General features: G+C 42.7%; 2 protein-coding genes across 6 annotated transcripts; one reads left to right on the forward strand and one right to left on the reverse strand.

Annotated features, from left to right (window-relative positions):
• Positions 1–11,153: 11,153 nt before the first annotated feature.
• ANPEP (alanyl aminopeptidase, membrane) lies at positions 11,154–45,598 on the forward strand. 5 transcript variants are annotated; one of them, XM_078151129.1, is made up of 22 exons: positions 11,154–11,326; positions 19,970–20,017; positions 22,807–23,695; positions 26,258–26,400; positions 27,115–27,242; positions 28,045–28,171; positions 28,286–28,440; positions 28,815–28,928; positions 30,339–30,482; positions 31,066–31,131; positions 31,544–31,609; positions 33,817–33,992; positions 34,557–34,636; positions 35,373–35,509; positions 35,741–35,796; positions 36,549–36,696; positions 38,410–38,501; positions 39,682–39,792; positions 40,471–40,638; positions 42,807–42,947; positions 43,435–43,516; positions 44,972–45,598. In XM_078151129.1, the coding sequence occupies exons 3-22, from the start codon at positions 23,079–23,081 to the stop codon at positions 45,122–45,124; spliced, it is 2,904 nt and encodes a 967-aa protein (XP_078007255.1). In that variant the 5' UTR covers positions 11,154–11,326; positions 19,970–20,017; positions 22,807–23,078; the 3' UTR covers positions 45,125–45,598. The 5 variants fall into 5 exon arrangements, with proteins under 5 accessions (XP_078007255.1, XP_020820833.1, XP_020820843.1 ...); XM_020965174.2 differs by lacking the exon at positions 19,970–20,017 and adding an exon at positions 21,329–21,425 and having other exon boundaries at positions 22,804–23,695; XM_020965184.2 differs by lacking the exon at positions 19,970–20,017 and adding an exon at positions 21,329–21,425.
• A 14,696-nt stretch (positions 45,599–60,294) lies between these two features.
• On the reverse strand, positions 60,295–61,197 carry MESP2 (mesoderm posterior bHLH transcription factor 2). Its single transcript, XM_020963191.2, has one exon. It carries the CDS (start codon positions 61,195–61,197, stop codon positions 60,295–60,297), a length of 903 nt encoding a protein of 300 aa, XP_020818850.2.
• Between the last annotated feature and the right edge of the window lie 10,205 nt (positions 61,198–71,402).

The raw sequence follows: 71,402 nt of genomic DNA on the forward strand, positions 1-71,402 counted from the left end.
TGCTTTTAGGCAATTGGGGTTAAGTGACTTGCCCAGGGTCACACAGCTAGTGTTAAGTGTTTGGTCTGAGGCCAGATTTGAACTCAGGTCCCCGGGACTTCAGGGCTGGTGCTCTATCCGCTGCTCCACCTAGCTGCCCCTCAGATTGATATCTTTTGATGGTAAATTGAGCCATCTTTTGGATCAATTCTTATCTACCCCTTAGTCATTGAATGGGCATGGCCTCAGACCAACTGAGACCTGGAAAAGGCCTTAATTTATATACATATATTTTTTAGGCAATTGGGGTTAAGTGACTTGTCCAAGGTCACACAGCTAGCAAGTGTCAAGTGTTTGGTCTGAGGCCGAATTTGAACTCAGGTCCTCCTGACTCCAGGGCCAGTGCTCTATCCACTGCACCTTCTAGCTGCCCCAAAAGGCCTTAATTTAGAAAGGCCAAGGTCACGCACTACATGCTGGGCATCTCCAGTCATTTTCACCTTTGTCTTGCCAGTGGACTCCAATGACTGGAGGAGAGAACGAGGCTGATGACTTTGAGCAGCTCTGCCTCACTCACCCAACTCTCCAGCCAGTTGAGATATCGTGCTCACTCCCTCTTGATGTTGAACAACAACAACTTCTCTGCACCTTAGCGTGACTCCTGGAAGCTGGCTCCTCGCCCTCTTCCATGTGGGAAATTCGTGTCCACTGACATGATGTCACACTCTGCTCATGTACCGGTCTTGTGTTACAATATCATAGGATCATAGATTTAGATCTGTAAGGGATCTTGGAGGTTCTCTAGTTCACCCATCTTGTTTTACATATAAGTAAAGTGAGGCCCTGAGAAGCTAAGTGATCTATTCAAAGTCACAACTATTAAGTGGCAGAGCCAGGATTCAAACACAGGTCCTCAGTCTCCACACCCAGATCTCTTTCCATTGTGTCATATTTCTGTACCGTGTCAAGGCACCTAGGACAGGACCTTGAATGTAATAAGCAGTTAAATGGAAAAGGTTGAATTTTCCTGTAGACATATTGGTTTAGTGGTGGTTGTGATACTGTTAGCTAAGCAGTATGCTCGGGTATATTATGAGTTAATCAGGTTTCGGTTACAGGCCTGGAAAGCCAACTACCATCTTCAATTTTGCTTTTATGAGGAAATACATTCCAAGTTTGAAACAACTTACTTACAATAAAGCTTTGTACAAGCACATGTATCCAGCTGAGGAACTGCCTGAATGTTACAGATTGGAAATTTGGAGTCACAGAAGCAGTTTAGAGGCTGCTGTTCGATAGGTTCTATATTTTTTTTTCCCGTAAGGTTAATTCCTAATTTAATGATATCAAATATCACTATCAAGAGTGGACAGGACAGTTTTGTTCTCTCCCTGGTTTTAGTGAAAAGACTTCTGATTTTTCTGTATCATATATAATGTCAATTCTTGATTTCAAGTAAATGTTGTGTATAATGTTAAAGGAAAAAAATCCTTCTATTCCTATTCTTTCTAACATCTTTAAAGTTACTAAAGATAGTACATTTTGTCAAAAGGCTTTCCTGTGAATGTTGAAATGACCATATGATTGTTGTTTGCCTTCATTAATGTGATGCTTTTTCTAATATGAATCCATCTTTGCGTAAATCTTACTTGGCCAAGATAGATTATTTTTTTTTAATATAGAAATGAATGAATGAAAGAACATTTAAGCTTTTTCTATGTACCAGTCACTATGCTTAGTTCTGGGGAGGCAAATATAAACAATAATACTGTCCCTGGCCGCAAGGAGCTTATACTCTAATAAGGGCAGAGGACACAAATAATAGAGGGGTGGCCAAGTGTAGGTGTTATGATCAGGGATGGTACAGTTATAGTGCCTAGAGTTATAGAGTGATGGATTGACATGTGCTTTCCAGGCCTATGGTCCTATGGATCTGATGACTTTTTCCAGGCCTAGATGTGGAAGGAGAGGAAGGGATGCACCTGTGGGCAGCATGACATGAGTTTGGGCAGAGAGTAGCAACAGAGTGGTGGTCTGAACTGGGCTAGTTACCCAGTCAGGTGAAAACTCACCAAGAGGAAGGAGGAGGGCCAGGGCCAGATTGCCAGACTGGAGAGTAGGAAGGTGACATGAAGATGGTCAGACAGCTTCAGGGGTCATTTCGTCCAAATTCCTCATTTGACAGATGAGGAAAATAAGTCCAGGAGAAGCTAAACAACTTGCCTGAGCTTGTGAAAAATGATTTTTCTTAGTAATCATTATCTTGGAAATTCAGAGCTTCCCCATCTCCCTTTCTTTCAAAGTTCAGTCCTTCTTCGGAAGGATCTTAAGATGTAATCTAAATGGGTATATTTTTTTCTCATTATGTTGCCTAGACAGGTCTGGGAGAATGTTGATTCTTCCCTGTTGTCAAGACAAGTGATATGGAAATTGGTGTCTCTTTGACCAGGATTGAGTGACCTAATATAGCCTACCTACCAAAGTTGATTGGCATCCCTTGGGAACACCTACTCTTTGAAGGGCATGTAAGGCTGTACCCCCAAGCCCCAAACTGAGCCAGCTCTGAACTGGCCCCCTAAGACTTAACTCCCATGCAATGCATGTCAAACCAGTTTGAGAGAAATTAAATCATGGACACATGCACCCTGATTTTGTTTGTCTCTTTCTTAGAACTGATTCTGTTTCAAAATTGAGGTTGGGGTTCATGGATTTTTTGGGGGGGTCACAAGCTCATGGCAAAATTGGTTTTTGAACTCATGTCCTTTGACAACCAGTCCAATGCTTTTCCTCCTGTACTCCTTCCTCTCATTTTTGTTGAGAGCTTCTTTCTATTTCTTTCCTCACTCTCTTGACCTTTTGTCACTGTTCCACATCAGCTACACACCAACCCAGCCATATCCTGGACCTCCTATGACCAGATCCTTCTTTCTTAGTTCACCTCTCCCAACTTTGACCATGAATTCCTCACCAGTCACCATTCTTATTTTCTACCTTCACTGTGGCCTACAAGTACTTGTCCTCTTTCACTTTATCCAGACCCTTAGCCCTTTTTTTTCCTGGTCTCACTAGACACTTTCCCTTGTTCTTATTCACCTGGGTCAGCTATGGCAATGGGACATTCTTCCTCACTTAGGCTCTCTCATCCCTAGACCTTCAGTGAGTCCGTGTACACACTCCAACCCTGGGTCTTATCAGATTTGCTTTTTCCAGTCTTGTTCCCAGGTTGTCAAGCACTGCCAGACGCAGAACTGGATAGAATCAGGCAATTCCAGATTCACACTGTCAAACCTTAACTAGTATCTCACTGTTGCTATATTAATTTCTCTGGCAATACTAAAGTCAAACTCCACCCTGCCCCCCCAGCAACTATCTGAGACTTTGTCCTCTCTTTTCAAGTCTCCAATTCTACTTCACTCTCCAGCTTTTACACTCATTGTGAGGGTTGATTTCCTGATTTTACTCTCACCTTTATCTATCTATCTACCTACCTATCTGTCTATTTTGAGGTCATACATGAACTCAGGACCCTGACTCCAGGACTGGTGCTCTATCCACTGCCCCTCACCTTAATCTGTATTGATTAAGCAGCAATCCCTGAAGATTCCTATCTTTTGGCCAGCCTGGTATGGATGGCTCAGTCTCCTGATGGTAGTCATATTCTCTCCCAAGAATGGATTCTAATCCTTCCACTTTACAAATGAGGAAACTGAGGCAGAAAGCAGTTAATTGATTTATCCAAGGTCTAGTAAATGGCAAAACTGAGATTTGAACTCACCTTCTATGACTCCAAGTTCAGTATATTTTTTCATCGTACCCTACTGTCCAAGGCATTTCTGAGAAAAAGGACTAGGGACTTCTCTACTTGCCTCTGCTCCTTCCCCTAACTTCATATCTCTCAATCCCTAGGGGAAAAAAAAGGCACTGAATTGACTGCTCTTTCTCCAGGAATCCCCTGAAATGGGAACCTCTACCACCTCCTTGAGGAAGTGTTTCCTAAGCCTGCCCAAGCCACCCTACCCCCAGGAGCCTTTAGGGCAGGTCTAGATATATTCCAAACCACTCCAGAGTTTAAAGGGTTGCCAGAACTTTGAAGTGACTTTGGGCAATAAGATTCTATTGATTAGCAGGCTTGTGCTTCCCAAAGGATAGGACGAGGAATTTCAACTTTTCATCTCAAATTTTTGCTTAGTTACTTTACACCAGACAAATTCTGGAGTAGGGTGAAAGGAATTTTATCTCATTCTCCCCCTTCTTCTCCACCTCCATCTGTCCCCACTTTAACAATGAAATATCAGCGAGAGGTGTGGAAAGTATCACATGTAGGCCTTTTCCACGGACTAAATCCTCCTATGATAGGAACTGAGATATGAACTCCCCTTACTGAGTTTACTGAAAGTCAATCAAGGACTCAACACTGTTCCCACTGTCGTGGATGTTGAGTCAGATAAGATGAACTCTATGCTGAGGGAGGGTAAAGATGAACTAGATGGTATCTGGGAGACTGGGGTTTGAACTGGTTATAGGGCAAGGATGCAGATAGGGCTACTATTTCACTTAACCAAAGGTCATGACACACCTGTTCCAGAGCACAGATAAGAACTAGGAAGTAAGCTAAAAGCTAATGTACTTTATTCATGGGAGTCCTGGCCCTCCTTCAGGGTCCATTTACTCAGTCTAGATATGGCAGGCAAGGTTGGTTTTCTGGCTTCACAGCTCAGAGCATCTTAGAATCAAGGAATAGCCAAAAAAAACGAGAGAAGAGATGGAAAGACTACAAAAACAGACACAATCAGACCTCCATGTATATTCTGATACCACTTCTAGCATACCTGCTTAGGGTAACAATCCATGTTTACAATTAAAAATAAACGAACCTGGAGAAACTATGCTATATTGGTTAGCAAGCTGGCCTCAGAGCTGGGAAGGCTAAAGTTTAAGTCTGCCTCTATAATATTAGCTGTGTGACTCTGGGCTAGTCCCTAAACCTCTCAGGGCTCCAGGAATCTTTCTATATAAGTTGCAGAGAAGGTGCTGACCTACATTGCTAGTTTCCTCAACGAGGAGTTTCTAATACCAGTGAAATCACAGATACTATGCTAAATTATTCCTTCCTTCATTCAATAAATATTTATTGAGCATCACGGGTGATACAAATGAGGTGTGGTCCCTACCTTCTTGAAACTTGGGCTCTGATAAGGGCAATAAGACATATAAATAATCATAATAGGATATATAAGAGATAACAGTCATGAGACAGTTACAAAGTGCTTAGCTGAGGGAGAGATTACTTCATTTTCTGGATTGGTTCCAGATTGGTGAATGCCTGATGTGATCTTTGGATAAAGGATGTGCTATTGTGCCTGCCCCCTCCTCACTCCTCATCCTAATTCCCCACTTAGTTCTCTACCTCGATAACCAGTGTTCCTGTATCCCTTGGTTATCATCAAATTCTTTTCTTCAATACAGCATATCTGTGTTGTCTGGAAAGCCTTTAATGAAGGAGATGTCATTTGAATGAACCTTGAACCATGGGTAGGAATTGGACAGGCGGACCTGAGGTCAAGGATGAAGGAAGGCAGCAACTGGCTTTCCAGCCAGAGGAGTTGTGCCATTGGTTGAGCCAAAGACAAGAAGGTGGGAAAGTGCGGGAACAATTTGAATAGGGTCCAAGTAATCTACCTTGGCTAGAGCCTAGAATGGTTAAAGGGAAAGGATTGAAAGATAAGTCTGGAGATGTAGACTGGAGTTAAGTTCAATGTGAGAGTCAAGAAGGTGAACTCTATTCTGTAGGCTATGTGGCTTATGAGCAGCCGGGGAGACAAGAGCAGACCCGTGCTTGAGGAAGATTCCTTAGGCATCAGTGTGTAGGATGAATTAGAAAGAGTTGAGATTAGAGGTTTTTGTTGTTGTTCAGTCCTTTCATTCATGTCTGACCCTTCATGACCCCTTTTTTGGGATCTTCTTGGCAAAGATATTGGAGTAGTTTGCCATTTCCTTTAGGAAACCATTTAGAAGCCTGGGGTAATATTCCAGGCCAAAACTAAGAACTGAGGTGTGGAAGGGGATTCTATAGTTCTGAGCCAGAATGAAACTATTAACATAAATATGAAAATTAGGAGGTGAAGCAGGTTTGGGGTGAAGGAGGTGATAAGTTCAGTCTTTGATATATTAACTTTGATTTTCCAGTAGGAAATGCAAGTGGAGATATCCAAGAGGCACTTGGAGCTGCCAGAGCTATAAATTCGGAAGCTGTTTGGTTAGAGTTGATAGTTGTAGCCCAGGGAGCAAACAAGATGGAAGGAGAAAAAAATACAGAGCAAGAAGAGAAGGAGGTTGCAAACCGAACTCTGGAAGATACCAATATTTAGTAGCAGATTGGGGGAGAATGATGAGAAAGAGACAGAGGAGTGGTCAGATGGATAGGAGGAGAACTGGGATGAAGCCCAGAGAGGAACATTTTCTAAGAAGGAAAGGAGAGTTTGCAGAATCAAATGCTACAAAAAAGGGTCAAAGAATGAAGACAGAGAAAAACTCATGGAATTATCATTTAGGACAGCAGTTGGAATGCTCTTCTCTCTCATCAATAACCACTGGATTTTTTTTTAAAGTCCCAACTAAAATCCCACCTCCTACAGGAAGCCTTTCTCAGCCCATGTTAATCTCAATGCCTTACCTCTCTCTTCATTGTTTCCTATTTATTGTGTTTGTAACTTGTTTGCCTATATTTGTTTGTCTTGTCTAGACTATTAGATTGTGAGCTCCCTGAGTGCAGGGATGGTCTTTTGCCTCTTTTTGTATCTGTAGCCACTTAGTACAGTGCCTAGTAGTAGTAGGCACTTAATAAATATTTATTGACTGACTGAGTTCTGGTTTAGCAGAAAAAGCACTGGATTATTCCTTGTGTGACCTAGGATAAATCAGCTAAATTTTTTGGGCCTTAGCTGTAAAAATGAAGAGTTAGACTAGATAATTCCCAAGGATCTTTTCAGTTCCAAATAAATAAACCTTTCATTGTCAAGAGAGTAGTGGATGCAGAAACCAATTTTTAAGAAGTTGATTGGGTGGTAAGTAAGGAAATTGAAGCAGCAAGTGTAGACTACTTTTTCAGGAAGTATGGGAGCGAGAGAAAGGAAGGGAATGCTGGATAAGAGTATATGGAAGTTTTTTTTCTTTCAAAAAAAGTTGTTTTTTCAGTTAATAAAAATCTACTTTCTTTCCCTCCTCCTCCTCCTCCTCCTCCTCCTCCTCACTCCCCTATGAGGAGGATGGAGTCAGGAAGAGCAGCTCTCCTGACTGGTGACTGATTCTTTTGGGCCACTATTTCAGAAAAAAACCCAGGACGTGCTTCCTTTCATTCCATTTGGCTATCTGGTGACCACCTCCTCTATGTCCTTACCAGACTGCCTCTCCAACCTCCCCCCTCCCCTCCCCTCATTCCCCATTCTCTAAATTTATTTTAGACCAAAATGCCCAGGCTCCCACTTCCTTTGTGTTTAGTCTTTCCTATTACAATGTAAGGAGTAGGTGAAGCAGTGGATAGAGCACCAGGAATGGAGTCAGGAAGACTCTTCTTGAGTTCAAATCTGGCCTCAGACACTTGCTAGCTGTGTGACCCTGGGCAAGTCACTTAACCCTGTTTGTCTTAGTTTCCTCATCTTTAAAGTGAGGTGGAGAAGGAAATGGCAAACCACTCCAGCATCTTTGCCAAGAAAACCCCAAATGGGGTCATATCGAGTCAGATATGACTGAAAAACAAATGAACAATATTTGAATTTTTTTGAATGTTTAGGGATGGTTTTTGTTTTTTTATTTATGTCTTTAGCTTAACACAGACCTTGACCTCTAGCAAACAGTTAAGGTTCATTAAAAAAAGAAAAAAACCCACTCTTTTAACAAATATTCCTCATTGACTATATCCAGAAAATTTGTCTCATTTTACACTCTAAGTCTAAATTGTATTTTATTTTATTTAGGATGGAAGACATCTGGTAGAACAATAGAGCCTGTTTCAAAGTCAGGAAGGCCTGAAGTCAATCAAGGTCAGCCTCTCCATTAATAAACATTTATTAATCTTCTACTATGTGCTAGGCACTGCACACTGGGGATATAAAAAGAGATAAAAGACAATTGCTGCCCTCCAGTAGCTCTCGATATATACGGAGCAAGCTATAGACAAGAAAAATGAGAAGTACTAGATTTAAGAGGGATTGAAAAAGACTTTCAATAAAAGAAAGGATTTTAGATGGGATTTACCTAGTGGATGTGAGACTTTGGGCAAATTACAATTGTAGATCTATTTTGGTCAAGGGACTTTCCTGTACTGATAAAATCATAAGTCTGGACAGAAAGAAAAGGTGACTTTTGAAGGAGCTTCTTCTGGGTGGCCTCTATTGACCTCTACATTTTTCCATAAAGAATTAAAGTTTTATCTACAGGTGGAGGAGGCAGGGCTACAATCGGGAATTTGAAAAGAATAGAAGAGATTCCTATCAGCCCTTAAGATAAAGAGTCCCGAGCTTTGTGGGCCCAGCTGAGGTCAGACAGCGTGAATCTCTAGTGGACCCAGTCTGGCCACAAGTTTCCTAGCATTCCTGGTCAATGCTTAGATGCCTACCAGCAGGAACAGAGAAGGTAAATACTGAGTTTTACAAGGGAATTTGGGCATTAATGAAGTGGGTGAGGTAGAGGGCAAGAGGCTAAGTCATTTTAGGATCTTAGCAAAAACAGGGGAAATTGGCTGAGGAATCCGTCTAGGTTGCCTCGGGGGGCAAATGAAGAAGGTTTGAGAAAGGAGTAAGAGCGACCACAATGAGGGCAAAAATCTGATGGGGGGTGGGAGAGGTAGGACAGGGAGAGAGCAAGCAAAAGGTGGGATTTTGTAAGTAGTAAGTGTAGTGAGTAAGAAGTAGAAGTGAAATAATTCTAAATGACGAAAAAGTTCAAGGAGTGTTCAGGAATACTTATGGGTGGCTTCTGCAGAGCACTGAATTATGTTTATTACATTCTGTTTAAGGAAGGCATTAAAAGATAATCTTTCAAAGTTTATTGTTGTACCAACACTTTTTAAATATACGTTGAAGACTGTTTACATTAGGAAGTAATTTTGACAGATTAGTAACTATAGCTGCTTATTGTAGATAAAGAGCTGGACTGTGGTTCCTGACTTGAAATCAGGAAAATCTTGAGTTCAAATCCTGCCTCAGACACGTACTGACCCTGGATTATAAACTTTCAGCCTCAGTTTCCTAATCTGTAAAATAGGGATAATAATTGCACCTTCCTCAAAGGGTTGTTGTAAGCCTCTAGTGAGATAATGTATACAGTGCCTATTAGATAGGGAAGGAGAGCAAACATTTAAACAATTCCTACTACATGCCAGGCATTGTACTAAGCTCCTTGCAGATATCTTATCTGAGATACCTGTGAGGTAGGTGCTGTTATTATCTCCATTTTACAGTTGAGGCAAGGTAGGCAGACAGGTTAAGGGACTTGCCCAGCATCACAAAGGAATAAATGTTTCTGAGGCTGGATTTGAACTCAGGTCTTCTGACTTTAGGCAGTGCTATATCCACTTTGACCCAACTAGCTGCCTAGATGGGAGATGGGGGGCTGGACCTATAATTTCATTGGTAGAGGGAACTTCGAGGTGAGGAAACACCCTCTACCAAAGCCAGGCAGCACCCTCTCTGCAATTTATAATCTTAAGAGAACTGTGTAGGGGCTGTGACTTGCCCATGGTCACACAGTCAGTACTTGAACCCAGGTCTTCTTAGTGCATAGGCTAGCCCTTTTCCCACTATCCAACACTGCCTTTCATAATACTATAAGTCAATAATTATTGTTATTATCACTCCTGTCTTTTTTCTTTTCTTTTTTTTTTTAAATATGGGAGGCTTTCAGGGTTAAGTGAATTGCCCAGGTTACACAGCTAGTAAGTGTCTGAGGCTACATTTGAACTCAGGTCCTCCTGACTTCAGGGCTGGTGCTCTTATCTATTGCACCCCCTAGCTGCCCTCCTGTGTCTTTCCAAATTATCTCTGTCCATTCCTGTGTTCACGTGTAAGTTTTTTCCCTCCTTTTTTGTAAAGGTTTCATATATACTCATAGAATGTTAAAGCTGGAAAGAACCTTGGAGATTATCTAGTGAAACCCTCTCATTTTACCAATGAAGAAACTAAGTCTCAGATTTACTCAAAATGATTTGTTCGTGTTGACAGTTTGTAAGCAGAAGAGCCAAGATTCAAATCTAAGCTCTCTGACTCCAATTCTAGTGCTTCTGCCCAGGGACATTTTCATCAGAAATGGCAAAAAAAAAAAAAGTCTTCTGCCTAGAGGGAGAAACTTTAGCTATCTAGAAAACTCTTTAAGTGTAAAAGGTAAAAAAAAAATAAAAATAAAAAAAATAAAAGAGGAAGGTTCAGAGATCAGGCATGGTATCCAGGGCAGAGTTTGGTCCTGATAATTCTGGCAAGTTTAGCTCTGGGTTCATGTGATGAAGAAATTTTACAAGCTGGAAAGGAAGCCTCTCTGCCAGTCACGGGTTGAGCTGGGGGGTTGATTGCACCCCCACAGCTAAGCCCAACCCTACTCCTTAGGAGTCAAGCAACTCCAGTCCCAGGCTTTTCTGCTTATTCCTGGCATCTGAAGGACAGGACAAGAATCTGCCTCCCTTACCCAAAAACAAATGCTTTCCAGATGTGTAAGCAGCTGTTGCTGGGGAGCAGAGAGGAACATGGTCCTAAGCCAGGTCCCTGGGACCTAGGGGTTGTGGAACTACAGCCAGATGGTGGGTTTTGCAGAATAGCATACATAGCCAGGAATGAAGGAACCCAACGAACAAAGAACTCTGCATGTTTCCACTGAGGGTCCTGCTAATTCCCCTGTTTCTCCACTACTCTGCACTCTAGGCCTGCTGGTAGCTGGGCTGGGCAGGAATGCCTTTCTCTGGTGGGTCACCTAGTGCCACCCAGGATCCCTACTGCTGCTGGCAGGGACATGAATTTCTTCTCTGCACCATCAGATTATAGGTATATTTTCTTGTGGTTGCTTTTCTGGTTTTGCCCTGGTAGGCATGGAAAGGGTTAACTCAGAGGACCTTCGTAAGGTCAGGTTACTTCCCCTTAAAAATATGGAGAAGTTTCCTATTGAGATGGGCTGGGGGATAGGAGGAGTCTAGTGAGTGTGGGTGTCAGCTGCTCCTTTGCAGGGGAGAGCTGGGTCTTGGCCTGGCTCAGAAGACCTAAGAGTGAGTTCAGGGGGGAGGACAAGGTGCTGGGACCACAGCAGCAACAACAGCTGGAAGAGAGAAGGAACATGGATGTGGACAACCACAGCTGGAGACGAGAAGGTGAGCAGGAGCCTTTGGTTTGGGATTGCTTTATTTGGACATGTTCCCAAGGAATGCCCCCCCTCTTTGGGGTCCTGGCTCCTCCTCCCTCTGCCTGGTGCCCTGGCCCCTTTAGAAAAAGCCTCCTGGTGTCTGGGGGTGCTGGCAAGCAGGCTGGAGCAAGAAATCACTGTAGACTGACTCTAGGATGGTTGAGTAGGAGCATTTTGCAAGAGTTGAGCAAGGAAAAAGAGAATCAGAGATGCCATTTGCCAGAGGAGGAAACTAAGTCCCTGAAAGGCTAAATTACTTGCCTGAAATCTATCTAGTCAATTAGAAACAGAGCCAGGACTAGCACTCAGGGTATAATGGCCAGAGCCCTGGATTTGGAGTTGGCGAACTTGGATTCAGATCTGTATCACTGGCTGAGCCTTAACCTCTCTGTATCTCAGTTTTCTCACCTGTAAAATGAAGAGGCTGGAAAAGATGACCTTAAGAGTTTTTTCCAGCTCTAAGTTTATTTACACTGTACACCGCACCTCTTTCCTAGGGATAAAATGGAAGTATATGTGTGTGCGTGTGCGTGTGTGTGTGTGTGTGTGTGTGTGTGTGTGTGTGTGTGTGTGCGTGTGTGTAATATGGGACTGGGACTACAATGGGGTTTCTGTAAGTTTATAGGGACAGGGAAGGACTTGAGGAATGAGGGCTGGTATAGGGTAGAGGATAAAGCTTAATTTAGGTGGGAGCTGGAGATTAGGACATATAAATGTCAGTAGCAAAAACAGGAGTAGGGTCAGCCTAAGAGTGTGATTTGAGGAGTAGTATAAAGGGAAGGTGGAAAGAAGGAAGGCCTCAAAGACAGTCTTGGAAACTTGGACTCCGGCCAGTCCCAGTTGGAAACTGACCCCATTGCAAGTAGTTGTCATTACATTTACCCAGAGGTTTCTGTTCTGGGTGGTATCTCTCTCTACTGTAGTTAGATTCAATTCAGCTTCCATTTAAGTGTTTGCCATATACAGGGAGCCGGATTATTCTATCCCCACAGAACTATAAAGACCTGACCAAGGATATTAACCAGCTGCTAGTGTTTCCTCCAGCCTCTTGCTGCACCCCTTTAATAAACTAGTCCATTGCTGTAGTTACCTTATCAGAAGCACCAAGGTCCTTGCCTTTCCCCCCCAATCTACCCCTGAAGTTCAGCTGCACGAATCTTCTTTATCGTTCTAATGCTCATTGCAGATCGAGAGATGAAAAAAAAAATCTTTGGCTCAGGGAAGCTGGGTTGTAGGTCCCTGGCAACATAAGGGGTTAAGGCCGACCAGGACATAATAAAAATAATAACTATAGCATTTACATAGTGCCTATGTGCTAGGTGTTTTACAAATGTTATCCATGGATCCTCACAATATCCCTGGGAGGTGGGTGCTAGTATGATCCCCATTTTACAGTTGAGGAAACCGAGGGAAAAAGAGGTTAAGTGATTTGCCCAAGGACACACAGCCAATAAATGTCAGGCCACACTTGAATTCAGGTCTTCCTCAATCCAGGCCCAGTGTTCCATCCTCTGCCCCACAGATCTACTCTTAGCATGGGAGTTGCAACGAGGACCACTTTTTAGTGAGAACTGCTCATTTATTAAGCACTGTCCTAGGTGCTGAGGATACAAAAACAAAACAGCCCCTTTCCTCCAGAAGTTTGCATTTCAATGAGTGGCAACAGGTGCCTAGATACACAAATCCGTAAAAAAGGCACTTGGGAGGCACAGATTCTAATTCCCTAGAGAATTAGGAAAAGCCGCCCTTGTAGGAAGTGCCATGTTCAAGGGGGGCTTCCGATTGAAAAAAGGGTTCTAAGAGGCACAGATAAGGAAGAATGTTCCTGGCATAGGCGATTTATTTTTTATACCAAGAAGTTCTGTCCTATGTGGTACATAGATGTTGATGAATTAAGTCGATTCTTGGTCCAGACTTGGAATCTATATCAGTGGAAAGGAATCTTTACTTTAGGAGTTCACTATGCAGTTGAAATAATAAGTTCAGGCCTTAATTTAAAAAAAAAAGTCAATATTTTAGTGAAGGCTCAGAGAATTGGTAGGTATGGTGGGATGCAGGGAACAATTTTCATTTAAATATTTTATTTTTTTCTTAATTACATGTAAATAAGTTTTTATGGTTTTTTTTAAAATTTTGAGTTCCAAATTCTCTCCCTCCTTCCCTTCCTCCCTCCCCTTCCCCTTCCTTGAGAAGGCAAGCAATTTGATATAGATTATACGCATGCAATCATGCAAAACATTTCCACAAGAACAATTTTCAAACCTTGTCTGGGGCACCTGGTCACTGCCTAGCTCTTTTCTGTCTACTGAGGGGAGGACCTTTTGACAGTTCCTGGGAGTTCTTGGGATCAGCAATAGAACTGGGTCCATAAAACCTTCCTCCTCCCTAGCTCCACCCCACCCCCACCCCCAATCATCTGACCTTCATCCTATTCAATTGTGGTGGAGCGGGCTGGATGCTGGCTCTCTGATGAGGGACACTCGGTTCTCACAGTATAAACATGTTTTTCTGAAGCTCCCATAGGAAGTGCCCTGCTGGGCTGGCCCAGGGCCTCATCCTGACTCAGACTTTGGAGCAGAATGTAGAGAAACCATAACTGAGCTGCTTCCCATTCCCAGGTCAGCTGTCTCTCTACCCCTCAGGTAGCCACACCCATCTGCAAGAACTTGAGGTCTGATGGTAAATCTGGTGCTCCATACCTGGGTTTATCAAACTCTGCCCTCATCAACTTCTACCTAATCAGCATCACTTCTGCTGGCCAGGCCTCTAGAAGACATATGCCCAGAGCCCAAAAGATAGTCCATTTAGACCTGATTCTTGGGGGAAAGACTAGAGCCATTTGAAGGCAGAGTAATGGGTAGAGTAGGGGATTTGGAGCCTGAAAGATCTGAGTTTTAAGTCTTGCTTTAGGCACTTAGTAACTGTGTGACCCTGGGCAAGTCAGTAATTCTTCCTCAGCCTCTGTTTCCTCATCTGTAAAATGAAAGAGTTGGGCTTGATAGAACCCAAAGTCTCTTGCAGCTCTAATTCTCCGAGCTTATGACTCATATTTGGGTTTTATAGACATCAGGCACCCTAGGAATCTAAGGACATGAGTAGGAAGCTTTGCTGAGTCACATTAATGGATGTATGACGGTGTACAGAGCACCGACTGAGCTTGGGTTGGGGGTCTAGATACTAGAACCGTAGGCTGAGCTCTAACATTTCTTGCCTATGTGACCTACGTGACCTTGTCCAATTCTAAGGCCAATGTGTTAGTTTAGGGGTATAGCAGAAAGAGTACTGGGCTTCAAGTCAGAAGGGGTTTGAATTCTTTCCCTGACATTTAGTAGTTGTATGACCTTGGGCAAGTCATTTGCCCAGGCTCTTTAAGCCTCTTTGTTCACCTACAGAAGAGAAACTAATAATACCTGTAGCATCCACCTCACAGGGTCGTTTTGAGGGCCAAATGAGATGATGTGTTTCAAGCATCTTATCAATGTGAGTTGTTATTATTTCCGTGTTTTATTACCGACCTCTTTACTCTACCTACTGGTATTTTGGTGGCAAAAGGAGATCTGATCAGCAACAACTTGGAAACCTTTGGAGAGTAAAGATTGCCGTGGTTGGATGGCTAGAGTACACTGCTGAAAATAATGTTACTGGTAGTTATGGACGTCATCCTGCTTTACGCATCAGCCCACCTTTGGATGTTTCTTGCCTTTTTTTTCCCCCCTCAAATTTGACAGTTCTGTGGACGGTAACCTGTCCTCTGTTCTCTGTCCTGTTGACACTGCATCTTCCTGGATCTTCCTCCAGCATGGCAGCTTAGACAGCTATGCTGGTGTCAGGGTCACATTAGGGCCCAAACTTTGGTTCTCTGGTTGCACTGATGCAGAGATTCCCCTGGGAAGTAAAAGTTCCTAGCTTCCATAGGCAATGAGTCATTCCCCTCCTCCTTGACCTTGGACAAGACATTGGCCACTGCCCCCAAGAAGCAGAAGGAAAACCCTGTGCAGAGGCAAAAGAGCAAAAGGACTCAGACCCACGGCTAGGAGAGCCCAACTCCATGGAATTCCATTGGGAGGTTTTTGTTAAACTGCAGAGGTGAGGGCATTCAGGTTACCCCACTGGAGGGCAGAGTCTGAGGCATGCTATTTCCACCCCAAATCATGGAAGAACTCCCCTCCGTCATCTCCCAACCCTTTGAGGCAACCTTTTTGCCACTGGCAAGTGACCTTCTCTACCAGATCACTGAGATCTTACTTTTTCCTGGCTTTTCTGCTGTTCAGACGACAATGAGGATGTCCTGAGAAGTCCTACTCCTAGACTTCAGCCACTGAGTTTCAGAGAGTACCCCAGTCAGCATGGCTTTGGGACGTGGGTGGAACTGAATTCAGAAGCAAAACCCTAGACAAAAGTCCTGAGATTATTTAGAGTTACCAGGGGCAGTGCTGACTGGCAGCTCAAATGCCACCCAAAGGTGTGTAGGTCTGACAGCTAAAATTCTTCCCCCCCCCCCAACTCAACTCCTGGAAGTCTGTGTGAGGGCAAGTGCAGACAAATCCTAATGTCAAATGAGGAAACTGGCCCTGTCTCTCCTGTTTATTTTCCTTACTGACTTTTGCACATGTCTGATTGGCTCCTAATTTGAGGAAGGCTATATGCTCTTCAAGATGGAGGGCTCATTGACATATTCTTGTTCAAACACCTTATTTTTACAAGTGAGGGCCAAAGAGTTCTTGTAACTCAGCGAGTTAGAGGAGGAACTGGGTCTTCCAAATCCTACTGTGTGGGATGCCACTCAAATTAAAAAACACACAGAGGTATCCAAGGAGAAACAGAAAGTTAATTTATTATTATTATATCAAACCTCGAGATTTGGGTGTCCCTCCACCAGAATACTCTGATGAAAGGAGACACAGACAGAAGCAAAGGACCTGATTATATACCCTAGTGGGCAAATTCCCCCCCTCCCACCAACTGGCCAATATTTGGCTCACATTCTCAAAGTCCATAGAAACTGAAGACAAAACAATGAACACAATATACATATCTATATTTCTTAGTTTGCTGAAGTAATACCAAAGAAGCAATTAAAGATGCGCAGTCAAGCTAGACACTATACTGTGTAGCCAGGTCACCATGACTGAAATATAGCAGCAGGTGCATCAACAAAATACAGGGGGGGGCTTCTTCAGGAGTTTCAGGCTTGGCAAACTTTAACTACTTAACAATGGCATAAGTGGGAGGGGGTACTTGGGGTTGAATTCCCGTAAATCAGGTGATTTCTAGTAAATCGAAACTTAGGTCTGTCAGGCTGCTATGCCTGCCTTGATTCTAATACAATTTCTATTTATTCTTCCAAGAAGTTTTCACGGGACCCTCATCCTACTCAACCTTATCCCAAACCTTAATTACACTGAGGAGTCTTCGTTGGGACATCTCATTCAGTACTCCAGTAAATTCCTTTTCTGCTTGATCCCAAACTGCCCATCATAAACCTGCCTGACTGTTTTAGGGATAATAAATAATTCTGGCCCTCCACTCCCCCTTTTTTGGGGGATTAGGTGGGAGGGCTGGATCTGTGACTCATTAAGAACATATAGAGAACTTGTAACAAGGAAATTCCCTCTCCCAATGCATATTGGCACCTTCTGTACAGCTCAGAGTCTTAGAGAGTTGACTCTGGGCCTTGCCCAGGGTCACCCAGCCAACGTGTCATAGGCGGGACTAGAAGTCCAGGCTTCCTGACTCTGAGGTTAGCTCTCTATCCACTGTCGTTGCCACTCATACTCTTAAATTACGTATTTTAAAAATAAATATTGTACTGTCCTTAACCCTAGCACTGAGCAGCATTCAGTAACAGGACTGCTACCATTTTGAGGAGTAGAGCATTTGCCCTCCTTTTGACAAGGGCATAAGTATAGCTCTGTCCATCACTCACCACACTGGGCAACTCCAAAGCAGACTGACTCCTTCCTATTGCCTTAGGGTCTTCCTCTTAGGTGGCTTCAGCTAATAGCGGTGCAGTGGAAAGTTTTGGAGTCACATGTCCAAATTCCAATTTTGCTAGTTACTATCTCTGTGACCTTGATCAAATCTTTTCACCACCCCTTGGCCTCCCTTTACCTATCTGTAAAATCAATTAATCGACAAGTATTTATTTATTTATTTATTAAGCACTTAGAATGTTCCAGGCCTGGAGCTAGGTGGTAGGGATGAGACAAATCCTGCCCTCAAGGAGTTTACATGCTAATGGGGGACACAACAGGGCAATAAGTAGTATGTTGCAGAATAGGTACAAGTTAACCTTAGAGGGGGAGGCATTAGCAGCTGGGGTCACTAGGAAAGACCTCTGTTGTTGTTGTTCAATCCTGACTCTTCATGACCCTATGTGAGGTTTTCTTGGCAAAGATACTGGAGCGATTTGCCATTTCCTTCTCCAGCTCATTTTATGGTTGAGGCAAACAGGGATAAGTGACTTGCCTGAGGTCACACAGCCAGTAACTAAGGGTGGATTTGAACTCAGGTTTTCCTGACTCCAAGCCCAGTGCTCTATCCATAGAGCAAACTACCTGCCTAAGGTCTCTTATAGAAGGTGTCATCTGAGCTGTGTTTTTTTTTTTTATTAATTTATTTTTAGTTTTCAACAATCACTTCCATTAGCTTTTGAGTTTTAAATTTTTCTCTCCCTCCCTCCCCACTTCCCTTCCCAAGGTGGCATGTAATCTGATATAGACTCTAATAATACATTCTTATTAAATTAATACATTCCTATTAAACATATTTTCAAAGTAGTCATGTGGTAAGGAAGAATTAGAACCAGTAGGAGGAACCACCAGGAAGAGGAAACAAACAAAACAGAAGAAAAAAAAAGAGCAAATAGTACACTTTGATCTGCATTCAAACTCTATAGTTCTTTCTGTGAATGTGAATAGCATTTTCTATCATGAGACCTTTGGAGGTGTCTTAGATCCTTGCATTGCTGAGAAGGGCTAAGTCTATCAACATTAGTCATCGCATAAGGTGGCTGTTACTGTGCACAATGTTCTCCTGGTTCTGCTCACTTCACTCAGCATCAGTCCTACAAGTCTTTCCAGGTTTTTCTGAAGTCTGCCTTGCTCATCATTTCTTATAGCACAATAGTATTCCATTACATTCATATACCACAACTTGTTCAGCCATTCCCAGTTGATGGACATCCTCTCAATTTCCAGTTCTTTGCTACCACAAAAAGAGCTGCTATAAATATTCTTGTACACATGCGTCCTTTTCCCATTTTTATAATATCTTTGGGATACAGCCCTAGAAGTGCTATTGCTGGGTCATTTTTATAGCCCTTTGGGCATAGATCCAAATTGTTGAGCTGAGTTTTAAAAAAAGTCAAAGATGATAAAAGGCCGAACATTTGAGACATGAGGGACAGCCAATACAAAGACACAGAGATGGAAGATCTAGCGTTAGGTTCTAGGAACAGCAAGTAGACCAGTATGGCCTGAAAGAAGGGGTTAGGCTAGCTGACCTCTATGTTAAATCCTATGAGACTAGTTTCTACTAAGGTGCTCTCTGGCAACCTGAAGTTGCTACCACCATAGGTTTTTGGAAATTTCATTTGTCTTTGTACCTCAAGAAATCGTCTTCTGAATAAGAGTGGGCAGGAGGTGGAAGGACCAAATTGCTCACATACAAAAGGGGCCTTGCCTTACCCAAATCTTAGCGAGAGTTTGGGATCAGAGAATCCTTATCATCTAGTCCAAGGATTTGTCTACACCTGAGCCCCCTGGTAAAGACTCTACCTTTCCCTGGCTCACCCATATAGATGATAGAGTTCAATAGAGCTGGAAGAATCATCAGCACTCATCAGGTTCCAATTTCTTCATTTTATAAGTGTTTATAAGCTCTTTCCTCCCTTAGGTCACTAGTGCCCACAAGTCACCTTCTCTTCCCTCCTGCCCCTACCCCCAACTTTTTTAGTGATGCTTACCTATTGGCAAACAACTTCATTCTCACCTCCTAGGGAACTCATTTTTCCCACTTCTCTGTTTTTAAATTTTTATTTATTTTTATTTATTTTATATATATATTATATTTATTTATAGGCAATTGGGGTTAAGTGACTTGCCCAGGGTCACAGAGCTAGTAAGTGTCAAGTGTTTGGTCTGAGGCTGGATTTGAACTCAGGTCCTCTTGACTTCAGGGCCAGTGCTCTATCCACTCCCCCATCTAGCTGCCGCATTCCACTTCTCTGAAAGGCACACTCAAGCAGAGTTGGATAATTTGTTCCAAGGACAGCACGCTGCATGCTGAAAATAGGAATCCCAGACTCATATTGTTTCTTTTCTTATTGCACTACCTCCAGACCAATCAGACAGGTCTGATGGTTTTTTTCCTCTCCATGATATTCACCTCTGTGTTTTGGTATCTTCTTCAGATGTGCTGTCCTCATCTTTACCTCATAGTCTCACACCTTCACTTTCTCCTTAAGCTCAGATGCCACCTTCCACATGAAAACTTTCTTGTTTCCTACTCCTTGTTAACACCCACTCCCTCTTGAAATGACTTTATCTGATTTTGTATATATTTCAGAGGTACTTACTTGGGTACATGTTTCTTGTCTTCATATTCCCAGCCCTAACCTACCTGGACCTGTGATTTCCTTGGTGTAGGGAACTTCCAGGTGAGGAAACTCCCTCTATGATTACAGTTTATATTGCTGTCTGCAATTTGTAGCCTTAAGGAACTTCTCAGACCATTGGGAAGTTAAGTGACTTACCTAGGGTCATACAGTCAGAGTATGTCAGAAGTGGGATTTGAACCCAGACCTTCCTGGCTTTGAGGTGGACTCTTCGGCCAGTAGACCCAACTGCCTCCCTAGTTGAGCACATAGTAGGTGCTTAATAAATGTTTGTAGAATTGAGTTGTCATTGATTTCTCATCTAGTAGTAACTTCAAATGTTCTAGTCCATCCTTTTTCACCTTGAGCTATCCTGCCCTGAAGAAATTCCCTAAATACTGTCTTGATCTCTTCCCTTCCCTGAATCTTGAATGCACGGGAAGTCCAAAGCATCTGGGTTAGCCCTCCATTATCGGTTTTCTTAGGTTGCTTCCAAATTATTTTGCTTGGATTAGGTTTTACTGACTAGATTCCATGCTTCATAAGGACAGGGATGGTATCTTTTATTTTAAGGACAGAGATGGTGTCTTCTATTTTGAGATCCTGCCCAGCACCTTGTAAAGGGACGGTCACAAGACAGACACTTAGGAATCACTTGATTGATGCATTGATAAATCTGGATATGTTTCCTATTTTTAAAAATCCTTAGGTGGGGCAGTGGATAGAGCCTTGGCCCTGGAGTCAGGAGGACCTGAGTTCAAATCCAGCCTTAGACACTTACTAGATGTGTGATCCTGGGCAAGTCACTTAACCTTGATTGCCTTCCCTTTCAAAAAAAAAAGGAAAATCCTTAGGGAAGGGAATTCCCCCATTCCTCATTCTAGTCCTGTATGTTAGCAATTCGATCCTCTAGTTGAAAAATGGAATGTGGTCCCAAAATCCTATAAATTGGAACACACAGAGTGTGCAGTGACCACAAAGTAATTCTTCCACCGTGCTCAGAGTTGGTAAGTACTTTATGTGAGCTATGTTTCCATTTGGGGGTCTAGAATGTTGGGGCAAGTATGATATAATGGAAAGAATATTACACCAGGTATCAGAAGCTCTGAGTTTGAATTGCGACCTTGACATTTATTAACTGAACTAAAATAGGAATGATAATAATTGCTAGCATTTATATCGTGCTTTAAATTTTGTAAAGCACTTTACAAATATTTTTTCATTTGATTCTCACAAAAACCCTGGGAAGTAGGTGCCATTATTATTTCTGTTTTTTACAGCTGAGGAACACTGAGGCAGACAGTGACTTGCCTAAGATCCCATAAGAAGTAGGTGTTTGAAACTGAATTTGAACTCAGGGCTTCTTGACTCTAGGTCCAGAGCGCTATTCGCTGCGGCTCCTAGCTGCCAAGGGCAAGCAGAACAGGATTGGCTGAACGCATGAAACTGTCCCCACAAAACCTAAAGGCAGGTAGGTATTGCAGTGGATAGAGCATTGGACTTGAAAGTCAGTAAGACTTGAGTTCAAACCTGGCTTCAGACACTTGAATATCTATGTGACCCTGGGCAAATCACTTAACCACTCCCTGCCTCCATTCTCCCATCTATAAAGTGGGTATAAAAATAGCACCTCACTGCCAGGGTTGTGGGGAGAAAATGAGATAATATTTGTAAAGCACTTTGCCAGCTTTGAAGTGATATAGAAATGCTAGCTGTTATGAAGATGATGATGCTGGAACTACCCACCTCGCAGGGTTGAGCAAAAGCATATGGTAATATACTTGTAAGCCTTAAAGCATCCTACAAAATGTGAGTTGTCATTATTATTATTAATAGTAATCCTCAAGTCAACAGAGCTTTAGAAAGCTTAAAGAAGATCAGGAGGTCAGCAAAGAAAGTAATTTAAAGCCCCAAAAGATGCCTTGTCTCATTGTGCCAAAAAAATTGACATCCTTTTTCCAGGGGAATGGAAGGCTGAAAAAAGCAATGGTCATCTTTAATGTATGTTTTTTCCATTTCCATCAATAACAAGACAAGAAAGGATGAGCCACAGCCTGCCCCTCCCCCACCAACTAAAACAAGTCTCTAGAAAGTACTTAGGTTAGATAATAATAAGAACTTTCTGAGCTTAAGGTTTGTGAGGAAACTTATTGCAGAATCTCCACTAAAATCAGAACCCAGGTTATAGGATCAAGAGCAGGAAAGAACCTTAGAGGTCTTCTAGTCTAAGAAGACTTTTTTTTTTACAAATGGAGAAACTGAGGCCCAGAGAGGTAAAGTAACTTATCACGTGGGTACAAAGGAGCAGAACCAGGATTTGAACTCAGGCCCTCTGACTCTAATGATAGTGTTCTTTCTACTATATCATGACTTGAGAAAAGGTTGATATTTCCCTTTCTAGGGTAACCTCTCCCAGATATAGCAAACTGATTTCAAATCCCTCTAAACAGCTGCAGTCAGAGGGAAGAAGGTGGGTTTACCCTCCAGCTCCACTAATGACTACGGGTGACCTTGGGCCAGTGACAATCTCTATGGGCCTCAGCTTCCTCATTTGTAAAGGGGGTGGGGGTGGTTGTGGGGGTGGAACTAGATGACCCCTTAGGTCCTTTCCACCCTTAATTCCCTCATCCTTTTTTTGACTATAACTTGTATCTCTTGCAACCAGGTAATTCTTCCTTGTCCCTCAACTAGATCTCTTTTGCTATAATCAAAAGCCGTTTCCTCCTGGACATCATTGAATGCTGGGCTCCCGGCCTCTTGGTGGCATTCTCTTAGCTGTGCTTCAAAACCCAGATTGCCTCTTGGGGTGCTTTTTGCGGACTGTAACCTGACACTCTTTTTGCTCCCAGCAGGGCCTGTGTGCTGCTGACCAATCGCTTTGCTTTTATCCCTCGTCTGGAGCCCTAGGGAAAGTGTGGACCTTAACCATCGAACGTGACCTTCACCTGTCACAGCCTGGTTAATTTTTACCTCTTAATGCTGTTCATGGTCCTCCCCTTACCCTACTACATAAAAGCCCAGGACAGGTGCTGCAGACCTCTCCTCTAAGAATTTCCCCCAGATCCCTGCTCTCCCATATCCAGTCCCCCTTCACCTCCATCCCTCACCCCCTCACACTGCCACCATGGCCAAAGGCTTCTTCATCTCCAAGACGCTGGGCATCGTGGGTATCCTTTTTGCTGTAGCAGCTATATGCACCATCATCACCTTGTCAGTCCTATACTCAGAGGAGAAGAATAACAATAAGCAGAGACTAGAGAAACCCACCAGTCAAATTCCCGACACTGAAGCCACTCCGGCCGCCACGGCCCCCACGACCCTGGATCCAAGCCTAGCCTGGAACAGATACCGGCTGCCAAAGTCGCTGATCCCTGACCATTACACTGTGAAGCTGAGGCCCAATCTGACCACCGATGACCGGGGCCTATACATCTTTTGGGGTGAGAGTACTGTTCGCTTCCTTTGTAAAGAGGAAACCGATGTCATTATCATCCACAGTAACAAACTCAACTACACCATGAAGGATGGCTACCACGTGAGTCTGAAGGGAGTAAATGGCTCCCAGCCCCCCCAGATTGATAGTACTGAGCTGGTGACGACAACCCAGTATCTGGTTGTGCATCTGCAAAGTAAACTGGTAGTAGGCCATCACTATGAGATGGAGAGTACCTTTGTGGGAGAGTTGGCTGACGACCTGGCTGGCTTTTACCGCAGCGAGTATACTGAAGATGGAGTGAACAAGTAAGAACTGGGGCCCAACTTTGGAGATGTCTCTCCCCTCCCTCCCCCCCCTACTCCCCATGGAGTCCCTCTATAGAAAGAGGACTATGAGTTTGGGGTTCTGAAGAGCAAAGACCACAACAATGGAGTGGAGGTTGACCAGGGATGGAGTCCAAGGAGGAACCTCCCCCTTTAAGGCTTGGTCATGGTAGGAAAAGCTCCCCCATTGCAGGAAGCAGTGAGCCTTTGTGGTTTGCGTCTGACAAGCTAGTAGATCATAGCAAGTCATTGTGATGCTATGGACTGAGAGATGGAAGATCTGAGTCTGAATCCTTGGTTTTACTATTTCCTTAGCTGTTTGAATATGGTCAAATCCCTTAATATCTCTGAGAATCAGTTTTCTCAACTGTAAAATGAAGATAATCAAATTTGCCTTATTGTGAAGAAAGGGTTTTGGAAACTGTAAAAAGCTATGTCATTTTGTGGGGCGGGGTGGAGGTGGGGGTGGATCCAGATTTAATTGATATGGGGAGCTCCCAAATGAGGAAACTCCTTCCACCATTGCAGATCAGGTACTGTTCTGCAGTTATAGATGGTGGCTGAGATGTTAAGTGGTCTTCCCAAGGCTACCACAGCTAGTGTTTGTCAGAAGTGGGGCTTAAGCTTAGGTTGTTCTTATGCCAAGGCCAGTTCTTTATATAACCATGAAGCATTATCATTATTACTATTAGGAGGTCTTAGATTTGCTCTAAGAGTTTCTCTTGATCTGTAATAAAACCTGATCCCAAGGGACTGACTATAGCCTTAACCAAGTGGGAAGGTAGATATGGAGTAATAATGAATGAAATGAGTTTGTGTTTGCCATCCTACTCCCCTACCTGCCTCATATTCCACAACATCCTTGGAAGTAGCCTTGGACCTAGCCTACCACCTACAAAAAAGTTTCCAAGCATGGTGGCCTCTGGATGTTTGTTCCAGGCCATGGCAGCCTTGGGAAGAATGGGAGTCTGGATCAGCCTTGTAGTGTCCCGGAAGGACTACAGAGAGTCTAGGCTTGTTCAAAGGTTGACCCGAGGATTCTGAGCCCAGGGACTTAATTTGGTTTGATACCCTGAGCACCATCCACACCTACCATATGGAGAATCTAAAACCAAGCATTTGCCCCTGAATTAATTATCCAGTTTTCCTGAGGTTCTCCGGACTTAAAGGGGATTGTAGGGAAGGCTGAAACACATACTAGAACAACTGTATATATGCTCCCATTCTCCCGGCCTGACCCAGTTTCAATCCACATCCCTGGGTTGGGTTGTACCTAAACTCAGTGCCTTTTTGCAGGGACCCCAGAATCTATATCTTTGTTAGTTCCTCTACTAACTAACTGAGACAACAAGAGACCTCTCTGTGGTTGCTGTGATGTGGAGGGCATTTTAAAAACATTTCTAATAATGATAGCAATAGCAAGGATTTATATAGGCCTTTAAGGTTTACAAACTGCTTCACATAGGTTTTCTCATTTGATTCTCACAGCAACTGGGGTTATACCCATTTTATAGATAAGAAAACTTGCCTAAGGTCATACAGCTCTGTAAGTTTCCAAGCGAGGCTTTAAACTCAGGTCTATCCTGACTCCAAGTTTAGGGCTCTATCCATTGAGCTGCCTCTAGGTTTCTTAGGCATAGTTCAAGATTGTTGTTCAGTTGTTTTCGGTTGTGTCCAACTCTTTATGACCCTATCTGGAGTTTTCTTGGCAAAGATACTGGATTGATTTTCCATTTCCTTCTTCAGCTGATTTTACAGGTGAGAAAATGGAGGCAAACATGGTGAAGTGACTTGCCCAAGGTCATATAGCTAGTGTCTGAGGCCAGATTTGAACTCAGGAAGCTAGTTCTTCCTTACTTCAGGCCTGGCACTCTATCCACTGTACCACATTCCCCTTCTCTTGGTTTCAGGCAGCCCTCAGTTGCCTGAGATTTAGCTACAGGCTGTACTTTCTCTTATCTTCAAAAAGAGCCAAAAAGAGCATAGTAACACGATGCGGCGTAGTGCAATGGGAAGAGTAGAGTCAGAGGAGCTAGGTTCAAATCCTGACTCTGGTACTTATTATCTGTGTGACCTTGGGCAAGTCATTCTCTGGATTCTGGGTTTCTCAATGAGGGTTTTAGACTAGATGACCTCTAAGTTCCCTTGGAGTCCTATGACCCATAAAAGCTACTACTGCTCAGCTCATAGGGTTGTTGTGAGGAATGTGCTTTGAAAAACCTTCTTGTTATTTTGGGTACTTTGCCTCATATGGTTCAGAGGTACCCTGAATTCTCAAACCCTGTACCAGAGAGAGTATAAGCTCTGGCCGATTTTCCACTGTAGAACGGTCTGGGCAATAGATTGGAGTACCTGCCTAGCTAGGTACAGTGCTTGGCACATAGTAGGTATTTATTTAACACATTTACTGATTGATTAATGGATAGCTAGGTTCATTCTCAGTAGACTTCCATTTGGTGATGAATTCTCTAGCCAAGGCAATCCGTTATTATGGGGTGTATCTGCCACCATGGAGGGTAATAACTCCAATCTGTGCTCACTCAGGGTGTTGGCCACGACACAGATGGAAGCCCCTTATGCCCGTAAATCCTTCCCATGCTTCGATGAGCCAGGCATGAAGGCTACATTTGACATCACACTGATCCACCCCTCTGATCATATAGCCATCTCCAACATGCCTGTCAAATGTGAGTATTCCAAGATGGGGCTTGCTCTCCTTTCTCTTCCATTCAGGAAGCCAATTGCTCATGGACTCATCACTGGCAATTGGCCCTAACTAAAGCCCTATGTAGTGGGCCCCTGGACCTCTTGAGACCAAGACCAAGTACCATAATGATGAAACTTCCACCTGGAGCTCAAATGATTTGCTGGGGAGGCATGGGTGGCAGTGGGGCTAGGGATATGATGGTTCCAGAAGACAGTCTGACTACAGGTGAAGTTGTGCCAAAAGATGTGGGCAATCTGGCTCTTGCCCCCAAGGGGCTTGGGAAGGCAAAGGTCCAGGGAGAAGAGAGTCATAACAGTGGTATCCTGGGAGAGGGGTGGCTATGCTGCCGCTCTAGCAGGAGGTGCAAGGTCGGCGTTCACTTGGGGCAAAGCTCCATTGTCCCTATGCTAGTTACAGGTCCTGGGCCAGTGATAACCTTCAAGAATGGGTGAGGTGTGGGGGCAGCTAGGTGGTGCAGTGGAGTCAGGAGGACCTGAGTTCAAATCCAGCCTCATACCAAACACTTGACACTTACTAGCTGTGTGACCCTGGGCAAGTCACTTAACCCCAATTGCCTAAAAGAAAAAAAAAAAGGAAAACAAAAGAATGGGTGAGGTGTTCTGGAGGTAGTAGGGAGATGGTAGGGGCAGAGACAGGCTGCTGTTTTATTTACCCTGTTCTCATTTGTGTCTAGCTTCTGTTAAACAAGATGATAATTGGAACATCACTCAGTTTGACACCACCCCAAGGATGTCCACGTATCTCTTGGCTTATATTGTTTGCCAGTTTGAAGCAGCAGAGGAACAGGGAAGAGATGTACAGGTATAAAATTCAAGGCCAGGGCCAGGGTAACTTTCTGAATCAAGCCCTTCTTACATGTTCAGAATGCCCCCTTTGGCCTCCCTGCCTTACCTTGCCCCTACTCACCCTCACCTCCACCCTGGCATCTTCCCTAGTGGATCAAAGAGTGTGAAGAGACATAGAACAGGCAAGGTCTTTTTGTGCTTCATAGAAATATAGACCTCAAAAGAATTTTGGAAGTTTCTTAGTCTAGATGAGGTCCAGAAGAGCTAAGTAATGCGTTTAAGGTCACACAGTAAGAGATCTGGGCTAGAACCCAAGTCTGCTCATTTCCAGTCCAATACTCATGCCTCTATCTCACACTCCCCTGCAAGCTCAGAACATAAGACAAGAGGCTGCTGGGAAAGAGCAGAGACAGAGGGAAGAAGACTACACCAACATAAGATCCCAGAATCTTAGCCATTTGGTGTCCCTGTTAACAAGTAGGCTTCATGCCCTTCTTCCCAGCACCCAACATCTCTCCCACTTGTTTGCTCCCCCTCTCCCCTAACCTACTTGTTTCTCTTTCTGCCCCTCTGTTGCCTCATTCCCTCAGGCTTTCAAAGCCTTCTCTTCTCAGGGCCAGAGCTCCCTTCCACCACCCTCCTGGCCTCTACTTACCCAGGCTCCTTTTGGCTGAAAACAGCATAAATGTCTGTTTAGTAAAAGATACTAATGCTAGGATGTTACTCCCCAATCCAGGACTCTGACCCTATTCCACTCTCCTGGTTCTGGCTGTGCTCTGAGTTGTCTTGTTTTTCAGTCTGCATCTGTTCCTTTACAGATCCGAATCTGGGCCCGTCCCCAAGCAATCGAGGCAGGACATGGACAATATGCCTTGAATATCACCGGCCCCATCCTTGATTTTTTTGCAGATCATTACAACACACCCTATCCGTTGCCCAAGTCTGGTGAGTAGGGTCAGGTATGCAGCAGTGAATGCTTTCCTGGGGCCAGAGTCACCCTTTGGACTAGGATATGGGGGGGGGGTGCAGCTTAGCTCAGTGGGCCTCTTTCTTTTTCAGATCAGGTAGGCCTGCCAGACTTCAGCGCTGGAGCCATGGAGAACTGGGGCCTTGTGACCTACCGGGAGAATTCACTGCTATTTGATGAGTTATCCTCCTCCATTAGCAACAAGGAGCGAGTGGTTACAGTGATTGCCCATGAACTTGCCCACCAGGTACCACATTCCACCACAACCCCTATTTATCACTTCTTTTAACCCCTCAGGGGAAGGGAGGGACATTTCATCTTTGACACCCCCTTGATTTGACTATTCCTGTGTTGGGTGTATGTACACGAATGTATGTCCAGCTGGGTCACGGGAAAAGACAGCCGTGATTGTAGGTGCAGAAGACTTAGAACTAGAAAGAACCTTTAAAATGATTTACTCCATTTATTTTATATATAAGTAAGTTGAGGAGCATAGGGGAAATGTGATTTGCATTCATGCAGTTGGTAAGTGGCAGAGCCAGGATTTGAATCCAGGCCTGGCTGATGAAGGGGTCCAGAGGATAGAGATCACAGATCTCTTAATATCTTTTACTCCTTAAGTGGTTTGGCAACCTAGTCACTGTGGAATGGTGGAATGACCTGTGGCTGAATGAAGGCTTTGCTTCCTACGTGGAGTACCTGGGGGCTGACTTTGCTGAGCCTTCCTGGAACTTGGTGAGTAGATGTTGTATGTTAAAATTCTCCTGTGTCATAGGCTGGCTCTGTCCCTCTGAGGGCCAAAGTCAAAAGGGCAGCTGAATCTCCTACCCCAAGAATTCAATTCAATTAGATTCAACAAGCATTTATTAAGCAAAAGATCACCTAATTTGTGTTAGGCACTAGAGGGTTGGGGGTAGGGGTTGGGTAAAAAGTAAATAAAAACAGTCTTCCTTCAAAGAACTTACATTCTGCTGAGTGGGATGGAGAGAAGGGAGAAAATGTGGGGGCAGACACAAATAGAATAGTTATCCCTTCCACATCACGACTTTCCCCATCATGGTTTCGATATATCATGGGTTGGCATAAGAAATTACACGGGAATTTTTGAGAAGCTGCAAACCACATGCAAAGGCCAGAAGATGACACAGCCTAGGACCAAATAGTTAACCTAAATTTTACAATACTGTATACACCCCATAAAAGAAAAAGAAAAAGAAAAAATTCAGACTTCTTCTTTGATACTAAGGGAGGGCCAAAAAATTTTACCCAGATTTTCCAGATCACAGAGGCATGCTGCCCCCCTAACCTCTGTGATATGGAAGAGATAACTGTATAAACAAAGTAAATACATGGTAATATAACATGGTGGGGGAAGTGGGGTACAGGAATGAGCTGCAACAACTTGTAACTCCCCTGACAAATGAAGATCAACCCTGATTAGTGGATATTTAATGAGGAGGTGAGCTAAAAGTCTTCAGCTCCTCCTGCTGAGAACTTGGCTTGATCTGAGACTCAACAGTCTCCAACAATCTGGACAAGGGAAAGTCATCTCCATTCGGACCTCTCTGGCTAGTTTTCTTCTTCATAAGCTGGGTCACCCTAAACTCTCAAGACAGAGAGTTCTTCCTCAGGACAAAGACTTACTCAGATTGGATTTTGTTTAAACAGAAATTAGGCTTCCCAGTTGGGTGGGGTCCTACTCCAATTTAGCTAACCTACAAACTAACTTGTGCCTTGAGGGCTAGTAGCAATCTCATCACTCAGCCATGCCCTTCAGAGATGGACTGACTTCAGGAGTTAGGCCTTAACAGAAGAGAAAAAGGGTGGATCGTGTATTAATAGTTAGTTATTAATATAGCATAATGATATAATATAATCTTAATTTCTCTCAGACCCAGATTGTGAAGAACGTTAAGTGCCAAACAGAGGAGTTGGTATTTTACCCCTAGACGTAACTGGCTCAAGCTTGCAGAGCAGAGGAGTCACTTGGTCAGAACTGTGCTTTAGGAAACATCTGACAGAGGTCCAGAACTAGTCAATGAGCTTAAGAAGGGCATGGGATTGAGAGGGTAACTAGGCAGGAACTCTGCTGTCCTCTGGTTCAGTTCTAAAGGAGTGGGGTCGGGGCTCATTCTGGCTTTGCAGAAAGACCTCATAGTGCTGAATGATGTGCACCAAGTGATGGCCATTGATGCCCTGGCCTCTTCCCATCCGCTGTCCACCCCTGAAGATGAAATCAACACCCCAGCCCAGATCAGCGAGCTCTTTGATACTATCACCTATAGCAAGGTAAGGCATCTTGGCTGGAAGTGCACAGCACCAGCCTGCTCTGATTGGAAGGCAGAGGTGGGAGTTATTTTGACACCTACATGGATCCTTCACTGAGTCACCTAAAGGAATTTTTTGGAATCTATGTCTCATAGGATTATAAGATGGAGTACTTTAATAGGTCTTAAATATTATCTAGACCAATCCCTTCATTTTACAGATGAGAGAAAATTGAAGGCTAAAGTCATTCAGTGACTTGCTCAAGGTCACACAACTAATACATATTAGAGATAGACTTTGAGCTCAGGCCCTCTGCAGTCCCATGATCAATCATAGATCTGGAACCCAAAAGGAGGTCATGCTGTCTCTCAGAAACAATCTTATCTCAGCACGACTCCCGAGCCAGCCCCAAAGGGCTCAGATAGCTCTAGGCATGTTCTGTGTCTGCCTTGCCTTCTTCCTTAGCAGCTCCTTAGTGCTAGAGAGCACTTACCTGGATCTCTAGACCCAGATTGCCTGCCCATTGACTTCCCTGCATAAAAGCTCCTTCAAATTTTCCTCTCCTTAACTGCATTTTTGAGGGCCCATCTTTCATCTTCCCCAGGGAGCCTCAGTTCTTCGGATGTTGTCCAGTTTCCTTACAGAAGACCTCTTCAAAACGGGCTTGTCAGTGAGTACTTAACTACAACCCTCCCTTGGCAGGCAGGAAGGATGAAAGGGAAAGATTGCATAAAGTCCTGATTTGGCCTTCCTTTGGGAACTCCTCAGGTCTCACTGTTCTGAGGCCTTCAATCACAGAAGTCTTGGCCAATAGTACAATTTAGGATAGATTGGGAAACTTTGGGAGTTGGAGGAAGCTTGGTGGTAGGGAATTTTTCTCTCAAACCTAAGGCCCTTGCCTTCATGGGATCAGAAATCTAGAGCTGGGAGAGATGGAAGAGGTCATCTAGTCCAACTCCTTCATTTTATAGTTGAGAAAACTGAGGTCTAGAGAGATTAAGTGACTAACCTGACCTCAGCCCAAGTCCTCTGACTACATCTGAGAATCTTACCATTGTATCTAACTGATTGTCTCTCCACAGTCCTACCTGCACACATTTTCTTACAACAATACAGTCTACCAGAATCTATGGGATCACCTTCAACAAGTGAGTAAACAGCTGTGTCCTTCTTGTGAGAAAGTTTGTATCCCCAAGTAGAGGCGCCATGCAATTTGCGTTGCTCAGAATCACTGAGCTGTAAGGGCTCTTACAGATAATTTAGTTTTTTTAGTCCAATCCCTTGTTTCAAAGGACATTGAGGTCCAGAGAGATGAAAGGCCTTGTTCCAGGTCATCTGGCTAGTCATCAGCAGGGCCAGCCCTAAGACTCTGTTGTCCCTGACTTCCAGTTCTGTGGTGTATCCATCATACCTAGCTTTCTTTCAAAAGCCTGCCCCAAAGGCTAGGCTGGCAGGCCTCCATGCTGGCTCCCTGACTCCCCTACAGGCAGTACTAAGTGCTAAGTTAAAGATTCTCAGCGTGCCCAGGAGTCCACTTATTATATGTGTCTATGAGTATGGGGATAGATGGCAGCTTGTTGTAAAAGAAGAGGCATTGGTCATAGATATTCTACTTTGTTTGTCTCTGTAAGAGCACTCAAGGTGTTTTGTGGGAGAGAGGAGTAGGGTCCATGAGCAAGATAGTGAGAGAAGTGGAAATAGCTCTGTCCTGCAGACTTCTATGGGCCCACACTTAGGATAATGGGATAACATAATTTAGCTAATCAATAGACATTTCCTAAGGAGCAGTGCTAAGCACTGGGGACCCAAAAGGACAAAAAGACAGATTCTGCTCTTAAGGAGCTCACATTCTAAGAGGAGAGAATGACACACGTACAAACCATATACAAGATTAATTGGAGAAAATTAATAAAGAAAAGACACTGGCATTAAAGAGATTCAGAAAGGCTTTATTAGGAACTGGGAGGCACCCTGGAGCTCATCTTGTTCAACCCCTTCATTTTTCAGTTAAGAAAACTGAGGCTCAGAAAGGTTAAGTGACAAACTGGGTCAGAATGTTTGGACTCAACTCAATGTTCTGACTCCAGATGTCATGCTCTTTTCACTATGCCACACTGCATCTGTTCCTCTAGGGCAGGGCTTCTTAAACTTTTTCCACTTAACACCCTTTTTCACCTGAGAAATTTTTATGCGACCTTCAGGCATATAGGTATACAAATCAAACATTCACTGATAAGAAATCATAAAGAAATTTATTTTAAAAATTCCTTGGCATACATATAATTTTACCATTTATTAAAGACAAAAGCAAACTTGCGTATTAATGGGATGGATGCATTTGTTCATTTTTACATAAAGAATCAAATCTTGATGGAATATTTGATAACTGTTGGACACAGGGTATCTTCAGTGTTTTCAATGTTTTTCAGAGGTGATTGATATTTTGATTTTATAATCGTTAACACTAAGAATGCCGCTTCACATAAACACATAGTACAAAATGGCAGAAGTATGTTTAAGGATGTTTCAGGAATCGTTGGAAATTCTGTCCTAATCCCAAGCCAAAATTCATTTAATGATTTTGTACATACAGTAAAAACATTGCAATTTGTAACACAATAGTCTCGAATCTGAGCCGAGGTGTTTCTGGCAGCGTTTGTTGGCATTCTGTGGCATGATGGCATGTGCAGTGCCAAGTGCACATGTTTTGTGATCAGAACCAAGGCTGCAGTGAAACTTTGTGATGCAACATGGGCAAGTACTCCCAGAAACACCTTGGATTCATTATGCATTTGATTTTGAATTAATTTTTGGTCATTGCACATTCAGAAACCTTTTACTGTTGCCTAATTTGTCATGACCCCGACATTCAGTTACATGACCCCATATGGGATTTTGACCCACAGTTTTAAGAAGTGCTGCTCTAGGGGATCTGAAGAAATCCAGTCTTCTGAATCTATTTAATCCATTAACATTCTAGTGCACTTTGCCCACAGAATACCTTGGGATAGGCATGGGGTAGACTCAAAAATGTATTTTCTGTTGGACAAGCAGAGATGTTATAGATACAGAAGCCTAGAAACTTCAGGGTGTAAGAGACCCTTAGCAGCTGCAATCTTCTCTTTCCTGCCAGGCTGTGGCTTCCTTTCTCCATTCAGGCTAGAGATGGTTTGGAATTTAAAGAGGAGCAGGGTGGAACCAAGGAAGGGAAAGGAAGGGAAGTATGCTTTACTCTGCCCAGAGATGATCTCAGTCAATACTGGGGTCACAATGGAATTTTCTCTGGGAAGTAGGATCATTTGACACCTCAAATCTGAAAGCACTTTTCCCTCACTTAATTTTCATTCCCATATAGGCTGTGGACAGACAGACTGCTGTGCAATTGCCTGTTTCTGTACAAGAGATCATGGATCGGTGGATCCTCCAGATGGGCTTTCCTGTGCTGAAACTGGACACGACCACTGGTGTTCTCTCTCAGCAACACTTCCTGCTAGACCCTACCTCCAATGTCACTCGTTCCTCTCAATTTAAGTGAGTGAAGGGTGAATCCAGGTTGGAATTGGAAGGAGAGTGGAAGTGGGAAAGACCTCACCAGTCATAATTCTTCCCTTCTCTGAAAGATATTCTATGGAATTTTCTCTAGCTTATGTTTAAATGATCCCAAGAAATGAAGTTCTTAACCCTCTCTGTGACCTCCCAGGAGATGATTCTACTAGAATCCATCTGTCCCCAATATCTATTGAGGTTAAATGAAAGTGTCACTGACTCTGGCAGCTTCTTGTCCATACTGTCCCTGGCCGCTGCCCAGGGAAGAAGTGGTATCCACAGCCCAGGAGAACATCTCCCTTCAAGCCCACCAGTCAAGGTGGTACCTTACGAAACTTTCCCTCCAGGACGGGGCTATGTTGAGAACTATTGGAGGTTTGATGCCTATGCTAATTGTCCACAGAGACTTGTGGAACAGGCACCTGAGGTTAAAGGGAAAACACTGGGCTGAAGCATCTCCCTCTGTGTCTCAGATCTGCTTTCTCTGGAATGAGGGAATTGAGTACTCAGAAGAACACAAGGAGGATCTACCTGTCTTTCTCGTTACAGCTACCAGTGGATAGTGCCTATCTCTGCAACCAAAAAGGAAGGAGGAAGTTATTCTGGATGGCTTAGTGGAGATGAGTCAGGTATTCCTGCTTTGTTCCAGGCTGAGTGGAGAGGGCATTTTCTCCATCTTTCTTCCAAGGTCCCCTTTGGGTATTTATATTTTAGCCCAACAAAGGCCTTTCCTCCATCCCAACGACTCCAATTTCTTGAAAACCCCATGATTCTGTGGATTATAGAAGTCCATTTTCCTCCAGCCATTTACAGGCAGATCTTAGATTAAGATGATAGTTCCTAACGTTTGTAGAGAACTGCATGGTTCCAAAGTGCTCTCATACCCATTATTTTGTATCATCTTCATACCAGGCCTATAAGGTAGGTAGCACAAGTATTATCCAGCCTCTACAGAAGAAGAAGAAACCAAAATCCAAAGAAAATAAGGTCACATGGCTAGTTAATGATAGAAATAAGACCAGAAGGTAGTGGTCATCTATACTAAGCTAACATCTGTCCCAGAAGTCAGGACTTTGGCTCTCTTTACTGTCTCCTTACCCCATCCATGGGCAACATGGTCTTAGGAGATGCTATGTCTTGGACCCCCAGCACACTTAAGAACCTGCCCATTTTGGGTGAACATGGGGGTAGGTTATGTGTATATATGTGTGTGTGTGTGTGTGTGTGTGTGTATGCATGCATGTCTGAATTGGGGTTGCAGGTTACACTGAAGATCAGAGCTGAAACTTTATCAAGTGAAATTCTCATGCCAGTCTCCCAACATATCTCTTTCTTGCACACCCCAACACATCTCTTTCTCTGCAGCCGTTTATGACCAGCTTAAAGTGACAAATGATAATGATTGGGTACTCTTGAACATCAACATGACTGGTTATTACCTGGTGAATTATGATGACAGAAATTGGAAGCAACTTCAGAATGAGCTACAAACTAACCTTGCCGTAAGTGTCTGAAACTCTTGGCTCTTACCTGTACTCTGAGAAACCAATAAATTTATGTTTCTGAAAGAGCTTATAACCCATACCCTGGAATCCTGCTTATAAATTTAGGTAACATAGCAAAACTCGGGGAAATGTTGATGGGGTCTTTCATGCCCTAAACTTTCTTGGTGCTCACATTCACATTCACTTGCTACTCAATTCACTGATAAGATTTTATTTCCCTCCCTTTAGAGCATTCCAGTCATTAACAGGGCTCAGATCATCCATGATGGCTTTAACCTAGCCAGGTAAGCATGTACTATGTCCAGTAGGGCCCATTCCAGTGGGCCATCTAAGCTTATAGGAATAGGGGAATAGGAAGCAGGTACAGAGTCTTGGATTAGGAGACAAAAAGCCTAAATTCTAGTCTTGATTTTCCCACTAACTAATCAAGGAGATTTGGGGGTAAGTCACTTAAAATACCTCTGTTCCTTAGTTTTCTCCTATAAAATGAAATGGTATAAGTAGATGATCTTTAAGGTCCTTTTAAAACCAACATATCTGTGATGCTGGGGCAAACTCCATGGCCTGGCTATCTATGGAGCAGGAAGAGGAATAGACCCAGAGTCAGAAGATCCAAGTTTGTGGTAGAACACCAGCCCTGAAGTCAGGAGTTCAAATTCAGCCTCAGACCAAATACTTGACACTTACTAGCTGTATGACCCTGGGGAAGTCACTTAACTCCAATTGCCTTAAAAAAAAAAAAGACCCAAGTGGGATCTCAGCTCTGATACTTTCTGTATGACAATGGGCAAGACATTTAACCTCTTTAATGCTCAATTTCTTTATTTGTAAAATGGAGATGACATTTGCCTTGTCTTCCTGACAGGCTTATTATGGGAGAAAATGCTTTATAAACCTCAAATTCCTATATAGAAGTGAGTTAGGAAAAGGAGAGTAAAGAAAACTCTTGGCTTGAAACCTTGAAGGCATAGCTAGGGTGGAGAGGGGAACTTTTCACTTGGGGCTGGAAACACTGAGGTCCTATGTTTATGTTCAGGGCCCAACATATCCCAACAACCCTGGCTCTGGAAAACACACTCTTTTTGGAAAATGAAGTGGAATACATGCCCTGGGAGGCTGCCCTCAGCAGTCTTAGCTACTTCCAGCTCATGTTTGATCGATCAGAAGTGTATGGCCCCATGAAGGTAAGAAGAGTTGAAGGTCTAGGTTGAGACCTTGACATGGTGGACCTGAGCTGGGGTAGGCCAGACTGTGCAGAGAGCTAATGTCTGCCTATATGTGGTATGAATTTTAAGGGTAGTAGGGAAGGTCCTGGGTTCATAGGAGCACCCACCCACAGTGCCTGAAATTCTGTCATTAGGGCTTCATTTCTTTGATCTAAGTTTTTGTCTTCTTTTAAAACAAAAATATTCCTGGAAGGTCATCACATATGAAGCTTTCTTTATCTGTTATATGTACTTCAAGATGAATAAATTAGATGCTTTTATGTGTGTTGGCTTAAAAATAAGGGGGTAGGGGAAAAATGGGGTCCCTTGGTACCTGATAGGAAGGGAGGAAGTAGACAAGGGGACAAATGAGGGAAACATGCTTTGCAAATGTTATAGTTCTGGGGCAGCTAGGTGGTGCAGTGGATAGAGCTCCAGTCTTGGAGTCAGGAGGACCTGAGTTCAAATCTGGCCTCAGACACTTGACACTTAACACTTAACTAGCTGTGTGACCTTGGTTGGGCAAGTCACTTAACCCTGATTGCCTAGTAAAAACAAACAAAAATTTTGTAGCTCTTCTCTAGGCCTAAAGAACTTTTGAATTCTTTGATACACATGGGCTAAGAGAAATTTTGACTCAGAGAGCTAAAGCAGAATATGTATTTCTTTCCTTGTGTGTATTGAGAGGGAGCATCTATGGATCACTGTGGTCTTTGGGGAGGAGCAGAGAATAACTAGCAAATTGACATCTGGGACAAACTTCACAAATACATTCACAGCATTAAGGGTATTCTTAAACACACATTTAAAGACACATTCAGTTGCGGCAGGGATAAAGGGAAGAGACCTCAGGAATCCACAGAAGAACCTGGAGTGATGTGAGGCCACTGCTGGGGAGGTGGTGCCTTGTAGACTAAAGAGGAAAAGTGGGAAATAGGGTGTACATGAGCTAGGGAGTATCTCACTTTAAACAGGAAGCCATCAGGTGACTTTCTATTTTAACTAGTAATTCTTACTTATCAAGAGGAAGTGTGGTGTTAAACCCTAGCCTCGGGGTTAGGAACATGAAGTACATACTAGCTGTGTGATCTTAGACAGGGTTGATTAATGTGTCAGTGCCCTATAAGCATCTCCCTAAAATTATAAATTAAAGATGGTGTGCAGATTTCTGATCTGCAGAGTTGGGAGGGAGTTTCCATACTGGGAACTCCCCAAAGTCCAGCCAAAATAAACCAAACTGAGTAGGTGCTAAAAACTCAGTAATGGAGGAGTGTAAAAGCTCCTAGCATCCTCTACATTTTGGTGCCCAAGAGTAAAATCTCAGCTGCCCCTCCCTAGTTACAGCTCTGGTTCTGAGGGGAGGGGAGGGTGTAGAGGGTTCAATAAAGGAGAGAGAGAGAGAGAGAGGGGCAGCTAGGTGGCACAGTGGATAGAGGACTGATCCTGGAGTAAAGAGGACTTGAGTTCAAATCTGGCCTCAGACACTTGACGCTTACTAGCTGTGTGACCCTGGGCAAGTCACTTAATCCCATTGCCTAGCCAAAAAAAAGAAAGGAAAGGAAAGAAAGATGGACATGAGGTCTAGACGTCTTATAGGTGCTTGTTCCTTATGTTATGCTGTTTAGAATCAGCAGAATTAATCTGGAATGGGTGCAAAATGAAAAACTTGAAAAGTTTTGTTCTTTCCAATAGAACTATCTGAAGAGACTGGTTACTCCATTATTTGAGCATTTTAAAAGCCTCACCAATAATTGGGCTGACCGTCCTCCCACACTGACTGAACAGTGAGTATAGACGTGGGGAATGTGGGCTAAGGGGTTGGAGGGAGGAGTGCTAGGTCACAAATTAGGGGACCTGCCTCAGGGCCCATAATCTTTGTTTTCAGACACTTTCTTGGAATGGGTCTTTTGTTGCCCTCAACTGTACTGCAGCTGGGCCAGAGAGATAGATACTCCAAAGAGCTGGGTGCTGAAAAATTGTCCTCATCTTTTAAAACAGATCTCTCTACTGGATCTAATTCAATCAATAAACATTTGCATACATACCAGATAAGAGGTGATTAAGACCTGGGTTCCAGTTTCACTTCTGATACATACCACAGGCCACTGGGATCCTGGGCAAGATGATTAACTTCTTAACGCCCAAAGGTGTCAAACTTGCATTCAGCCAGGTGGGGCCTGAACCAGATTAAAATGGAATTGGGAAATGTTTAAAATAAATATGTATATAAAATAATACGTAAATTTATATATGAATATAAGTATGTAATACATAATATAATAAATATAAAATAATATAAACACATATAAATAAAAATACAGTGAAACTTAGATAATGTTAGTTTGTGGCTTTCTAAGTCAACTTGCAGCTAGCAGGGATAGGTTTCTATTTGAGTTTGACAGCACTGCTAGGCAACTTTAAGACTGAGTTGCAGAGAAGGCCATGATCCTGCAGTGGTAAAGGGAGTTTCCTCATCTGAGAGTACCCTAAGTCAATTAAATCACAGGTCCAATTCCTATCCCTCTGGGTCAGGCACTGTGCTTTGTGCTGAGGATATATATTAGCTGAGGTAATTGTTCTAGTAAATAGTATGATCTCCAATTATTTAATAGCTGCTATCATAGGAAAAGAAGTCTTCTATGAACTGGGAAAGAAGTAATTCAGTTACCACTGAGGATGGCTACCCAGTTGGCTGCTGAGTTAGTCTGTGCCGCAGGGCAAAGAAGATAACTACTTAGTAGACATTTAATTGCTTTTATTCAAAGAACTCAATTGGTGCTAGAGAGAAGTACAAATTCCAGGGGTGCATTGCATTGCATGCTTCCCTAGCTTACTTTACAAAGGTAGGAAGGGTTGCTCTGAGACAAAGTCCTTTGTGTTCACAAGAGAGACACTTTCCACAATCCCCTCTCAACTTCCCATTTGCCTACCTATACCCTGATTGCTGTTTTCTTCCTTGGGTAGATACAATGAGATCAATGCTATTAGCACAGCCTGCTCTAATGGTATTGTTGAATGTGGGGACCTGGCCTCAAACCTCTTCAAGCAGTGGATGAATGACCCCTCAAACAATCCGTAAGTAGGAGGGGTGTTAATGGCTTTAAGCTAAATAGTAGCTAGGGGTGGGGAGGGTGGTGGTAGGAGGGGGAAAGATACTATATTGTAAACAAGTCATCACATGCATGTATTCCTACTGATGCTTGCTGGACTTCCTGGAAATGCTTGACACTCGCCTGCCAACACTTGCTTGTTAAGACCTCGCAGCAGACTTGACCACTGATCGGTTATAACTTGCATTTTGTGTATTTATTTGGAAAGTAATATACTCACCGCAACTTTTAACTCTGTTACACAACAGATGAAACATGTACAAATGGTTTTTCAAAATTTTCTTCTCTTCTTTACTTATACTTCTACCACCCCCTTATTTTTATTCAATGGCCCCCACCCAGTTGCACCTGAGGCTACTACCACCTACCTGGATCTTCCAGAGCCCCCCAGAGGGGTGGTATCACCTACTTTGGGAACTTATGAATTCCTTAATTTCATAGATGAGAAAACAGACCAAGAGAGGTCAAATAGCTTTGAAGAGCTCAAGTTAGGACTGGACACCATGTCTAACTCTATGTCTAAGAATGGATGTTTCTAGCATTATGTCCAAGAGTCTAGGAGCTTGAAAAGAACCTCACAGTTCCTTACTTTGCTAAATCCCATTGTCTGTCAGCTTCTTAACTTTCTATTTTTTTGTTCTAGGATCCACCCCAATCTGAGATCTACCATTTACTGCAATGCCATTGCCAGAGGTGGAGAAGAAGAGTGGGAATTTGCCTGGAACCAGTTCCTTAATGCCACTCTGGTAACAGAGGCTGATAAGCTTCGCTCAGGAATGGCCTGCAGCAAAGAAGTGTGGATCTTACAGAGGTATGTGGTGTATGGTTATGTATAAGAGTAAGTGTAAAACAGTGGAAAGTGGATGAAATATAGAGTAGGGGACAAACAAGTGGCCAGCCCTAGGGACAATTTTTTCTCTTTCTCCCCTACCCCATTCATGCATCTGACACATAAAAAGTGCCTTATAAATGCTGTATGTGTGTGTTTGTGTGTGTGTATGTGTGCACGAGTGTACATCTGTATAGATACATAGATATATAGATATATGTGCATATATATGTATGCATGTATATATGTGTGTATATAAATGTGTATATACACACATATATGTATTTATGTATATATGTTCTGTCCAGTAGCCTCACCATAAGTGGTCCCCTAGTTGTTCTGGGTGGCACCACGGCATGGAACCCCAGAGGATCCCTGGGCAGAGGATTTCAAGCTCTGAGATAATGCAAAATCCTTTGGAGTCCTCTGCAATCCCCAGCCTACCCCAAAATGCAGATAGCAGGCATGCAGATTTTTAAAAATGCTGTCATGACCCAAACTAAACAACTTCAACCAATAACTGAATTCAAAGAATCAAAAGTGGTAAAAATAAAATATAACTGAAGCAGTCCTTGAAAACAGCTACCCTATGTTCTGGGAGTCAGAGACCTGGGCTTTAACTTTGATTCTACCACTGATTCATCCTGTGAATTTAGCTCAGTTTCCCAGTTTGTTAAATGTAAGGGCAACTACAGTGGAGGGGAAAGCATTTAACTTTCCCCAATTCTACTAGATGTTCTTGACCAAAAATAAGAGAGAAAAATAATTATTTGAATAGTAGTGGCAGGCCATTCTACTCAATTAGTGTCTGCCTAGAGTAAGTATAACTTAAAGGAGCCCTCCAATGAAGTTGTGCGTTGCTCTGTTGGTACCACGTAGCATCTCTCACAGAGTGAGCACCTTGTCCCCCTGATTGTGATTCTAGACTCTTCTCTTCATCACAATTAACCTATACATTTTGCTTAGGCTGTTAAAGCTATGAAGAGGCATAAACTTGGTTAACCTCCCTAACATGCCTGTTCAGCCAGAAGTCTCCTACTTGTTTCTTTCTGTACTATCTTATCTCACCTTGAAACTAAAGGAAGGAACATTTCCCTGATGGTATGTGCACCCCCTCAAAGGATACTCTTACATATGAAGCTCTTCCAAGACTGTTTCCCCCCATAATATTTTTCCTGCTGGCAAAGTCTTTGCTTATGTTTTTATTGTCTTTTCTTTGAGTAGAAATTCCATTTCCTGCCTCTCTTCTCAGTTGGGTGTAATGAAAATTAAGCTATTTCTATAGCAGTCACCTCAGATCCATTCATTCTGATACCACTTGCCTTCTTTTTAAAAAGTTTATTGATTATCTTTTGTTTTTTTCTGTCATTTCTGTGACCATTGTTTCTGAATATGTCTCTCCCCCTTCCCTCTTCAGTGAACTATCACTTGTAACAAAGAAAAAAAAATGAGGGGAAAAAACGATTTAGAAAACCAATCAACCCATCAGTGGACAGCTTGTCTTCTTTTAAAGATATACAGCCCATTATTAGCTACAATAGTTTCAAGATACAGGTGTCCCAAAAGTCTTAGTGCAGTTTTAAGCTTTTAACTAACAGAGAACTGCACTAAGACTTTTGGGACCCTCTGTATTATGCTATAATCTATGGGCTATTCAAGGGATTTTCAAAATAATTTTGCCTCTAGGAGATCTATATTCACTTTTCAGCTGACTTTAGAACCTAATCTCCTTACCTTCCCTTTTCTTCCTCCCCTAAAATGCTACTCCCCAGGAATACCTACTCCTCATAGCATACTGTTAAGTAAGGAGGATATTTCTTTCATACTTCAAATATCTACAATTTTGCCAGTGTAGTCACCGATGCAGATGGCATCTCTCCTCTGGGACTTAATAGAAGGCCTCAGAATTCCTATGGCTGAAAAGTCTATGGCCTTGTTTGATCTAGGGATGAGTCACTCTGACTTAGCTTGGCTGGTCTTTTGACAATAGGACAACAAAAGTTACATGAAAAAATAAACAGGAAAGTACTTTGGCTTCTGCAGAGAAAAGTACTCTTGTAACCTTAGTTCTCATGGTTAATTTTTAACCCAATAAAGTCATGGAAACTGGGAAACTGCTACCCTAACTAGTTTTGATTTTCTCTGCCCAGATACCTATCTTATGCTCTCGATCCCACGCTGATCCGTAAACAGGATGCAACATCTACCATCATCAGCATCTGCAGAAATGTGATTGGGCAAAGTCTGACCTGGGACTTCATTCGAGCCAACTGGAAGAAGCTATTCGAGGAGTGAGTCTTCTAGGAGAAGGGCTCTGGGAACGGATTACTATATTGGGTCTACTATCTATGTGACCTTGGGAAAGTGATTTCCAGACTTGGAGCCTCAGTTTGTTTCCTCATCTGTGAAGTTAAAGACTTAGATTAGATCTCTGAGGTTCCTTCAAATCCTAAATTATGTGATGCCCTTCTCTTCCTGAGGAGGGGCCTGAGGTTGGGAAGCTGGAGAGCTACCTGTGTTGATGAAGGCACTGGCCAGAGAACATGGATTTGAATTAGAGGCTTGCACAACATAATTTGTTCCAAGGTAGTAGTGACTTTGATTGTCAGATTACCTAGCTTTAGAGCCTGAGAAGCTGGGATTAAATGGAAGCTCCACTGTGACTCTTGCTGATGAGAGCTTCCTATGACCTCACTTTATCCTGAGGAAGTCATGGCCCCTTGGGCAAGAAGGGAAAACAGAGAGCAGTTCTTCTGACCTATTCCTCCCTCTGTGCAGTTATGGTGGTGGCTCCTTCTCCTTCTCCAGCCTAATCCAGGGAGTGACCCAGAGGTTTTCCACAGAGTTTGAACTACAACAGGTAAAGTTCTTTCTAGGTCATCTCATCTGTGCCTGGGCACACAGCTAGTGAGTGTTATGTGTCTGAGGCCGAATTCGAACTCCGAATTTGAGGTCCTCCTGACTTAGAGGGCTGATGCTCTATCCACTGCACCACCTAGCTGCCCCTGGTATATTAAATTTAATGTGGTAGTAATAAAACTGCCCTGCTTATCCATGTATCCTTTCAGGGCTTCCTCAATTCTCTTCCAGGTAAATGAAAGTCCTTACTTAGGAATGGAATAAGGGTAGGCTATGGTGTCCATATCAACAAAAAGTTGAGGAATGGAGTCTAAAAGAGGAGCCGAGGGAAAAAAATGGTTGTATCTTCTGCCCCTAGAGGCAAATAAATGCTCAGTCCCATTCCCCCCTGCAGGATACCTTTGGGATTTGGGGGCAAGGCTTCCCATTGATGAAATGGGATGAAATGAACAATAAAGAATAAATGGTATCTCAGAGACATTTAATACTGCCAATCGATATGAATCCTATGCAGAGGCAAAGCTTAGAATCCATTGTGTGGGTGACCCACTAGACATGTGCTAACTGTGCAACAGAGTTGAATCAGGCAGTCTTTTCACGGTGTGGCTTAGAGGTGTCAAAGAGAAAGTTTGGGATGGGTGACTAGTTTTAGGGCTAACAAGGTGGTCCCTGCCACGAGGGAGACACCCCATGTCTCTTGAAAAGAAGGAAATTTAGAAGAACCACCATGTTGGTAGAGTGGTTGCAGGCTCCCTACTGGCCTCCTGCCCCATCAGGTCCTTTTCCAAAGTCTGTGATTGCCTCAACAATAAGACTGATTCTTATTTTCTCAGTGGATCATTGCACAATCCCACTGAGCATGCATGGTGTAGTGGGAATAACACTGAGTTTGGAAACCCAGGACCTGATACCTGTTCAACATTGGCCAAATTAGGTCTCTCAGGCAATTAATTTTCTTGTCTATGAAATGAAGGGGTTGGACTGGATGGGGCCATGTGGTACAGTGGAAAATGGTGCTGAACTCAGAGTTAAGAGAACCTGGGTTGAAATCCTGGCTCTGTGCCTTGCTTATCTGTGTGATCTTGGGCAAGTCATTTAACCTTTTTTAAGCCTCAGTTTCCTCATTCCCTGAAAACTTAAGGGTTTGGACTAAATGACCTCCAAAGTCCCTCTAGCTCTAACTTCTGTGATCCTGTTACCTGATTTCTCGAAGGTATTGGCATTTCCTTAAACAACATATATATTGGGGGGGGGGCGGTGTATATGTAAGAAGGTTAGCTTAGATTTTCACTTCCTGAGGACTTTGGGTTACTATCTCTGCAAAGGACAAATCCTGAAAAGGATTTCCGGGCCCCCTGGGTAGATCAGCCTTCTCCCTAAGACAGTGGTTTTCAGACAGTGAGAAATGTGTCTAAAACTAAAGGAAGATGAAATTAATTTTCTCTTTCCTCTGCAGCTTGAACAATTCGAACAGGACAACATGGATGTCGGCTTTGGTTCAGGAACCCGGGCCCTGGAGCAGGCTCTGGAGAAGACCAGGTCCAATATTAATTGGGTGAATGAGAACAAGGAGCTTGTGCTGGTGTGGTTTAATGAGCACAGCAACTAGGCTTGCAGTACTCCCCTGTGTGACCAATGCTGAGGTGTGTGTGTGTCTCTCTCTTGAAGGCCTGAGTCCAGCCAGAAGTGGGGTGAGGGACACACCATTCTAAAAATCTTCCTGAGCCCTCTTCCCTGCCTCCGTCCTCAGGCTTATAATATCGTTCTTGAGACTTGTCTTTATGTGTTCCTCTGCTTTTCCTCATGCCAAGCCCGCTTAGCATTGACAGTATCTGAAAAAAGCCCAGGTCCTGGGTGGTATCATGGACTCTTCTTACCGGGGAGGCTTTGTTCCAGGGCTAATCTCAGGGAAGCCCATGTTCCATGGGCTGAATAACTCAGATAGGAAGTAGGGCCATTCTTTGGCTGCCATCCCTTCTCTCTCCTCCTCACCTTGAAAGTCCTAGCATCTGAGAAATCAATGGGGAAAGTATCTGTATATTTTTTTCCAAGGGAAAATGTAAATAAATGATTTCTAGATGAACTTTCTAGTGTGTTGTTTTTTTAATAGTAGGAAGGAAAAGGCTCAAGACAGCTGTACTGACATGCTTGGAAGGGAGGAGGAGAGGAGGGAGATGGTACAAGGAGACCCCTTCAGCTCTTCCTGTAGGCCATTCCTCCAATATCTTGGAATCTGGACCTGGAACCTTTGGTAGTAGTGCCTGCATAGGAGTCTGGATGCCAGAATATCTGCAAGGTGGAAGGGCACTCCCTCCAAAAGATCTTGGGAAGATTGTGCCCACGGTCCTCCTGTTAATGTGGGTGTGGTCTCTATCCATTGGCAATGTTTATTGGATTCTTAAATCCATCTGCAATGTTTATCCAACTCCTAAATCTCCATTGCAGGAGGAAGAGTTGGGGTGGGCTTGTGTAAGGATGGAGGTGATGGGAACTTTGGGGAAGAGGGAGAGAAAGGACACAGCTGCTAGAGTGAGCTAATTTCTCTGTTGGGTCTCTCGAATTTCATACTCTGGTAAGTTTATTGGTGGCAGAGACCATGTGCCATTCCCTTTATGTGCACCACAGGGCTTAGCAAAGCTGTGCTCAGAAAATTTGTGTTAAATGATTAATTGAATGAATGAAGGTTCTCTAAAAGTTTTATTTTAACAACTTTATTATTCACTTAAACATTAACAAACATGAACAGCTCAATATACAAATAAGAACAGGAAAAAAATTGCATTTGAAACTTGGGATCTCTGTTATGTACAGTTTGTTTTCCTTTTAGTGGCACATTTTATTTATTCATTTATTTTTGGTGAGACAATTGGGATTAAGTGACTTGCCCGGAGTCACACAGCTAGTGAGTGTTATGTGTTTGAGGCCGAATTCGAACTCCGAATTTGAGGTCCTCCTGACTTAGAGGGCTGATGCTCTATCCACTGCACCACCTAGCTGCCCCTGGTATATTAAATTTAATGTGGTAGTAATAAAACTGCCCTGCTTATCCATGTATCCTTTCAGGGCTTCCTCAATTCTCTTCCAGGTAAATGAAAGTCCTTACTTAGGAATGGAATAAGGGTAGGCTATGGTGTCCATATCAACAAAAAGTTGAGGAATGGAGTCTAAAAGAGGAGCCGAGGGAAAAAAATGGTTGTATCTTCTGCCCCTAGAGGCAAATAAATGCTCAGTCCCATTCCCCCCTGCAGGATACCTTTGGGATTTGGGGGCAAGGCTTCCCATTGATGAAATGGGATGAAATGAACAATAAAGAATAAATGGTATCTCAGAGACATTTAATACTGCCAATCGATATGAATCCTATGCAGAGGCAAAGCTTAGAATCCATTGTGTGGGTGACCCACTAGACATGTGCTAACTGTGCAACAGAGTTGAATCAGGCAGTCTTTTCATGGTGTGGCTTAGAGGTGTCAAAGAGAAAGTTTGGGATGGGTGACTAGTTTTAGGGCTAACAAGGTGGTCCCTGCCACGAGGGAGAGGCTGTGCAGAGTGCTGGAGTCAAAAGACTGAAGAGTGGGACCCAGCCCCACCACTGGGTAGCCTTGGTCAAGTTATTTCATCAGTCTCTTCGTTTGTAAAATGGGGATATTACAGAGGTATTATGAAGATCAAAGCAGATCGTATTTGTGAAAGCGCTTTCTAACCATTTTAGGTAGAAAAGGAATTTGGGAACTATGATTTCACTGGTGCTCTCAGTGCAGGAACTCCATCCACTGATTTGGAAAGGTGATTTGTCTTGATACTTCACAGATTTAGAGCCAGAAGGGGTCTCAAAGATCATCTAGTCTAATTCCCTAATTTTCCAGATGAGGAAATAGGCCCAGAGGAGGGAAGTGACCTCATCTAAGATCACACAGCTTGTGGCCAGGAGAGGATTTGAACCCATGTTCTCTGTAATGAAAATTCCAGCATTCTTTTTACTCTACCCTCACTGGGTGTCTTTATAGTCTTATAGATTTAAAGAATTGTTTGGGGGCACTAATTGGTTTGTCCATAGCTAATATGTGCAAGAATCAGGCCTTACCCACTCTAAGGGACTCTATGGTAGTATTCTCTCTGCTTCGTAACAGTAGGAGAAATATGGCCTGTGATTTCATTGGCCCAATAAATTACTGACTTCTGGATGGAGGAAAATCCTTTGCCACTGAAGGTCAGCACCTCCTCTGGGACTTAGAAAAGCTGCCAAGAGCATTGAGAGGTTGATCAGCCCGCTGAGGATCACATGGCTTGTGTTGTGTCAGAGGGAAGACTTGAACTCAGGGCTCCCTGGCTGCAGGGCCAGGTTGCTATCCCTCTACTATAACCATAAAGCTCTATGAGTGTAAGTCATTAAGTGCAAACCAGAGGTGGTATGTTTGTGTGTGTGTGTGTGTGTGTGTGTGTGTGTGTGTGTGTATGGAATCACTAGGCTGATGGTCTGACTCTAGACTCAAACTGAATTGGGAAGGTACAGAATGTCAGAGCTGAAAGGGACCTTGGAACTCATGTAATCCACCCCTTTTACTTTAGAGATGAAGAAATGGGGTTAGAGAGGTGGACTCACTCGCCCAGGCTCACACAGGGAAGGGTAGAGCAGCGACTAAGGCCTGAAGCTCCTGATTCCTCCAGCCATGCTGCCTCCTAATCCGGATTTGTAGCTCAGCACTAGGGGTTGTGGAGAAAGCGATGAGGCCAGCCTGAAGCCTGTGAGCCACAGCTTCCCCAGCATCCATCCGCACATCAAAGTGGCCTTGAGCACCTTGGCGGGGTGTAGTTTGGGTGGGGGTGGGAAGACAGGGCAGGTGTCGGGGAGGAGACAGGGGTTTAGCACCAAGGAGAGTGGTTCAAAGCCAAGCCAGCTGTGGTGTCTCACCCCCAAATTAAAAAACCCTTCCTGGATCTCTTCCTGATTAAACCCAGCCCCATCTCCTTCCCGGACCGACAGCTTTCCTGGCGCCAACCCCCAGTGGCCTACGGCTCTCGCTTAGTCCTTCCCAGCACTTCCCAGGCACTAAAGGCAGGATCTCCCTCTCTCCTCCAATCTCAGCTTTCTTTGTTTGGGGGAAGGCTATGTCTCTCTGTCTTTAAATCGTCAGCTCAGGTAGGAAGGTTTGAATTTGTTTCTAGGGGAACCTAAGAAACTACAGCTGGGGCCTGTTATCCAAAGTCCCTGGCATCATTTTTATTAAGGATGAGAATTTCTTTATCTTCCCCCAGTAGCTTTATCTTTGTATGCAAGGTCCGTGGTATCACTTTTTGTAAGGATGGGAATTTTTACATCTGCCATTAACAATTTAACCAGAGGATATTTAGCATCAGAAGTTCTTAGGACTTCAATACAAGCTGCCAGTGAGAGAGTTTGGAAGCAGGACTTTATCGGAATTTTAGAACAGGAAAGGATCTTAGAAATGATCTAGCCCAACCCCTTCATTTCATGGTAGAGGGAATTAAGATCCAGGAAGAAATGACTTGCTCAAGGTCGAATGGCTAGTGAATGGTAGAGCAGAAATTAAAAACAAAGAATTCCAGTCTTCTAGAGTAAAAGGGAAGCATCAGAGGTGGGGTATATAAGAGGAACTCTTTTGGAAGAGAGGGATTTGGCAAAGCAAAGGAAAGCAGGGAGAAGACAGGAAGCTCTGGCTAGGTCATTATCATCTACTCCTGTTCGAAAGTTCTTAGAAAAAAAAGGAATCCACTCTGATTCCTTGTTCCAAGTCATAGGAAAATAGGTGTGTGATTAGTGCTACAGAATAGAGATGACTCATAGGCCTAGATATCAGCTTCCTTTGCATTGCTTCCATGATTATCTCTCACCTCTTACAGAGGATATGTACTTCAGAGACTTTAAATGAGCAGCCAGTTGACCCATGAAGCTGTTGGGAATGGGAAGAAACTTGAGAGACTGTTTTGGAGAGCATGTCCTGGGATTTGCCTTTCAGCAATCACAGGCTCGAAGATTTAGAACTAGATGTATGACCTTTGAAATCATCAAGTCCAATCTCCTCATTTTTTTTTTTACAGATGAAGAAACTGAGGCACAAAGAAGTTCGGTGATTTGCCCAAGGTCACATAGATAATAAATGCCAGAGATGGGATCTGAACCCAACTGCTCTTTTCCCACTATGCTATACTATCTGCATAAGTTCCTAGAAATTTGTGTTATTTTATATTTGCTTAGGGCTGGCTCTTTGCATTGAAGGTTGTGAGAGAGCTGAGCATAAAAACAACTCACTTTTATATAGCTCTTTTTGATTCACAAAATATTTTCCTTGTAATAGTCCCATAAGGCAGGTCTTGTCAGCATCTCTGAGCTTCAGTTTTCCCTTCTGTAAAACGAGAGTTTTGGACTAGTTGATCTCCAAAGTCCCTTCTAGTCGATAAGTTAACAAGCATTTATTAAATGCCTATGACTTGCCAGACATTGTACTTTGCATTATGGATGCAAAGAAAGGCAAAAATCAATCCCTACTTTCAAGGAGCTCACATTCTGTTGGGGGAGACAACTTACAAATAATTACGTACAAACAAGTTATATACAGCATCATCTGAAGTTAACCCCAAAGGGAAGGCATTGGCATTGAGGGGGATTGGGAAAGACTTCTTGTAGAAGGTGGGATTTTATGTTGGAGAAGATGTGAGGAAATTGGGACACCAATGCGCTGTTGGCACAGTTGTGAACAATCATTCTGGTTTTTTTTTTGTTTGTTTTTTTAGGCAATTGGGGTTAAGTGACTTGCCCAGGGTCACACAGCTAGTAAGTGTCAAGTGTTTGGTCTGAGGCCGGATTTGAACTCAGGTAATCCTGACTTCAGGGCCGGTGCTCTGTGCTCTGCTCTGCGCCACCTAGCTGCCCTTGAACAATCATTCTGGAGAGCAATTTAGAACTATACCCAAAGAGTTATAAAAATGTGCCTACCCTTTGACCCAGCAATAGCACTTCTAGGGCTGTATTCCAAAAAGATCACAAAAACAAGAAAAGGACCCTCATGTACAAGAATATTTATAGCAGCCCTTTTTGTGGTGGCAAAGAATTGGAAACTGAGTGGATGCCCACCAATTGGGGAATGGCCAAACAAGTTGTGGTATACGAATGTAATGGAATATTGTGCTATAAGAAATGATGAGCAGGCAGACTTCAGAAAAACCTAGAAAGACTTGTATGGTCCAATGCTGAGTGAGGTGAGTAGAACCAGGAGAACATTGTACACAGTAACAGTAACATTGCACAATGATCAACTTTGATAGATTTAGCTCTTCTTAACAATGCAATACGATAGATCCAAAAGATTCATGATGGAAAATGCTGTCTACATCCAGAGAACTATGGAATCTGAATGCAGATTGAAGCATATTATTTTCACTTTTATTTTTTTTTCTTTCCTGTGTTTTTTCCCTTTTGTTCTGATTCTTCTTTCACAACATGACTAATGTGGAAATATGTTAATATGATCATACATAATAATCTATATCAGATTGCTTGCTGTCTTGGGGAGGCAGAAAAGGAGAGAGGGAGGGAGAAAAAAATTTGGAACTCAAAATCTTATAAAAGTGATATAGGTCTACAACCAATAGTAATAATAATAACAGCTAGTGTTTATGTCATACTTTAAGGTTTGCAAAATACTTTACAAATGTTATTTAATAATAACAACAAAACTGAATATAATCCTGTAATGGAAAAATAGACCTTCAATGATATAGAGGACTTCCAAGAATTCCAGATGTGTAGAAGCACTGAAATAAGTCAGATATTTAGGCTATTAGTGCTGGAAAAAACTTTAGGGATTATCTACTCCAAGTTGCTCATTTTAATTCTTGAGGAAACCGAGGTCTGGAGATGCCAAATGACTCACTCAAAGTCCTGTGTCAAGTAAGTGGCATAATAAGAGATTAGAATTCAGGTCTCCTGACTCCCAGACCAGTAATTAAGCTCTAAAAGTACCAGGAATAATCAAGTAATTGGGAACAGAATCTGGCAAGTGTGTGGAAGGGGTTGGAAGATTGCTTATGTGGATACATTAAAATAGCCACCCTCTTGTTTTGGATTATTTGTAAATACATCAACTGAAATTTTGCTTTCTACCTCCGGAGCTTAGACTCCCAGTTGAGCATACCAGAAGAACAGAGTCATTTGGTAAGCCTTAAGAGGGAGAGGCTAAGCCTAGAGTTTGACATATCTACCAGCTTGGTCATGATATTATGCGTCAATGAGTGGCACGGTAGTTACTGACTTTGGCATTGCTATCCCTGCTGGATTTTTGTTCTCAGTCCTCTCTGCCTTATTTTCCTTGTACACTCTCTTCCAAACACATATAGACAAACCTATCCCATAGATACTTTGCTTGCTCTCACCTCAGCCCCTATGCACATAGCATGATTACAATTCAAACGTCTTTTCCATGTTTCTCTGTTGACCCATGCCCTGATCCATGGTACAAATAATATGTGCTTTTCTGAAGGCTGTGAAATTGTAAAGAATTATTTTAGCCCCGGAAAAGAGATGAGGAAATGTACAGATTTTCTCTCTTTAGTTAGGCAAGGGACTATGGGCATGGAATGTTCCATATCCAGTAAAATATAGCCACTATCATTTGGTTTTATTTAACTATTTTTCTTTGTTATAAGAGAATGTTCACTGGGTGATAGTGGTTGTGGTGATGGAGAAAGTTTAGCTGGAAATGACTGTGATATAAAAAGCAAAGCGCATCAATAAAACAAAAAAAAATCAACTGTTGGGAAACTTTAACTAATAGACAAATAAAAGACTTTTGAAGTAGAGAACAGCTTGACAGAGCTATAACTAAGATAAGCTGATCAGGGCTTTGCCCCAAGGTGCTGAGTTCAGGGGATGCTAAATTTAGAAAAGGGCAACTAGATGGCTCAGTGGATAGAGTACTGAGCCTGGTATCAGGAATCCTTATCTTCCTGAGTTTAAATCTGGCCTCAGACACTTACTAGCTATGTGACCCTAGGCAAGTCACTTAACCCTGTTTGCCTCAGTTTCCTCATCTGTCAAATGATCTGGAGAAGGAAATGGCAAACCACTCTGGTATCTTTGTCAAGAAAAACCTCAAATGGGGTCATTAAGAATTGAAAATGACTGAAAGTTTAGAAGGTGTTAACAGCAATTTCAATCCTTCAAGGCTGGAGGAAGATGCCCTTTGCCCATCTTTACCCCTTCCCTTATAAAAGCTTTCCCAGCGGTGGCCATGTACTGATATCACCGGCTTTCCCCTCCAGCCTCTTGGTATGGTGTCCTGCTTCATCCTTCAACTGAAGGCATCTTTCACGCTACTTCCCCTAAAATTGCTATTCACATTAAGAAGAAATATTTTCTTTTTTTGTTTGTTTTTGCAAGGCAGTTGGGGTTACATGACTTGCCCAGGGTCATGTATCATGTGTCTGAGACCAGATTTGAACTCAGGTCCTCCTGACTCCAGGACCGGTGCTGTATCCACTGCACCATCTAGCTGCCCCAAGAAGAAATATTTTCTAAACACCCTTCTAAGGGTGATGATAAATTTAAAGAGCTTGTAAATGCTATGTTCAAGTAGAGAAGAGGATTTGGCCAGCTGAAAAGTGATGAGGCCCGACAAACTAGCGGTGAGACTCAATTTTATGCGGTATAGATGTTCCCAAATGGATCTATTCCATCAAATCCTGCAGAATCCTCCTTTGTGCTGCTTCCCTGATAGGTCCCCATAAATGCATAGCCACTGTTCACCATAAATACCGAGTACTTTAGCTGAAGAGTGTAATAAAGTTTTATATGATATCATGATATATTTATTACTTATGCATTGACTTTAGTATATTAATATCTATGACATTATTCTTTTTAAAACAAGTTTTTAATCAATATTTTCTGTTCCTTACATCACCATAGTATCCAATTTCTCTTTTCCCCTCCCCTTCCCCAAGAGCCATCCTATGTGACAAATAGTATTTTTAAAATGGGGGTAAAAAGTCAGCACAATTGATAAATATATTCAGAGTCCAAAAACATATGCAACGTGTAACATCTCTGGACCTGCCACCTCCAAGAAGGGGTACGTTGGGCATGTCTTCTCATGTCTCTTCAGAGTACTCCTTGATCTTTCCATTTACGCTGTTATAGTCTTTGTTTTCTTGGCTGTACTGACTTCACTCTGCATTAGTTCAAATAGATCTTTCCATGTTTATTCATGGTCATCTCACACATCATTTTTTATAATACAGTAATACTCAATTACATTCATGTAATTGTTTCATTCATTTGTTTACTCATTCCCCAATTGATGGGCGTCTACTTTGTCTCCAATTCTTAGCTATATGGTATTATTCTTATAAGTATGTTTGAGATCTAAAAACTGGTTGTGTTAATAGAGGATAGGGGCTTAATAGCCAGAGTGCTGAGTAGTGGGAATATATTTCCTCTCAACAGAGTTTCCCATAGTACTCTGAGAGTTTGATTGTAATGATATGATGGTGTAGCTGCAGGAACCCAGACCCTTCAGGTTAGCTGTGGTTTGGAGAAGAGGCAATGTATCGAGTGAGTGGATATCAACACATACCATATAAGGGAAAATAAATTTTGTGTGACATTGTGTCACTTACCATGACCCCCTTATTACATTACCGGTGTGTGTATATATGTGTGTATGTGTATGTATGGTTTCAGTATACACCACTGTGATGTTGCCATCTCTGCATGTTACATTGAGCCTATTTGAATTTGTATGATTTGTGATGCTTGCTTCAGGCACAAAAATTCCTACTTACTGGTCTGCAGTTTAGGATTATTGAAAACAGTTATCAATTTCACAAATGTAATCCTACTTGCTTTCTTCCTATTTGAATCTGAATGCAAGCTGACAGTTCATTTTCAGTTCCTGCTCAGGATATACACATTGATAAACTAATTCAGCAGGCTACCCACCCAATTGTATGTTAGAAACTGGTAAATATACATTTTTCATCCACTTGTTTTTTTCTGGGTGAATTACTTGGCTGATCTCTTTTGAGTAACCTTGGAATTATCATATAAGGATCAATTGAAAGAACTGGGAATGTTTAGTTGGAAGAAGAGAAAACTTGATGGGGAGGGGCATTGAATGATAGCTGCTTTCAGATATTTAAAGGGTTCTTAAATACAAAAAAAAAGAATAGTTTTTTTTTCTGTTTGGCCCCCCAGAGAAGTCAGATTTAGGGCTGAACAACAGAAAAATTCATAATAATCATAGCTTTCCAAAGACAGAATGGACTGTCTGGTGACTGAGCACTTGCTGCACATGTAGAGGGAATTTTTGGTCAGGTGAAGATTGGATTAGATGGCCTCTGAGATTCTGTTGCTTTGTGAAAATTCAGCCTCTTCAGTGGAGCCTTCCCAGAATAATCTCATATAGTTATTGTTATTCTCTTCACTCTCATCGCTGGGCCATTGCCCATAATCCTTTATGCCTACCAGAATACATTGCATTAGTAGTAGGGAGTAGTAAGCCTGAACACTTTTCTCTTTTTCCAAAAGAGTCTTCCTACGAGAGGCATAGCAGAAAAGGTGCTGACCCAGTAGTCAGAGTAGACCGGCTTTCAAATCTGGTTTCTGACACTTACTAGCAATGTGATTGTGAATAAGTCACTGCCATTTCTGGATCTCAATTTTCTCATCTGTTACAGACAATAATGCCCTTGGTCACCTACCTCAAAGGGTTGTTGAGACAATAAAATGAAATAAGATCTGAAAGTGTTTTGCAAACTAAGGATTTAAAAAAAAATAAAAATAGCAGCTCATAATATTCACCTCTGCACTGTTTGCACGGTGATAAGAGTTTGCCAAGAACATCTACATCCAGACACTTCTAGTGCTAACTTTGCTGATAGCAGTGTGACAGCAGGCAAACTGTCTAACTTCTTCAGGCCTCAGTGTTTTCTCCTTTGTAAAGTGAAGTGGTTTGAAGGAAACGATTTTGAAGCTTCCTTCTGCGTTATCTCCTTTGAGCCTCATGACAATCCTTTGGAGTTGGTAGAGCAGATATAATTGTTCCATCTTACATATTGGAAAACTGAGCTTAAGTGATTTGACACATGTCACCCAGCTAGTGCGTGGCAGAACTGGAGCTAGAACCTGGGTCTCTTGACGTTTGAATCCTGTAGTTCACAGCCTAGCTATTGTGCTGTATGGATATGTTTATATTTTTCTGTTTGTGTTTACAAATGTCGGTAACCATCCCGATTTAACACATGACCATCTAAGCTTCTTCAGAGTGAAAATGGTCTCCCCCTCTAGAACCTCCTGAAGAATGGAATGCCATGCTGTGCACTCAGTGGGAGCTCAATGAATGTTGACTGGTGCATTTATTTGCCTGGGGAGGATAGGAAATGCCTTTTCCTGGAGTTCTTTAAGAATAGGATTGATTTATAGTTGTGTGGGAAGGTTTCAGTGGAACTTGACTAAAGACAAGAGAATGGGCTAGAAAATGAATTGAGGCTTTATCTAACCTCCTATTTTATGACAATATTGCTAGGATGAGTTTCTGGCTAGGTCAAACCATGAAATGAGGAAGAGTCGCTCTCTGTTTTGGTGGAGGGGGTACCCACGTATCCAAGTATGGTTCACAGATGACACAGACTTTCCAGATCACACATAAGTCAGCGAATACCAATTCTTTAGAACCTTTGGCCTAGGGAATCCACTGACATAACTGATATATCCTCACAACACTCTTGTAAGGGAGGCAGCAAGCAGCTTGCATTTATAAAATAAAAGGAAATAGAGTTATGTAGGTTGGGAAGGAGAGTCTTGGGCATTAGATAGCATTAGATAGGAATAGTGTCCATATTCTGTGTTTTGCTAGACAGTACCCCCTTCCCTGGTCAAACTGATTTACTGGGTGGCCAGAGGGAACTGAGGTTAGATCCTACAGCAGAGCCGTAGGCTTGGGGGACATGAGCCCCTACCAATGGAGACCTAAAAGTCTTTGGCATCATCTCCTTTGAGATTTGTTTATCAATAACAGAAAAGACTTTTGCAGCCTTCTAAGTCTTCTGGTACCATAGGACCTAGTGACAGCAAGACCAGAGATGCTTAGCAAATGCAACAGCTACTTATTGGCTTTTCTGATCTGGTGCACTTCTCCAAAAGGAGAATTATTGGATCATAGGATCATAGCTCCAGGGACATGGGTTCAGATCTAGCCTCTCAGGCTTACCACCTGTGTGGCAAGTCCCTTAAACTCCTTGGGCCTCAGTTTCCTCATTTGTAAAATGATGAATTTAGACTAGGTGGCCTATGAGATCTCTTTTAACTCTAAACCTATGATTCTCCCCCCAAAGACATTTCTGCAGTCTTATTACTCTGGACCTAGACCCTGGGCATAGGCAAGCAGTCCAGCAATCCTCCCCTACTGAGCCATCAGATTCTGTTAGCATATAAACTCTTGCCATGAAGCCGTTTTGGGAGTAGAGAAGTGAGGAAGGGAGAGACTAATATGGCCTATAATCCTGTAACAACTTAGTCTCATACCTTCATTTTACAGATGAGGAAACTGAGGCTGAAGGAGACTAAATGACTTACTCAAAGTCAAATAGGCAGAGCCATGATTAAAACCCAAATCTTACTCCAAACCCAGCATTCTTTCCATGCTGGAAGAAAGAAACTAGAATAAGCTGCTGTGAGAGTTCCCTAATCAGCCTTCTAATAATGCAAGTCTAGAGGGGAGGCATTCTCACCACCACCACCGCCACCACCACCACCACCACCACCACACCACCACACCACCACCACACCACCACCACACCACCACCACCACCACCACCACCTCTCTAAAGCCTGCTTGCTCTGGGACTAGATTCCTGGAAACAGCCAAGTAAGACAACCATCCTCCCCAACTAAGCCAACCAACAGATTCTGTCAGCACCTAAACTGGTTCTGTGAAGCCCAGTTTGTGTGGGCACAGAAGTAGGGAAGGGCTAGAGGAAAGCATCATATCTGTAGATAGATCTTAGGGGAAGATAAACCCAAGTAGGCATTCTCAGCTGGAACATGCTTAGGGCTAGATCACAGGGAAGTCTGAGGACCTCCAGAGACTTTGATTATCTTCCCTAAAGCCTGTAAACTGAACATTGTACAAGAAATAAGTGGTACTCTCCCCACAGGATTAGGACTTCATTATGCATTAAAAAGGCAAAAACAAACAAAAAACAAACAAAAAAACCTGAAAAACTATTAAAAGAGGTGGAAATCAAGCTTTTATTTCCTTTCTTCCTTCCTTCTTTCCTCCCTTTTTCTTCTTTCCTTTCTTCTTTTCTCCCTTCCTCTTACTTCTTTCTACCCTTCTTCCCTTCCTTATTTCTTCCCTTTCTCTTCCTTCCTTCCTTTTTTTCCTTCTTTCTGAACAGAAAGTAGTGGGTGTCCTTAGCAACCTACAGTAACGTTTGAGAGCCTGAACAAGTTTATCATCAACAGCTACTGTATGGCTAGAACTTTTGGGGGAAAGGAATAAGCAATTATATGGTGCCTACTATGTACTATGTGCTAAGTGCTTTACAAATATTATCTCATTTGATCCTCACAAAAACCCTGGGAGGTAGGTGCTGTCATTACTCTCATTTTTTAATTGAGGAAACTGAGACAAACAGAGGTTAAGTGACTTGCTTAGGGTCAACAGCTAATTACTGTCTGAGGTCAAATTTGAACTCAGGGCTTCCTGACTCCAGGCCCAGAGCCCTAACCACTGTACCACCAGCTGCCTCAATAACAAACAAATAAGACTGGATTTGGAGTCTTAAGACCCAGGCTCAAATTTCAGCTCTGCCCCCCTTATCACTTGTTATCACCTTGGGCAAGTTACTTTGCAGCTCTTTTTGCTCATCTGTAAAATGAAGGGGGTAACTGAATGGACTCTAAGGTCCCTTTTGGATCTAAATCTATGAACTTGTAGGGGGATGCAACGAGGGATGCTTTCAAAGTATTATTCTATGGTATTTAATGAATATAAAAAAAAAACTCGGAGGAGTAGCAGATAAGATAGATTTAATTCTTGGACTTCATGGAGATGGGCTAAAACATAAACAGTTTTTTGGACAATCAATTAAGAAATACGAGCTCTTTACCCAAGCTCAGAGGCCCTGAGCCTAGTACCTTAGCACTCAGGGGACCTGTCCTCTCTGAACATGAGTGAAGGGTCTGTTTCCCGTACGGAAGCCAGGCCATCATAACTCCAGCAATCCCACTGTACTGGCAGCTCTGGCTGACATCTCTGGAGCATGGGTTGTGGCTGGTAAGGTCCTGTGATAGTTGGCAAACTGGGTTCCGGAGAGGTGGAGATGACCTAGGACCAGAAGAGAAACAAAGAGTTGATCAGTGACACAGAGACTTGATCAAGTGTGGTTGGTTCCCTAGATTTTCCTGTCTCTTGTAGCCCTTCAAACCCTATAAGCCTTCTTAGAGTGTTCTCTTTCTCAGGATAAAGATTCCTGATCCCACATGTCACTACAGTTTCCAGGTTCCTCGCCATCCTGGTCATCCTTCTGTGAACAAATGACCTAGAAGCACCCTAGTGGACTGGAGAGGAGACAGGACTGGCTAACTCATGGATGGAGTGATGGAGAATTACAGAGGGACTCTTTTCCCTTCAAAGACACTTGTCCCTGAGGGTGCCAGAGTTAAGTTAGGGCTCCTGTCCCTGTGTGTCATGAATCCTATGTCTGGGCATGGGATTCCCAGGGAGACATGGGAGCTCATTCTCTCAGAAAGCTGAGAGACATGGAAAAAGAATCAGTGTTTCTTTGCCTTCTTATATCTGGATGGTGGAACATAGGAGTATCTGGGTGAGTCCAAATCAGTGACACGGGACTTCTGGTAAGTCAAACATGCTCCCGGAAAAGGAGAGAATCAAAAGATTTAGAGTTTAAAAAGACTTTTTTTTTAAACAGATAAGGAGACTAAGACCTGGAGAAATAAAGTGACTTACAAAGTCACAGAACTAAAAAGGAGAAAGGAGCAGATTTTGGATTTAAACCCAGGGCTCTTTTTCTCTGCATGCAACTCTACTTCGTCTGCCAGCATGCTTTGCTATTTCCATCGGAAACCTTACTCCCCCACCTATAAAAGATCTCCCATGCCACTGGGCCATGCACCACAAGAGCACCTGACCCTCTCCCCAACACCAAGTCTTCCTGTCTTTATCCTCCAACCTGCCCACTAGTCTTCCTGAGAGAAGAGAACAATGGGGCACTTGGATATGGGAATCTGGATGGGGGAAGCATCACTGGAGAAAAAGCTACCTTTCCACCAGAAGAATATTACTAATCCCTTTTGCCCATGACAATCTTTGCAACACTGCCTTGCACAAAGTAGGCCTTTGATAAATGTTGGAGTGAATGAAGGGGAAATTAAACCAGGGGCTAGGACTAGGAATCACGGTGTGTCCATCAGCACAGGCTAAAGGTTTCTGACTTAATTGGTCCTAAGGGTTTCTGGCTAAATTGGGTCTAGGGAGGGGCGGGGTGGCCAAAAGACCTGAGGAATATATTTAAAGCATTGAAGCTTCATGAGTACCTTTCAATAGAAATAGGATAGCAGGGTATCTTAATTCGTAAAATCATGGGGTTGGGCTAGATCATATCTAAGTTTCTTTTGATTCTGACTTTCCCTTATTCTATGAAGATTACATTAGGAGACACCCCAGCCCCCAACCACTATCCTCCCTAGTTCCAAATTTGAGTCTGGAAATTGTCTCTCAAATAAATGGTTTGAATTTCTCATGGAGACACATAGAGGAAGAAATATTGTACCTGGTATAGAGTAGTCAACTCAGAGGAGTGCGGAGACATTGCCCAGGAAGCAGGTTCAGTGTCTTTTTCCCAGTGTAACTTGGGTGGGGTCTGTGTTCTGGGGCAGGTTGGGGAAGGATTCCCAAATTCTGCAGCTTGATGTCTTCCTCCAGGCAGGTCTAGTCTGGTTGGTGATCCCAAGAAGCAAGAAGGTGAACCCCAAGATATGGCATTGAGGTTCTGCTCCATGCACTGCTTGGGCTGGGGCAGAACTAGTGGGCAGGAAGGTGGGGACCCCCAGGTTTCAGGGAGCTGGGGAGAATAGGTCCTAGGAGCTTGGGAGACTGGGCTGAGGCTCTGGGTCCGGTTTGGACAGCAGCCTAGCCTGTCAGGACAGAGTGGGCAGCTCTGCATTGCCCCTTCCCTCCTCCGGCGCCTTAGGCTCTCCTCACTGAGTCCCAGAAGGGCTGACAGGTGACCAATGTAGCGGATAGCCAGCCGCAAGGTCTCAATCTTAGTCAGACTCTGTCCAACAGGCGCCATTGAGGGTGGTAGGTAGCGCCGCAAATCATGCAAGGCCCGGGACAGGTTGCGCATCCTCAGCTTCTCACGCTCACTGGCACTCTGCCTCTGCCCACTGGCTGTGCCACCTCGTTCCTTTCTGTTCCTTTGGAAAGGGACAGAAGTAGGGGTCTCTTGAGTGTGGCAGCCCAGAGGTTGGGGAAGGCTTTCTGAGGTGCTTGGGTGTCCGTAGGATGGGGACGAGCTATACGAATCAGAAGAGGAGGTAGGGGATGTTGAGTCTGAGTGACTGCCCCAGCCCCAGCTCCAGTCCTGGGGTAGCAGCCAATTCTCCTGCCTGGCCGATTGCTGGTGAGGAGAGTTAGCCATGGTTGGGGGGCAGCTCCAAGGAGAGACTGGGGAGCAAACCAGGCAGGCTGGGGTTTTTATCTTGAGACCGAGGTGTGAGATGGCCCCCTGTCATGTGGCAAGGAGGTGTCAAAACCCACAGAGCCCAGGGAAAGAATGGGACAAGGGGGCCTTGGGAAACAGAGCCCATTTGCAGAGGTGTGGATTCTGACTCCTCCACTGCTTTAATTGAACCTCCATAGAGCAAGGAAAGTGTGGAAAGGACAATTCACATCTGAACGGCAGCTGTTAACATTCTCACCATCCTCCCCACCCCACTCCAGGACACCCCACTATTTCTATTCTCCCCACCAACCCAAGACAGCCCAGATCTGCCTTCAGCAAGTTATCCTGGGAAGGAGCTACTATGATCAAGGACCTCGGCCTTGGGAAATACCATGGATCATTGTCCATACAGGAAGGGGTGAAGGCAAAAGCCTTCAGGAACTCAGCTACTGGAACGAAGATTGCCAGGAAAATAAAATTACTTATTATCCGTATCTCCTTTCCCCCGTAACCCTTTGGCATTGATTGAATGACATCATTTCCCTGCACTTGGCTTTGTGCTATAGGTCTAAGCCCATTCCACTTATAGCTGGGGAAACGGAAGCATAGAGTGCTGAGTTACTTGCTTGAGGTCACCAAGATAGAGAGTGGAGGGTTGGCCACGTTTAGGGCAAGGAGCCTTGGGTTCCCTTTAAGCTCATACCTTCTGATCTGCTAAATAAAGGTAGACAAGAAAGGACGTGGTTCTAAACAGTACGTCTTAGTTTCCACTTCTATGTCTAATGTGTACCTCCGAGGGGCTATATCCCCAGCCTAGCACAGAGCAGTTGCTTAATAAATGTTGATTGATTTCAGAAAGAGGAATTAGATTTTTCATGCATTGTAGAGGATTGGGATAAAGCTCTGTGAGATGACTGAGGGAAAGGATTGAAGTAAAAGTCTTGTTCAGTCATTTTTTCAGTCATATCTGATTTATCATGACCCCATTTAGGGTTTTCTTGGCAAAGATACTGGAGTGGTTTGCCATTTCCATCTGAAGCTCATTTTACAGATGAGGAAATTGAAGTAAACAGGGTTAAATGACTTGCCCAAAGTCACACAGCTAGTAAGTGTCTGAGGCAAGATTTGAACTCAGGTTTTCCTAATTCCAAGTCCAGGGCTCTATCCACTGTGTCACCTAGCTGCCCCAAATGCCTCAGAATTGTTTTAATTGATATTTCTCTATTTACTATCATTTTGAATATTTTTCCAAATAATTATTGATCATTTGTTGATCGACGAGTTTGAATTTTGTCTGAGATACTTATCAGATATGTGACCCTGGGCAAGTCCCTTAACTTCCTTCAACCTCAGTTCCTTCATCTTTAATATGGGGATAATAATAGCACCTACTTCACAGAGCTGTTGTGAGGATAAAATTAGATAATATTAGTAAAGCACTTTGGGATCTTTAAGATGTTATACAAATTCGTTAGCTATACTGATTATTATTGTATCAGCTTTTTTCAGAGATAGTTAACACAATACTTTGGATAATCAATGGAAAGACTGGGTTCTCCATTAGTACCCATGGAATGTCAGGAAAATTTGAGGAAGGTCTCTTGCTCATTGGATGCCTTGTGGGGAATTTATGGGAGGACAATGGCAAGAATCACTTGAGATAGGCAGACATAGATGGGTTGTCATCTGCATCTTTGGAGGGAATACCTACATTGGTGAGAGCACAGATGTGTCTGAGTCTTTGAATTTAATATAAAGATTTTTTTTCTCAGTCCAAATTAATTTTTCTTATTCTATCTGCATTAATTTTGTTGCAAAATATTTTGTATTTTTATATACCTAAAGTTGACTAGTTTGTCTTTCATAATAATATTGATCCCATGACTAGTTACAAATTATTTCCCTATCTATAGCTTTGAAAAATATGACTTTACATGCTTTCACCTTTTTCATGCTGTTACTTAATATATGTATATATAAGTACATATATATGCATAAGTCTATATCCATATCCCATGTCCATTTTAAATTTTTTATGTTATATGATATAAATTAGAGATCTAAGCTCTTTTTCTATGAAACCACCATCCAATTTTTCTACCAGTTCTTGCTGAACAATGGAATACTTCCTCAGGAGTCTTTGTTTTGGGGTTTGAGAAACACAATTTCCCCCCCACTTAATAGGATTTTATTTTTTTCCAAATACATGTAAAGATAGTTTTCAACATTCGCTTTTATAAGATTTTGAGTTCAAAATTTTTTTCTCCCTCTCTCCTTCCCCTCCTCTCTCTCCAAAACAGCAAGCAATCTGATATAGGCTATACATGTAGAATCATATTAAACATATTAGTTGTGTTGTGAAAGAATCTGAACAAAAGGGAAAAATCATGCGAAAGAAAAAAAAAGAGGAGAAAATAACTTTGATCTGCATTCAGACTCCATAGTTCTTTCTCTGGATATGGATGGCATTTTCCATCATGAGTCTTTTGGAATTGTCTTAGATCATTGTATTGCTGAGAAGAGCTAAGTCAGTCATAGTTAATCATTGCTGGTACTATGAACAATGTTCTCTTGGTTCTGCTTACTTCACTCAGCATCAGTTCATGTAAATCTTTCTAGTTTTTTTCTGAAATCTGCTGGCTTATCATTTCTTATAGCACAATAGTATTCCATTACATTCATATACCACAACTTGTTCAGCTCTTCTCCAGTTGATGGGCATTCCCTCAACTTCCAATTCTTTGCCACCACAAAAAGAGCTGCTACAAAGATTCTTGTGCATGTGGGTCTTTTTCCCTTTTTTAAGATCTCTTTGGGATATACACATAGTAGTGGTATTGCTGGATCAAAAGGTATGCACAGTTTTATGGCCCTTTGGGTATAGTTCCAAATTGTGAGCAATTCAGTTTTCAGGGTACTGAAATTGTCAAGCTATTTCAAAGAGGGAAAGATTTCAAAAGAATGGAAAAGATCACACTTGTACTGTTCCTCACCCCCCCCAAAAAAAAGGATAACTGAGATGACATCAATTACCAACCCACATATCTACTTTTTCTACAAGTTTTATGAGAATGGTCTAGTATAAGTAGAGCACTTGATTAATATCTGGTAGTAAGAGACTAACTTTATCCCCTTCTCCATTGGCCTTCATCATTTGGGATAATATTTTTCTGGACTAGGCTCTTTGGGATAAGTTCTTGGTGACATAGTCTTGAAGTCTGTCCCTTCCTATTCAATGAAGAGGCATGGAGAAGAGAAGGAACGACCATGTGACTGCCTACCTATGTGCCAGTCACTGTTTTAAGCACTTTACAAATACTGTGTCACCTGATCCTCACGATAGCCCTGATGAATGGGTGCTATTATTATCCTCTTTTTTATAGTTGAGGAAACTGAGGCAGAGAGAGGTTAAATGACTTGCTCAGGGTTACACATGGCAAGTGTCTAAGGCTGTATTTGAACTCAGCTCCTCTAACTACAGGTGCTTACTTATTGAATATCTACCATCATTCAAACAGATATTTGACCTACAGATAGTGAGTTTCCTTTAGGCGTGCAGTAGTACATTGGTTATAATGTCTTTTAATAATAATAATAATAAGAGCTAGCATTGACATCACGTTTTATGGCTCGCCAAATACTTTCCATCTTTGTTCCCATTTGATAATCATGGTGGCCCTGTGAGTTAGGTAATGCAAATATCATCATCATCACCATTTTCAGAAGAGGAAACTGACTGAAGGCCCAGAAGCAGGAGCAACCATAAAGCAGTACAAAGGGGGATATTAAACATTTTTTTCTGAATTAGATTCAGAGGAGAGAGAATTTGAATCCACTATTAGACATAATGTATTCTGGGAGGTCAGAACTGTGAGCCCTTTTGGCTTTTTCTAAATCTGGTCCCACAATCTCCACTAGCTCTTGTGTGATTTTGGGGGCCTTTACCTTTCTGGGTCTCAGTTTCCTCTTCTGTAAAACAAGAAAGTTAGACTCGATTTGCAGTTACAACGATCTATATTCTTTGACGTACAAAGTCTTTGTACTTAGGTCTGTGTGGGATTCAAATATGTATGAGAACCAATTCCAGGCCTGTTAGAAAGGGACTTCCTTCCCAGCTAAGAAAAACAGAGGGTACTCAGATTATAGGATCTAGGGGTGGTAGAGACATTGGAGATGATCTTGTTTAACTCCATTTCACATATTGAAAAGTGGGTATTTTTTAAAGCTTTAAAGCGGTAAGGGGACACTCAAGGAAGGAACAGGATCTCTACTCAGAGGATGTGAGATGATGAAGATAGTAAGACAAGGATGAATTACTGATCTCTTATTCTGCTTCTGTTTTCTCTTCCAAGATAATTGATTTTTTGATCATGAATTTAGAATGAAAATGGTTAGCAGGGAGTGGGAATCCAAGATAAAGGAGGGGATGGTCTCATACAGGATCTGACTGCCTTTTCTGGGAATTCAAGTTATCAATCCAAGATGAACTACATCCCAGGACACAAAAATAACCAGTAGGTATGATTACTGAGCCACTGTCAGGGATTTTTGAAGGACTAAAGAGAGTGGAAAATGTGCAACATGACAGGAGCAAGGCAAATTCTGAGCCAATTTTTGAAAAAGAAAGGAGAGCAAATTCTGTAAACTATAGGCCAGTGGGCCTGCCATTTATTGATTCCTGCCAAAATTCTAGGACCTATCAACCCAGTCTACTGCAATAGTTTGGGGGTTTAAAGAATGAATCATTGGGGCAGCTAGGTGATATCGTGGATAGAGCTCTAGCCTTGCAGTCAGGAAGACATGAGTTCAAATCCAGCCTCAAACACTTGACGCTAGCTGTGTGACCCTGGGCAAGTCACTTAACCCCAACTGCCTCACCAAGAAGCAAAAAAAAAAAAAAAAAAAAAAAGAACGAGTCACAGAGGAGTCAGGGAGGCCAGTACATGTTTAAAGCAATGGACCTTTATTACAATGCATTTTAACTTGAACAGGGGAAGACTTTAAGAAACACCAAGAAGACAAATGGAGGCAAGAGTAATAAAGAAAAGATATAACCAAAGACAGTGTACCAATACCAGCAAACCAAGGCTCACCAACTAGAGTTGAAATTATTATATTTTTATGGTGCCAGACTCATGGTAAGTGGAATGAAATGTGCTCTCAGACGAGCAGAGTATAAAAAGGGCGCAGGAGGAATGACTAGAAATAGGATAAGGCCTGGAAGGAGCTCACTCTGGTCTAACAGTTTCTGATTTTAACTAATTATTTTTATTAACTAGGTGCTAAGGTCTATTGTTACTATATTATTAAAAAACTACAAGTGTACTCAGAATCCTCTAAATTTGGCAACCTGGGGTAAAGTCCTGATCATCTGACCCTAGTTATAGCTCGAAAGAGAAGGGCCTGGTTCTCACTTACACATTTTTTTTTAAATCATTTTCTCATCTGTAATGTGGGTGATGCTAGGAAGTAGATGGCCAATCCTTGTTTGTATAAGCTCGATGTACAGAAATGCCTAGAAGTTTCTCGTGTAACATGGTTGACTCCTGCCCCATTCTCTCTGGAATAGTCCTGCGGCATTTTACTCCCCTACCCTCACCCCCAAGGTTCTTGAGTAACCTGAGGGGCCTGGGGACGTTGGGCTTTCTCTGACTTTGGCTTGAGCCCCCATCAATTGGGTTTCTTCAATTTTTAGCAGACCAGTAACTAGCACTACAATTCCATTTAGCCACTTAACATTGGACTAGCTTTTAAAGAGAATTTTACTTCAAATATTATATAGCAGGAAAAACATACAAACATTTCTCTCTAACATCCAAGGGGCATAATCCTTCTATTATACCACCTAGGTCTCTGGATGGGGAGGAAGTTGGAGTATTAGGTTCTTAGGCTCACAGTTTATTTCACACAACTTTAGTCCTACCAAGTTCCTACATAACTTTAGTTTTACCAGATTCAAATCCACTGGCAGTACCAGCTTCTGCTGACTTGCTAGGCTTGTGTCCTGGATCCTTGCTACTCAGGACATCAATGCTAGGCGGGTTAAAATAGCCAACCTTGATTCTTGAACTCTGGGATGGTCATGGCTCATGCTCCACTCCCAGAACCTTTAATGGAAAAGCACAAACAAACAAACAAAAAAGCCCCAAGCCTATTTCTGAGGGTCACATGGCCTGATGGTGGGGAGGAGAAATAGGTGACCCTCATGCTCTCCCATCCCTGCTGTATGGATGTGGATGAAGAAGTCCCTCAGCCTTAGATGTGAATGCAGCAAAAAGCCACCTGACTTTCTGAGTTAGGTCCTTTTAAAGACCAACCTTTCCAGCTACACAGACATTGGAAAAGATGGATCTAAACTACATGGTGGACAAATACAGAATATCTAACCATAATCCAGTTTTCCAAAAGAAGGTCCCCATCACTTTCCACGTACATGACACCACACATGGATGTACAATGTTGTTACATGTGATCTCAGATGGTCTACCATTATTCCAGAAAATAGCAGAACACAGAAGTAAGAATGTCTAGAATACAGTCAGCCTGACACAAAATAGGCCAGGTCCCCCCAAAGAGAGATATTTTTTGGCCTATCACGATAGCATTAAAAGGATAATTACTGAATATTAAGAAAAGGAAGCGGTGATTTCTAAAGAGACTAGGGTAGTTTCATTAGAAGGGGGGAAAATTAGCTACCTTCATTTCCTTTTTTGACAGGATCACTAGGCTGATAAGATAGGGTAATTCTGAAGATAAAAAATGCTTTGGTTTCAACAAAGCATTTGACAATTTCCCTGTGAAATCCTTATAGATAAGATAGAGAGATACAGGCTAGATAAGTGAGTTCAGAACTGGCTAAATGGGCCAAATAAATACTCATTAATTGAGCAATATTCAACTTAGGGGAATGTCTCTAATAGAATTCTCCAAGACTGTTCTCTTCAACATTTTTTTTTTTAGTCATGGAAGGTATGCTTGTCAAATCTGAAGATTACATAAGGCTGTAATGGCTATCTAAAGTATTTGGGGAAACAAAAAAACAAGTTTAACAGATTACCATGGAGAGCCAGATCTGATAAGATGAGATTTAACAGGCATCACTGTAAAATCCTGTGTTTAGGTTAAACAAAATCAACCTCACAAGTACAGGATGGGGAAGCATGGTTAGATAGAGGTTCATCTGAAAAAGATCTGAGAGTTTTAGTGAATTACAAGTCAACAGCCTAAGACAGTAGTTGTAAAAAAAAAAAAAGGCCAGTGTTCTCATAGGTTACATTAACAGGGCCACAGTGTTCAGGACAGGATGATCATTGTTGTTCTAAAACTCTGCACTCATTTAACCTCATCTGGAGTGTCATGTTGAGTTCGAGACACATATTTTAGGAAGGAGAGAGATAAGCTGTAGTACAACTAGAAGTGGGTGATGAGGAGAGGAAAAGAACTAGAGAATGTGTTATAGAGAGTTAGTAGAAGGAACTTGAGATGGAGAAGAAAAGGTTTCAGGGAGACAAGTGAGCAGCACTTAAATATTAATAAATGCTTGTTGACTTGACTTGTTGACTTTTCTGAAGGGCTGTCATATAGAAACAGGTTAGATTTATTCTGCTTGGTCCCAAAGGGCAGAACTAGGAGTGGTGGGTAGAAGATGAAGGGAAGACAATTTAGGCTTGTTACATGGAAACATTTCCAGCTCTTAAAGACGTACAAAACGAAATAGGTCACCTCAAGCTTACCGGGAATTGCCTCTCACTGAGTGGCTTCCAGAAGCTGGATAATCACTTGTCTAGGATGCACAAGGAATGCTTGAACTAGATGGCTTCTGAGGTCTGTTCCAACTCTTCAATTCTATCTTTCTATGATTGTGTGAAATAAGTCTCTCCCTACTCCAGTCCATCCTCCACGCAGCTGTCAGAGTAATTTTTCTAGAGTATGGGTCTGACCACATCACTCCCCTGCTTAATAAGATCCAGTCACTCCATATTACCTCTGTATGGGGTGTTGAAGGAGGACTAGCGCCTCCAGTATGAGGGCTTGCTGAGCTCTTTTCAGAGCTGCTCATTCACTCACTCTTGACTGAGGCTCCAAGAAATGTAGCATGCTCAGTGGCCCCATCCCAGTAAAACCAACTCAGCAGATAAACTAAACCAGGTTGAGGGTAACTTACAGGCCTCAGACCTGTCAGTGAGTTAGGGGAATGTCTACCCCAAGCGTATGAAGACTTCCCCCCGCAGAATGAGGACATGAGAACAATTTGTTCTAGCAGCCATGAATGTGGCTAAAGCAAGGCACTGTGGAGTGCTTAAAGTTCAGTTAGACGTTGAAGACCCAAGGTCATCCATTGCATCCCAGGCCATCTCTAGTCATCTTTTTTTTAAAATTGTTTCTTTTTAAAAATTAATTAATTAATTTTTAGTTTGCAACATTCACTTGCACACGATTTTGAGTTCCAAATTTTCTCCCCATCTCTCCCCTCTCCCCCAAAATGACATGCATTCTAAATGTCTTCCCCCAATATGCCCTCCCTTCTATCACCCCCCTTCTCTTATCCCCTTCCCCTTCCATTTTCCTGTCGGGCAGGATAGGTTTCTATGCCCCATTGCCTGTATATCTTATTTCCCAGTTGCTTGTGAAAACAATTTCTAACATTCGTTTTTAAAACTTTGAGTTCCAAATTCTCTCCCTCCCTCCCTCCCTACCCACCCTCATTGAGAATGCAAGCAATTTGATATAGGTTATACATGTGCAGTCATGTAAAACCCTTCCATAACGGTCATGTTATGAAAGACTAACTATATTTCCCTCCATCACATCCCACCCCACCCGTTTATTCTATTCTCTTCTTTGACTCTGTACCTCCTCTCATAAGTGTTTGCTTCTGAATGATAACCCCCTCCTCCAATCTGCCCTCCCTTCTATCATCCTCCCTCTCTTCTCCCCTTCTCCCCTATTTTCCTGTAGGGTAAGATAGATTTCCATACCCAACTGAGTGTGAAAGTTATTCCCTCCTTAAGCCAAATCTGATGAGAGTAAGATTCACTCATTCCCTCTCACTTCCTCCCTCCTCCCTTCCACTGTGAAGGCTTTTTCTTGCCACTTTTATGCATCACTAGTCATCTTGACCTTTGCATTGCCACTAGACTCCCATGACTATGGAGGAGAGAGTGAGGTTGAGGAGGAGAGAGTGAGGTTGACAACTTTGTTCAGCTCTGCCTCACTTCAATCTAATTCACATGAAAATCAAGCCATTGCCCTCATGATGTCATTGGTTCTCTTTGAACAAGAAAAATGAACAACAACCTCTAGAATCAAATATAGAATCTTTTATTTGGCATTCAAAGCCCTTCATAACCTTTCTCCCACTACCATCCTCTTCTTCCCCCCACCCAATCTGTGTAATCATCTTGCACCTTATATTGCCCCCACCACGTATTTTTCAACAGAGTGACCCTGGCTTCTTTGCTATTCTTAGAACAACACACTCCATCTCTGGACTCTGGGCATTTTCACTGGTTATCCCTCATGCCTGGGATTCTCTCCCTCCTCATCTCTGCTTCCTAGCTTCTCTGGCTTCCTTTAAGTCCTAGCTAAAATCCCATTTTCTACAGGAAGTCTTTTCTAGTCCTCCTTAATCTATTGCCTTCCCTCTGTTGATTATCTCTAATTTGTCATATATAGATATAGATGTCAGATCTCTCTCTCTCTCTCTCTCTCTCTCTCTCTCTCTCTCTCTCTCTCTCATTCCCATTACACTGTGAGCTCCATGAGAGAGAGCAGGGACTGTCTTTTGCTTTTCTTTATATCCCCAGCACTTAGCACAGCGCTTGTTATATAGGAGGCAATTTACAAATTTTAATTGACTGACTGACTGAAACTGAGGCTCAGGAGTATTAAGTGTCAGTCACATAACTAGTATGTAGCCAAGCCAGAATTTGAACTCAAGTCCTTGGATTCCAACTCTAGTGCTATCACTCAAACAAATGTAATCAGTCTCAGAACTCTGACATATTGATTGGCTGTGTCCTAGCTGAAAACTTGCTAGCAAAAACCCCCCAAAACCTTCAGAGTGCCTGTGGTGTACTTAGGAGTAAAGTCATAATTAAGCTCAGCTAGTTTTACAGGGCCACTGCTTTCATTCACACCTCTGGAAGATCCACTGGCCTAGAGGAGAGCCCATCTAGAGG

This window comes from Phascolarctos cinereus, unplaced genomic scaffold (genome assembly GCF_003287225.1).
Source record: "Phascolarctos cinereus isolate Bilbo 61053 unplaced genomic scaffold, phaCin_HiC Scaffold_3;HRSCAF=262, whole genome shotgun sequence".
NCBI lineage: Eukaryota > Metazoa > Chordata > Mammalia > Diprotodontia > Phascolarctidae > Phascolarctos > Phascolarctos cinereus.

Bases quoted from the DNA above. Each gene is read 5' to 3' on its own strand.
- ANPEP (XM_078151129.1), top strand. From the start codon at position 23,079: ATGGCCAAAGGCTTCTTCATCTCCAAGACGCTGGGCATCGTGGGTATC. The intron at 31,610-33,816 runs GTGAGTAAACAG...ATTCCCATATAG, and splicing joins TATGGGATCACCTTCAACAA to GCTGTGGACAGACAGACTGC. The intron at 35,510-35,740 runs GTAAGTGTCTGA...CCCTCCCTTTAG, and splicing joins AGCTACAAACTAACCTTGCC to AGCATTCCAGTCATTAACAG.
- MESP2 (XM_020963191.2), bottom strand. From the start codon at position 61,197: ATGGCTAACTCTCCTCACCAGCAATCGGCCAGGCAGGAGAATTGGCTG.